The sequence below is a fragment of the Nelumbo lutea genome, chromosome 1, assembly GCF_056320005.1.
Source record: "Nelumbo lutea isolate HS-2025 chromosome 1, American lotus-T2T, whole genome shotgun sequence".
Lineage (NCBI taxonomy): Eukaryota > Viridiplantae > Streptophyta > Magnoliopsida > Proteales > Nelumbonaceae > Nelumbo > Nelumbo lutea.
The window spans coordinates 82,152,323-82,211,692 of record NC_142684.1 but is presented as its reverse complement, the minus strand read 5'-3'; the positions used below and the strand labels follow the sequence as shown (position 1 = coordinate 82,211,692).

General features: G+C 38.3%; 2 protein-coding genes and 1 pseudogene across 5 annotated transcripts; 1 reads left to right on the top strand and 2 right to left on the bottom strand.

The window, feature by feature from the left end:
* Positions 1–5,476: 5,476 nt before the first annotated feature.
* LOC148875718 (uncharacterized) lies at positions 5,477–10,470 on the bottom strand. 2 transcript variants are annotated; one of them, XM_088980339.1, is made up of 6 exons: positions 9,958–10,470; positions 7,545–7,662; positions 6,634–6,977; positions 6,420–6,551; positions 6,212–6,310; positions 5,477–6,110 (listed from the first exon to the last, which is right to left on the bottom strand). In XM_088980339.1, the coding sequence occupies exons 1-6, from the start codon at positions 10,377–10,379 to the stop codon at positions 5,579–5,581; spliced, it is 1,647 nt and encodes a 548-aa protein (XP_088836465.1). In that variant the 5' UTR covers positions 10,380–10,470; the 3' UTR covers positions 5,477–5,578. The 2 variants fall into 2 exon arrangements, with proteins under 2 accessions (XP_088836465.1, XP_088836473.1); XM_088980347.1 differs by having other exon boundaries at positions 6,634–6,960; positions 9,958–10,465.
* A 5,267-nt stretch (positions 10,471–15,737) lies between these two features.
* LOC148875717 (sphingosine kinase 1-like) lies at positions 15,738–26,770 on the bottom strand. Of its 2 annotated transcripts, XM_088965167.1 has the most exons (10): positions 26,302–26,770; positions 25,878–26,000; positions 25,672–25,772; positions 24,942–25,014; positions 22,112–22,198; positions 21,558–21,635; positions 21,139–21,209; positions 20,248–20,535; positions 17,480–17,602; positions 15,738–16,140 (listed from the first exon to the last, which is right to left on the bottom strand). In XM_088965167.1, exons 1-10 carry the CDS (start codon positions 26,624–26,626, stop codon positions 15,946–15,948), a joined length of 1,464 nt encoding a protein of 487 aa, XP_088821293.1. In that variant the 5' UTR covers positions 26,627–26,770; the 3' UTR covers positions 15,738–15,945. The 2 variants fall into 2 exon arrangements, with proteins under 2 accessions (XP_088821293.1, XP_088821294.1); XM_088965168.1 differs by lacking the exon at positions 20,248–20,535.
* Positions 26,771–36,967: 10,197 nt separating this feature from the next.
* LOC148875716 (leucine-rich repeat receptor-like protein kinase PXC1) lies at positions 36,968–40,641 on the top strand (annotated as a pseudogene). Its single transcript, XR_016105287.1, has 3 exons — positions 36,968–37,143; positions 39,102–40,155; positions 40,229–40,641. The product of XR_016105287.1 is annotated as a leucine-rich repeat receptor-like protein kinase PXC1 (transcript).
* The last annotated feature ends 18,729 nt before the right edge of the window (positions 40,642–59,370 follow it).

The following is a 59,370-nucleotide window of genomic DNA, read 5'->3' as shown; positions in this document are numbered from 1 at the left end:
TAAACTGCACATTAGGATTTCGTTATTGCATCTACCAAACACGTTTTTGACAGATTTTGCCTAAATGTTGGGGTTGTTGCATTAGAGTGAAATGCAACAGGCATGGAACATACCCATGCCAAACGCCTTTTAAATTAATAAATACATACCAACTAGTGAAAATTGAGATAAAACACCATGATTATGTATAGAAAAAATTAAGGCCCCACTTTTTCGTAAGCTATTTATCCATGTAAATGTATTTACTTGAGTAAGTGTTTCCCAGGAAAGACTTATCAGAGTAAGTGAATTTATTCATATTCTTTTATTTCCCATGTAAATAAAGCAATGGCCATTTTAGTCATAAAATTTCATTATTTAAATAGATATTTTTGTCTCATTCAAGTGTTAGTGACTTTCCCTCATGTGGGGAAAGTTATTTACCCACCTAGGAGATGGGTATCACGGACCCAGGTAAGTGGTATCTAGGAAAATAAACTTTCATTGGTCCCCACATATATTTGAAAAAAAAAGGGTTTCTTGGTCAATGAAAATCGAAATCCCATTGACCAACTTTCCCCCTCTCAAAATCCTAAAAAAAATGCCCCCCAAGTGGAAAATATTTTTATAAATTGCAAATAACTAATATTGTTTTAAAATAGTTGTTTATAACTCTTTAAAAGTTGAGAAAATAGCCTTAATTAAAACTGTTATTAATCATTAAAGAGCCATCTTTTTTCATTTTTCGCCTTTTTCACTTGGTCCCATAAAAAATTATATAATAAAACTAAATATATATTGTAATTTTATTATATACAAAACTAGTAGGAAAAATAAGACTTTTATTGATTTGGTTCCATCAAAAACTGACTAGGCAGACTTGACTGGCAAATCAAGCTACCTCTTGATTTATATAAGGTAAATTACTTTTAACTCCCATGAGTTTCAGTCAAATGCTAAGAGCTCCCCTCAAGACTTAGTGTATTATTAACTTACGCTTCCTTTAGGCTTTAACCAAAAAACTATAGGATGTATCCGTATAGATAGATTTAAACAGAAATAAGGAATTTGTCAAGATGTCCTTTGTAATAAAATATCAAATTTTCTTGAAAATACATATTTCTTATTCACAAATACTAAATACTGAATACAGTTTTATTATGTAAAAAATTTATTTTATTTTATTTTTTATGAACCTATTTTCAAATTTTCATTTTCACGTTAACATTAATTTTTCAAGGGTATTTTTGTCCATAAAATATAAAAGAAGGTGCCATAAAAGTGTAAAAAATAGACATTTGAAAATTTCAAATGTCATGTAAATACTTTTTATTATTGGGATATAGTCTTCACTTATGTCTTTTTAAGATTCTACTTAAACCAAATTTCCAATTACCATAACATCTATGTTCTTAATGAAAAAGATATGAAATAATTTTGATAAGGATCATATATAAGATAGATGCTAGCCCTACAGGTCTATCTATATATAGTAGGATTATTATAATGAAGCAATTGGGTGGCATGTCTTCATCTAGGTGTTTGATAATTTATCAAGATTAATTATGTTCCATTATCCCCTAATTATGCAAGTATATCCATTTATGCTTCTCTTCTCTTCTCCCCTTAAAACTCCTAAGTGGGTACACATATCAAGGTTGCTTTACTTCAGTGTAAAGGGATGGAAAAAGCAATATTCTATGCCTCCCACCCTTAAAATGAAAAGGGATTAATTAAGGAGTAAAGCTAATTTTGCTTTTAACACTCCACCCCTTCTAGCTACAACACTCAGAAAAAGTAATCCAATCCAGGTTTCCCCTCAAAATGATAATGTGTCAAAAGAGAAATCTATAGCTAGGCCTCTAGCTTCTCTTCATGGATCTACGTCTCTTTCTGCTTAAGGGGAGGAGAGTCGGGCTTGGGCCCCGTTTCCATTGTTTCCATGATTCTACTTTTGTTTGCCTCACCACCTCCAATTTCCCTGTTCCCACAACTTTTTTTTTTTTTCTTTTTTTTTTCCAATAGACAAGGCTAAGCGTTAAGTGTTGGTCAACTCCTTTTACAAAAGTGCCCGTTTGGGAGGGCTTTTACATCACTGCTCTTGGCTTTGGCCTTTGTGAGGGAAGGTCCACCCAAAAAAAAACCAATAAACAACATTTGGTGAAAAACCCAGACAACCCAAACAGACTAATTTCCAGCCACTTGCATGGCTTTTCCTTGACTGCATCGTGGAGACTCTTTAGGTCTGTCCACATCGCTTTTATTTGTTAGACAACATGTACAGCTCCCTCTCCCTCAAAGAAGAAAACAACTTTAATTTGAGGCATAGATTTTGACTAGGAATAAGATTAAAGGAGACACATTATTGAAGAGGAGGGACACATAAGAAATTCTGTGAGGAGATAAACTAGCACCACATTAACCCTGGTTTCAACTACTCCAACAACCTTTTCTGGGTTTCAGATCTAAGGTAGCGATTGATCTATTCTGTTTGGTTCATACAAGAATGTGAGTTGGAATCAATTGAAAAGGAAGGAGGGAATGGCCATTTCCTAAATTGGGGATATGCCATGATATTCTAATTTCGTCCAATCAAACAGTTAGAATCAGATTGGCCCATTTTGATTTGGATTCTATACCCTTATTTCTGTCTGACCAGAGATGATTTTTTATTCTTTGACTGTTTCATTTCTTTGATCATAATTTCTATGGAAAATATCAACAATCCACGTTCTATGCGCCAATGGCCACCTTAAATTTGGCATTAATTCGAAACCGTCACTTACCCGAACAGTACTCTGGGCCAACAAATTCTGACCCTGGGCGTCATTCTCCCTAATTTCTATGCAGGTCCAAATCAGAGTGAGACGATACGTCACTAAAGCGATTAAACAGAAAAAGATTGTAGGGTTGTAGTTAGAAACAAAAGGTGATAGACTTGATAGTCAAGACCACCAAAGCAAAACCAACTTTTTCTTGGGATTTAAGTTAGTAGTAGCAGTTAGAGTACTGGACCAGGGACCACGCTTCCTTTTCATACTGGTTTACGTAGCTCAATCGCAAGCCTCAGGTCAAGTGTGGAACACGGCTGGTTTACTTAAGCCTCTAATTTGTATCTACATGTTTTTCGTTACCTGGAATCTGTCACCAAAAGCAGTGTTGAGTGTTCCTGTAATTTGTCAATTTTCATGTTTGCTGGTCCACATGTTTGCTGTAGACCTTTGATGACTGTTTTGAAACCTATGCCCAATAACTCGGTCAAATTGATTGCGGAACGCTATTTAAAGCCTAAGAATTGCTTGAGAAAAGTTGAAAACTTAGTCAAGAATTTCCATAGCTTCTGAACGAGAAAAATTCTTGGAACATTATTATTACGATACATCTCTCTCTCTCATCTGTATTTCTATTCTAAACTTTGCTTTTACGCCTAAGTAGGAGTGGGGGCATTACTGAAGAAGAAGAATGATCAGGACCCAACACCCCAATGTTTTGTTCAAATTTAGTTGTTAGTTAATTGTCTGAAAGGTTCAGTTTGGAAAGAGTACAAATAAAAATATATATAGTACAATTACATATAAAATAATTCAAATTACAAGGTTTTACACTGTGCATATGTATGTAAAAAAATGTCTAGATAAATATGATTAATCTGTTCTTTTAGTTCAGCCTGTATTAACCAATTGTAACCTCTCCAAAGAGCTGTTTGTTTCCTTTACTGTTTTTCATTTCCTTTTTCAACTTTTTTTGCTTAATTACTTTTGACATATTTTTTCTTATATGTTCTGTCATCATACACTGCTTACAATGGTGCAGCTTAGATATTTAGACTTATAATCAATTGATCCTGGTTGAATTAGGATTTTCACTGAAACACTGGTTCCTCTTGGAAATGAGAAGCTGCTAGCTAACCTGCTATCAAAAACTAAAAAAAAAAAAGAGTAGTAGCTCAAATTAAACAATTCAATGTAGCCTACAGACTTTTTCAAATTTCCTTCTTTTCCTCTTCATTGTTTTATAATTTTAGCTTACTATATCTCCTCAAGAAAAGATGAAGTGACCCTTTGTACAATTGTAGGCCCAGTTGTTACAATTAATAATTTAGAAGAAAATGATCAGCCCAACTTGCCATCTGGGTTCCGCGAAAAGGACAATAGACCCCCCCCCCTCTCTTACGTTTTACCCAAAAGAAGCCACAAGCAACGACAATGAAAACCATGTCTTTTAATGAACGCTCAACCTCAACGTGCATGAACTGAAAAAAAAAAAAAAAAAAAAACACTCAACATGCATAAACCCCTGATCAGAACATTGAAACACACATTAGGCTCCAATGGGAAAACGATACATCAACGGATCAACCTCCAAAAAGTAGAACTACAACAAACAGGGAAGTGAAATTGAAGCAACAGAGAAGAAACAACGCACATCAAGATTGCTAAGCCCTTCAAGTTCTCCATTCCAAAGTTATCATACTTGACTGCTTCAATGTGGCCAAATGGGATTTTGAATAATGTATTACCATTAACAGTTGTAACTGGTATATGTTTTTCTTCATGAAGCTTCATTTCCTTAAGCTTCCAGCTTCTAATAATGGAAGTACTGGACTTGTAGAAGCTTGTCCATTTTAGAAATGAGAAGCCTATATTCCTGTTAGCACAAGTTTCTACAAGTGTTCATTCCATCTAGGGGTGTTCACAGTTCGATTGGGCCTATTTCTCAAACTGAACGAATACCACTGATTTTTGGAAAACTGTGAACCAAAACCAAATCGAAGCCAATCGGTTAACCAATTGATTGATTCAGTTTTCGGCCAGTTTGATTTATCGGTTGTTTTATAGATTATACTGGTTAACTAAAACCAAATCGGTACCTTCAGTTTTTCAAAAATACAGAACCAACCGTTTTGGTTCAATTCGGTTTTTTTGATGTTTCAGTTTTTTATGCTCACCCCTAATTCCGTCCATCTCTTCATTAACTTGAAGTCTTGAACAATCTCGTAAATCATAACCCAACACACTCAAATTAAACAAATAGACAAAGCAGAAAATGACTTCAAAATAAATAAATAAACGACGACAGTAATGGATTGATAGAAAACACCTTAACAGGTTTACATGGTTGTTATGCTAAATTATATAAAGCTCGAGTATCCAGAAACCAGTTTCATGGAGGAAATCGTCACATTAATTATGATATCTCCAGACTCCAATGGGCGTAAACGCACATTTTAACTTCTCGTCGCTTTCTTACATTCATCAAATGTTTCAATTTTTTCCTGCATAAACTTTGAAGAATATATTCTTCAATGCAGTTCTCTTATTTTTGTCGGTTGATTGGCCATGCAATAGGTGAACAAATCAAAAGAGCTCTATTAGTATTCCTTTGTCTTCTAGATTTCCTATTCTAACACCAAGTGAATAATCATTCATTATGCTTTGTTGCTGAAGCCTTTTCACTTCCTAGAACTTGCATCAGAAATGTCGACAAATAAAGAATATGAAGAATATCAAATTTCAGTATTTATAATAGCAATAAATTTCAATATCAATTAGGCTATTGAATTTGGTATAGAAACAGAAAAGGGGCAGACATTTTTTCTTCAATCATTACATGCCTCCGTTTCACTTATATATTTCCCTGTTCTAGTCTCCTTCCCATATCCAAACCACCCAGCCATCTCCTCATCATCAGTGGCTTCTAGCAAACCTGGTCTTTTTCTGAAGCTGAGTGAATTAAAATCATCAGCTGTTTCCTTCTCCCTTGGAGAACTTGCATGTCTCTTTGACATCTCAACTTTCCATCTTTCCCTCTCTAATGGACTTTGAGATACAGCACTCTTACCCCCTACAATAGGAAAATCTTCAAACTTCTGGAAATTCTTCCATGGGCTAAATTCAGCATCACCTCGATGGCCATCTTCACTGTCCCTACAATTTTGTCTCTCTCGTCTACTAGAAGGCTGACTATCGGTTACATCATCATTTGTTACAAACTTTATTCCATGACGTTGATGAAAGCCTCCACCTTCACGCTGAATCTGAACTAAAGTACCTGGGTAACTTGATGCTTTGGGCCGTTGCCAGTCACATTTCAAGCATCTCATGTTTCTCTTGAAATTTAAGTAACTACATCTGTACAATAATGTTTAAGGTCAAGGTAATATACACTCAAATAAAAAAAAAGGGGAACCAATTTTAGAGAGATTGAAAGTTGCAAGTAGAAGAGAACTCACGACTCGCATTCCCACTCCCCTGGATTGAGTTGGCGCTTTGGAGGTTTCTCTTTACATTGCAAACATCTTATATTCTTGGCAAAATTTAAGAAATTACATCTGTAAAATTTTAAATTAGGTAATGTGAAAGATACGCAAGCAACATAGAGGGGAAGAATGATTACCAAACACACACACACACAGAGTGGAGGAATCTGAAAACTCTTACTTGTCACATAACCAGTCTCCTTTTTTCATTGGAAGGTGGTCCTGATCCTCCCCAAGTTTCATGAGTCTTTCTCGGAATATCCCATCGCAGCACAAGCACTTTATGTTTCTTGCAAAATTTATGAAATTGCATCTAAAACAGGTAGAGGAAATATCAAATTGAATTATATACTAACCGTGAAGTCTAAAACAGCATATGAACACTAGGGACGTACTTTGGGCAAACCCAGTCACCTTGCTTCATTGGAACACTAATTTGGTTTTGTTGTTGCTGGCCTGACTGCTCAGACAGAGGTGAAATCCTTTTCGAAGTTGTGGCTTTAAGAGTAAAAGAATCAATTTCTTTGGTGCTAAACTCTACCATTTCATTCAAAAGCCTCCTAACAGATTCCTTAACTCTCTTATCTAAGCATGACTTGTTCTCCACTGAGCCAACAATGGGATCAAGGCCATAGACTAATAAGATGCGCATGATGTCAACTGTGCGTCCACCTTCATCCTCACGAGCCTTCACATAGGCCCTCTCACAGTTTCCCCTCAAACTGCAGGAACTGCAAACCTATTAAGATAGTTGATTACATTAGGTTTGACATGCCATTATTATCTTTAACCTATTAAGCAGGGATGCAACATAAGCCAGGTTGCCAACCTGAGTCCAATTCATAGGAACCTCAACCCTAACCAATCCCGCCAGAATACTAACCTAAGGTAGTCAAGTCAAAATCAAACCATATCGAACTGGTTTGTTTTCAGGTCAAATGAAGTTGAGCACCATGCAAGAGTGTAACAAAATGTTAATTTAAAAGAGGCTTGAGACATTTGAATCCACAATTTTTTTTTCTTTTGAAAATTAAAACAAACTTTCTTGGCTTTTTCACAAAGAAATAAAATATTCAGGCCCAGAACCTCAAGATTAACCCCACTTTAATTGGGATGGAACTTTCCAACCTCATATTCACTCAAGGTATGGAGAAACTAGCCTTGTGTTAGATCAGTTAGGTTCAGGTTGAGCCTGACCCAAGTTGCACCCAACTATGCAATTTTATGAGTAGAAAGACATTGCATCACTTTCAAAGTACTGACAATGAAGAGAAGAGATATTTAAGAATCCTAAGCCAGCATATACATTTCCTTCGTTGATGCCCACATGTGCCCTTAGTCGCTTTCCAGAGTTAACAACTTTTCTGTCTATGCTTGGGCAACCAGATCCCACAATCATCTGAATGTCTTTCCGAGAGAAATATCTATCAGGAAAAGCATTTGTTGGACAATAAGTACTAATAACTTTCACAGATTTAGATTGTAGTGCAAGTATCTTATTAGTTGAATGTGTGCAAAATCAGCATTGTGCTTTATGGGTGTGTTAAATACTTAGGCTTAGTTTGGAAGGAGTACAAATGCAAATATGTAGAGTGCAAAATCTTATATTTTGTATGTATTTGCACTGTACATATTTGCATTTGTACTATTTCCAAACTAAGCCTTAAGATATTTATCACCTAAAACCAAAGAATAGAAATATAAATGTCTTTATACTATTGAAAATAAAAAGTCTAATACAAAAGAAAAGAAAACGAATAAAATATTAAAATGGTCAGCTTTGAGGGAAAAAGAGAAGGGGGAAAGGTTATGTTTCCTAAATGTCTTAATTTGACCGTTTAGCTTGTATTTTGTATCTTGATCCCAAGCCTTTTGCAGGAGGAAGAATGATGAGTCAGTTAGGCAGCAGGAAGATAACTTTTTCCAAGTATTACATGAATCCTAATTGCATATAACAGGATCCATGTAGCAATCCTAAAGTATGGATAAGGCTTAGTTGATAATGATGATGATCCTCTCTCTTCCCAGTTCCCAGAGAGAAAGAAAGAGAAAAGAGGTTATCCTTTTTTTTTTTGTTTTTTTATTGGCAACTGTTCGGTTTACTAGTTTGTGTAAAAATGTACAAAGAATAATGTGCCTAAAATCCTGCTGAGATTAGGCCAAAACTTGCTGCACCTATAATTCCACTCATTTACATTTATTTCACCCCACTCGCTGGGTTAATAAACCACAATAGAATTGATTTGTATTCACTCATTGCCTGGACAAAGCATCTGCCATGCTGTTTTCCAATCTTTCAGTCCATGTGAATGAAGTTCTTGGCTCCCAGCTGGGTTTATCACTTCTCTGTACTGCCATGTACCTGGTTTTAGTTATCTTTTCTTTTCATTCTATCTTTACCACTTCTGAACTGGCTTTTCTGCTCCAAATTTCAGAAATTGATGATTTCCTTGAAAAAAAATCCCCTTTTCACCTCCATTACACTTTTTTCCTGGACGAATTGTGTTCATTCTCTACTTTTGCTCCTCTTGACCAAAAACATGGTCTCATCATTTCCCTCCTGAATCATTTCTTTTAGATACTAATAAATCTTAAAAGATCTTAAGAACTCATTCCAATGCCTAGTCGTCAAGGTGTCTAGGAGATTTAGGCAACAATGGGGTACCTAGTAGCCCAGGCAATAAAAATTTTACAAAATAAAAAACTAAATTTTAGTTAATTCCCTTGTTTTGTATACCATTCCGTTGCATATTAATTGGAAAAATAGAAATTCTCTTTACTAACAACATTAAATTTACTCTCAAAACAATATATTTTAGAAAACATTGAAACTAACATCTCTAAAATAATATTGTCTTGCATATGATGATTTTCCATGTTTTGAGAGTTTTTTTTTTTCAAAAAAAAAATTTTAACATTTTCAGAAATAATACTAATATAATAAGTATTTAATAGAATAGTTTCATATTAAATTAGCAACTGAAGAAGGCTAGAGTTTTATGTGATAAATTAAGAAAGATTTAAGTATAAAAGAAAAAGGACAGGGGTTTAGCCACTGTTTTATTTGATAAATCATGTTAACAAAGAACTATTCTCTCATAAGGTTTCGGTCAAATATCTCAGCTGTTGAGGTTCCCAATATGCTATAACCTAAATAGTGTCCACTTTTTCTTAAGATTCTGAAAGTTTCTTTTCATTTCACTGCAATTGCCATCATTCAACCTAAATAAACAAACGAGTAGAAAGATCCAAACTGCCTTCACTCCTTTTGAAACCAAATGGAGGATACAGGGCATTGCTTTTGCATCGCATCCAACCAAACCTTGACTCAACATCCTTAAAAGGAAAATGGTTGTTTAAAGAAAATAATAAATTGCACCTAGAAAAGTCATTCAACAGTGAACAGCGTACAAATCGGGGGATTTGCTTTTTATTCTTGAGTAATCCTATTATATAAAGTTGACAAAGTTAGAGCAAATTTCACAAGAAAACAATCAAGGTATGCCTCACACTCAGTTCTAATAAAAAATTTACTGAACTGAACTGAACTGAACCCAACTTTGGGAATTGGGATCATGAACCTGCCGAGTTCGGTAAACAAAACTTCCAACTAAAATCAAGCTTAAACTCATAAATTTAAATTCAATTAAATAAACACGGGTGGAATGAATTCAATCGCCAAATAATGTAGTGTATATGAAGGGCTTATTGGTACTTACCTTAGGAGGTCGAACCGATCACGGGCAAAATTGAGGCACGCAGTTCGGATTTGGTTCGTATCCTTGGTGCTCATTTGTTCATGATTAAAAGGATATCCGCTTCCTTCGAAGTAACCTTTATTGAAGAGGCGTTCCATTAGTTCTACCCATTCCGGCCACGGGTGTGAAATTTGAACCTTCGACACGACGGAAGACATCGTTGGGCTAGTGTTTCGACTACTAGAGATTTTTTCATTGTCTTTTTTATCTTCTTCTCCTATTCTATATGGTTTTAGAGATTGGAGCTCTTCGACCTCTTGCAAAATGAAATCAAGCTTTGAATCAGGGGCTAGGGTTTTATTGGAAGAGTGGAAACATGAAATGGGGAAGAGAGTTGTCGAGATTCTGAATCGATATCTGAGGTTTCGAAGAAGAGATATCATGAATAACGGGGAAAGATCTCACAGAGTCGCAGTAAACAAAAATTTCGGGCGCCAAGCTCACCAGCTTGTCGAACTGCCGTTATTATGGACCGACTGTAACGTCCTATTCGGGTCTTATAGATAGGTTTAGGAGGAGCATGCTTTTGTAGACGGGTCTTCCCGTCTACGATCTCCAATAGGTCCTAGTTCAACAATCAGCATTGATATGCCAAATGCAAAACTTTATTTTCCACCATTTAATTGGATTCACAAAATCAGATCATGGGTAATGCTTCAAATTTTCAAAGAAAACCAATAATAAAACAAAACTAAAGAAAAATCAAAACCCTAATTTCATATAAATGTAAAATTTAAATAAATAGGAAAAATTCTCGATTAGTACCCTATACTTTGGGTCTAGTGTCAGCGTGTCATTTTGGTCCTCGAACTTTAAAATGCGATAATTCAGTATCCAAAATTTTAAAATATGTCAATCCAGCATTTGTTGTAAACCAGTTGTTAAGTGGTATGCAAAAAGACACAAAATACCCTTCATATGTCATCTAATTTTCTTTATCAACCATCCAAATGTCTAAATCTAGTGATGGACGATGATCTTCTCTTGAACATCGAACATCATTTTACCAACTTCAAGAGAAAGTTGGGAAGAGTTATGTTATTACACTGGACAAGCACAAATCTATATAACCAATTAACCATAACGAAATCGTGATATTTATAGTCCACGTGAAGATTATCAAGGGGAGAGAAGAAAAGTAGTCAAGAAGAAATCAAGAACTTGATTTTGCACCTCACCTAATCTCTCATTTTGTTTTCTATCAAAGCAAATCCAAAAGTCTCAAACCGCCTCAGCTTTAATTGAAGATGGAGCTATATGACATTTCTAATTAAATGGTGTCCATCTAAGTTCAATTAAAGTATTATTTTTTGGGGTTATGTCTAGTTTATTTGATCACAATCTAAGTTATGCTTTAATATAATTTCATATTCTCTAGATAAATTTGTATTATTTTTTTTTTGTATCTTGATGCTGATTTTTATTAATTTTTGGAAAAAAAAATATTTTTTATTAAATTTTATTGGCTTGTTATTATTTTTGTAATATTTTTAGGTAACATTATAAAAAATCCTCTTATAACAATTCCATAAACCACTTTTGTGTTTTGACCCTAACAAAGGCCTCCCCTATAATTTTGAGAAAAAAATGCAACTACCTCCTTTCCCTTGACTCTTTAGTAACAAAGATATTAAAGTTACCAAAATACCCTTATCATTGTTAATGCATTATCATACATAATTAAGGTTTCAACTTTCAACTTTACCCTCAACTAATCTATTTTTCTAGACCACTTTCAAAAATAGTTATCCTTACTCTCCTTGGACAAATGTAAAAAGGCTAAAGTGAAGTAAAATTAATGCACTACATGAACATTTTTATTTGGAATGTTGACTAAAGGCATTTGCACCTTTTTTTTTTTCAAAATAATAGGGGAGTTTCATAGGATTGTTAAAAAACCCAAGGAGGTTTTTATAATTTTCCTTATTTTTAAATGAAATTTAAATTGATTTTAAAATAATTAAACTATTTCTAAAACTAATTTTTATTAATTTTTGAAATTAGTAAAAATTGAATTTATTTAAGTATATTAAGTTTTAATTTAATTTAAATTCCTTATGAAATTTAATTAACGTCATAAATTTTTATTTTTTAGTGGAGCTTAAGTTGATTTTAAATTAATAAATTTTAATTATAAAACTAATAATTGTTAGATAACTTTGTATTAGTTTTATATTTATTTCAAATTGATGTTTGTTTTTAATTTCTCTTATTCCTTTTATTAATTAAATTATTTTATTATATTAATAAAAATATTTTTATCAATAACAATAATTAATAATTATTTTATTTTATTTAATTAACTTACTAAGTTATTTTTGTTATGGACAATTCGTTTTTATTATTTTCAAATGGAATATAAATGGATTATAATTTTAAACGGATGTAGATTATTTAGTGCAATAATATATCCTTGAATATCTCAATTTCAATATAATTAATCTTTATTGATAATTACAAGTTAATGCAAATATACATAATTAATGAGGAGAGAATATTAAAAAAGTTAATGAGAGAGAGAGAGAGAGAGAAAGTTAATGGTGTTTTAATGAGGAGTGTTAAAAGTCTTAAAGGTTATTGGTCACTTGAGTTATTTTGTTAAATTTTAAAATTAGAAAAAAAAAAAACAGAAGAAAGATAGGTGCCTTTGAGAAGAAAGTAGAAAAGAGAAGATAAATGACTTTCAGAATAAACCATATAGCAGGAAAGTACAAGCTTGGCACATTGCATTCATTACATAAATATAGATGGGCTTTCGTTTTTGGATCTGAATCCGGAGTTTTCAAGGTCCTTTTAAGTTTTAATTTGCTTAAAAGATCTATCTCTGTCTTGCCTCTCTGTTGTGTTGACTTTGGAACAGTAAATTTCAACTAGCCACCTTCCAAGTTTTGTTTTGGTTTTCTGTGTATTATTATGTCTCTATATTATTCTAAGGATTTAAAGGGCGGATTCTAAACCATTAACTCTAGATATATTGGTTATATAGACCAATATCATCCCGATGCCTTTAGTCTTCTCCTCTCTCTTGGTTGATTCCTTTGTTGTTTCAGCAATGGCAGCATCTCTCCATTTCACGAGCAGCTTGGGTTTTCCTTGTTCCTTCAGTTTCACGGGCAGAATGGTTAATGGTCAGTACTCTTTGCCGTTCATGCTCAAAAGGCTCTAATGCTCACAAGCATATTAGCATCCCTGCCTTGGTGTTTTCCACCTCTATTTCATCTTCTTGAGGAATAAGATGATGAACAATGTTTTATTTTCAAGGTTAATTTTGACATTTTTAAAAGTCATAAGTCACACATGATGTCATGTGATACATATAACTGACAGTCCATTAACGACAAGTAGTAGATGGATTAGCACGTTTTGAAAGTTCGAGTGTTGAATTGTCACGTTTTAAAGTTTGGGGACCAAAGTGGCACTAGGAGTACTAATCATGAATTTTCCCAAATAAATAATTAAACATTGAACCACAAAAGATAGCTTAGAATGCAAGGTAATGAAATCCAGATGTAGTCAAAACCATGGTTTTAGAAAACAACCCAGAAACGGAACCATTCTGGCCACCGGTTTCCAGGTTGACAATTCGACCATCCGGTTTGAATGGACGGGTCGTTCTGACAAAAAAAATATAAAAAATATAAAAAATAATTAAAAATAAAAAATATCCAAAACCCATTGAACAAGTTGATGATTTGACCACCTGAGTCAATAGGTCGTTGACTGATTCAACGATTTTTGGCTAAGGACTGAGTTTGGGGTAAAATGGAACCAATTGCTTGGACGGTTCCCAGGCTAAACTGTCTGACCATCTGGGTTAACAACAATTTAAAAACCATGGTCAAAACCTGAAACATAGAAAAGAGCTCAAAAACAAATTGTTCTCCCCTTCCTCAATGCTACTTAACCACTTCCGTGTACATTGCCTATCCAACATCGCCTGACGAAACGTGAAATTGAACATTTTTTAGCTTCAAGTGGGAATTCACATTCTACCCACACAAATTCACTACTCCCCATGACAAGAAAATAACCAAATACTCCAGACACAACAGGGTACACACAAAGGCATGTTCCCCTCTAAAAGTATTGTATTATAAGAAGGTTTTTAAAACCGAACTGGATAACGAATCGGTCAAGGGTCCAGTTCTTGGGTCAAGCAGTCTGATCGTTTGAATCGAATGGAGCCCGTTTTGACAAAAAAATAAAAAAAAATAAAATGGTCAAGTTCGAACAGTTTGACTGCCCAGATCAATGGTTTACTGACCATTTGCCATTTTGAAACCATGCATTATAACCAGATTTTCGATTTTGAAGGAAATGTAAAATTGCACATTTGCCATTAGTATTGAAGCCCTGCTATCATCATGGAGAAGCTAAAGGCTATCTCATAATCCTCGTAGATAACTATTTGTAAGTCCCACTCTAAGGTTTGTTCATCCAGAATGATGCCTTCATTGTTTAAAGTTCCCTTTGAATCCTCACCTAACTTTGGGACAACCTCCATGAGTGTGAGTGAGTTAGCCATGAAGTATTACTTCGGCTCCAACATTTGATCAAATACTAGGAAGATGATGACCCAACTGCACTAGAACACTCCTAGCACAATTATGGATTTTGTGCATTGATCCAGCCTCCATGGTATGTAGGACTCTCATTTTCCCTTTTGCACAATTTTCTTGAGGAAGTACAGAATTACAGATTGAAGAAGCATTTTAAAGGTCAAAACAGGGTTTTTAAAATTTAGATGGATTATGTGACATTGATGTTAAACGGTTCTAAACGTTTCACAATGGGAGGGTTTCGACCAAAAAAATGGGAGGGTACATTTAAGTCACGTGGGGCCACCAATAAGATAAATCCATTTCAAAGCCTCAAGGGATGTTTAAGTCAATTTAAGAAAATTTAAGATATACTTAAGTCTTTTACTTACATAATTTGTGTTGTACACATCAGAGATCTACACTTTACAATACATTTTACACGTGTCCATGTTAAGGATATTTATGTCTTTGACCATTGTGTCCACATGTCAAAGTAGTGGTGAGGGTCTACCTCTAAAACTCCATCCGTCGTTGACACCTCCTTTCTACCAAAATTGAGGGTCGATTGGGATGAATAACTAATTGACATCTTTTTCACGAGAATTACAACGATGCATAGGGCAGTCAATGGGCAGCAGTCAATGGACCAGTGGACCTAAACCAATTGGGCCAGTTATTAAAGGGAAAAAAGTCAAATTGGAAATAGATCAGCTGCAATTATTTTGATTGTCAATTCAACATTAGTGAAGAAAAATCAATGTTAGTTCCAGTATTTTTCTTAAATTATCATTATTATATTATACCATATTATAATGATGAATATGTATGTAGGTTTTATTTATATCTGCAACCCAATTATAATTAAATTTGCAACATAAATGTGTTAGTAATTTCTTAGAAAGGTATCAATTTTATATATTGCAAATTATTTTTATTGTTGTTATTATTTTAATTACCTGGATATTCTTATAGTATTGGATTAATTCATTGACAGCAATTGAAGAAATGGCAATACTTGAGAATTATTCTTTACCATTGAAAATGAGAATTTTAAAAAACAAGAGAACAATTTCTCAAATAATAATAGCTTTATTTTATTTTATATTGTAAGACAATTTATCCCTTTTCTTAACTACTTTGGTGTTCTCATTGTTCAAACAACCTTTAATAAAATAACACAAGTTTGAACCAAATAAAACATTTAGAATCAAGTGATATTTTGTAACATTTCCTTAAAGTAGCTTGACAGCAACTAAAACATCCATGTATATATATCTACTCTTTTGAATTAAAGCATTTCTTCTTCTTTCTTGAATGTATCTATACAAGGGAAATAAAAAGAAAACCACAAAGTATATATCTAAGAAGAATGGAAAAAACAATACATGTTGAAACGCAAGGACCAATATCATCTAGGAGAAAATAGAGTAGCTAGACCCTGATCCACGGTCATTTGGATACGATCATAGGCCATCAAGTCCTTCTTTTGTTCGCAGTTGTATGTCCCCTCTCCTCTGGCCAGGACTTCCCCATCTGAATCTATGATACCTCCTTTGGTTGGACATTTAAAACGCTGACCTGGCTCCAGAATAAATGCCTTCACCTGCAGTTGTTGCAAGAAATAAGAAAACGCTAATAACTTCAAATTCTAAAAGACTGATAATTAAATAAAACTGTGCTTATTATTAGTACTAATAAATGTGCTTAGCAGCAGCAGCAGTAGTGGTAGTAGTGGTAATAGTAGTAAACTTCTGGAAAATATAGAAGGGAAAATTACTTCAACCCCCTCTATGTTTTCTGACAGATACTTAAACCTCTATTGTACTTTGACCCCTGCAAAAACCTCCCCTCATGTTTCAAGCAAATATGCAAATGCACCCCACCCTTTCTGTTAACTACCCTATAATTGAGGCATTTAAAATTATAACTATGATCTTGTTACGAATGTATATAGTGAACACTGTTTTACACTCTTTAGATTGTCAAGTATGGTGTTTCTGCTAACAGGGGAGGTTTAAGTTCAACTGCGACATGCCTTTGTTGTTCACTTGATGGAGCAAATAATGAAAGCAACTTAGATAAAGTCAATCACCTTTTTGGGAGTAATTCGGTAAATCTTCATTACAATAAAGTTTATCTTGAGCAAAAACGAGATTTTAAAAACTTTAAAGCATTTTGTGTCAGGATAATTAATGGAAGGGGTGTTCTTGCATATTTGTTTGAAACATGAAGGGAGGTTTTGCAGAGGTCGAAGTACAGGGGTGGTTCAAGTATTTGCCAGAAAACAAAGAAGAGGTTTAAGTATTTTTCCCAATATAAAAATATAAAGACAGTCAAAATCCTTGGAAGAGGTTTTTTTTTCCCTGAGGTAAGGAATAGTATCTGCAAATATATAAGGACATCTGATCACTTGGTAGAATTTTGTTTCAAATGGAGATCCAAGGTAACAGATATCAGGAATTACAAAAAAAAAAAAAACACTATGTTGAGATGGGTGACTAGAAGAGCTGAGTAATCACTGCTTCAGGAATTTGGTAAATTAATTTTGACAGTACTATTCAGAACAGGGACCCAAACTGAAGTAATTCTAACTAAATCACTTTTTGCTAAATAGAAGACATGAAGGAAAAATTATAATTAATAAATGATGAGGTCTCCCTTTGGCAGACCTATTTGACTAAGTAGCTGAATCAATGTAAGTGGATATTTAAAGGATGCTGCAGAAATATCATGGAGGTTGCAGCAGCCAACTGAGGAAATTACATCTTTCCACAACATTCTGACAGTGTTCCATCCAAAAGCAGATTCAGAATCAAGTCAAATGATAATGTTGAGGGCACTGTCCCTTTCGAATTTTACTCACATATGCATATAAATACATGTGTGTCTGTCTAAGAATGAAGAGATAACTGGGCCAAGTTATGGTCATTAATTTATCTCACCTTCAAATACAGGACATATGGCGATTTGACATAACTTCCATCACTCAATTTTGACATCAATGCTAATAAGGATGCCCTTGGGCAATTCTTTATAATGATCAAGTCCAAATAACCATCTGAGAACTGCTCAACAAGGAAAAAGAAAATCATCATGAAGGAACATCTGTAACAAGGAAATCAAGATTTAATAACTTCGGATGATTAAAAAATGAACTTCTAAAAATTCCAAAAGCAAGAACCTAATTGTATAGAACATTGTCAAAATCCATAAGATCTATTCCACTTCTTAGAAAATGATAGCCTATTTGGTTGAACACTGATGCATGTTACCCAATGCATTTTCTTTTACTTAATCAGGGGTGGAGCCAGGGGGTGGCGGAGGAGGGGAGCCATGGCCTCCCATATGCCTTGAAAATCCCCACAGCACTCATTTAAATCCAACTTATATTTTGGCCCCCCTCAACAAAAAATCCTAGTTCCACCCGTCCTTAATGCATTTCATGCAAAACATATTAGCAAATTGCCGTTTTTCCATGTGGTTGGAAATAAAGTTTTTCTTTTTTTTTCTTTTTTACACAATGCATCTAAATAAAGTAGCAATCCTTGACCTGATCATCTAACTAGCTCATTTTTCAGGGCAGATTATCAACTTCATAAATAACCAGGCCAAATCCATACATACTCTGGGTTGATGAAATAGTTCCTAAAATATTGCAACTCTTGGCATAAAAGGACTCAAACCACAACAAATAAAACAAGAACCAGATATATATTTCATGCCTTACCATCAACAAATTATCCTGTACCCAGGTCACAGTTTTCTAATCTCACTTGAAATCCACCAGAAAATATGTAAATAATGAAAAACAAAACCTTAAGTAACATTCTTGAGCTTAAATACGCAATTCTATTAGGGAGATAATTACAAGAACAAAATATTCAAGAAAAACCCAGAAATGCAATGCCCTACCTTAGCATCAGAAATACAAGTTGAAACAACAAACAAGGCAATAAACTTACTTTCTTCGGATACTTTGAGTCTTCTTTATACATACTAGACAATATCACTGCATCTCAAATGTCTCTGCAACTGAATTGTATCTTAATAACCAGCTTTATTTTTGTCAATACACTAGATTAAATTTTTGAGGTTATGGTCAAACGAGTGGATCAATATTTATGCAACCATAAAGGATCTGGAGGCCAGAATCTCAGAGATGGTACCTAAGGCAGCGGATTTTTAGCCATCTAGTAAGAGAGGCAAGAGCCCTGGATGTCTAGGAAAGGAGCAGAGATGTCATATTGGTGTGCATCCCTTCTGATGGTGCTTTTATTTTGATTCTCTTTGTAATAGTTTTAAGCTGCCTCCTAGTATGAGAGGCTCTGTTTAGTCTTATCCTGCCCATCTTGAGTACAATCATTGTTGCATGGATACCCAACCTTTGGAGAGGACTCACAAGTCAGCTCATGTCTGACTCTCCAAAATACATGTCAGACTCGGCTACAATGCAAATCAAGAGGATTCACCAAAACACTTGCCATGTCAAATCCACAAAATTACAAATCCTCACTTTAAACACCTCAATGTAACAGTCATCCAACCATCTGAACTGCCCAATAGGTGACTCTAGTACTTGAAAATTTCCAATTTACACATAACTTATGACCCATTGTTTGTTGAACATTTTTTAATTATTATTTCATTAAGAAAACAATGAAAAGAAACTATTGTGGACATGTGGAAAATAGGCAAAGGCTGTGAGTATAACTTGTTAATTGTAAATTGTAACTTATCTTTTTTATATGTATATAATTCTATAGTTTTAACTTTTAAGAATAATGATTAAAATTATAATATTATTTATGCAAGATGTTCCGACGAATTCTAGTTTTTTGGGTTGACCAAGTTGGACTCTCCAAACACGTCAGATTCTGATTCCCATATCTGTGTCCACGCAACACTGTGATGCCGGAGCTGAAGAGTCAAAATTGGAATTTTATGAAAATTTGTATTTTTGGACAGTAGGTTTTTTTTTTCATTTCGTAATTTTCTGTGGGGGATCCAATGATAGGTTTAATTTATCTAGTTATAGTTTGTTTATATTTAAAATTTCAGAATCATTGCATAAGTAGGATTAGAGTTATTGAGTCTTCTTTGAATTGAAGTAGGATATGGCAGCTTAGTTTGAGTCCTAATAGGATTATTGAGTTTAACAGTTTGACTCCTAAGACTATTATGAGTCTAACAATTTGACTCCTAGGATTATTATGAGTTTAGAGTCTATAAATATGTTTGGACATTTTACACAAAGGCAATGAAATATATTGAGTTTTCTTCAGCTTATGCTAACTATGGTGAGTGATTCTCATGCCCTAGAGTGATTCTAGGCACCCTGTGAAATTCCAGGCATTTTCTCTCTACTTTGTCTCCCTATTTTCTCTCTTATTCCTTCAAGAAGCAATTACAGCCATCAACAGCCATAAAATTCTGATCAAGAAGACCATTTCTTTAAGGACTAGAACTGAGCTGGTCCTACATCACACTGGGTACAATAGATGTTTGTATTTGCTATTCTTTTGGATTAATGAAGCTTTTGTCATTGATCCCATATATATTGACAACCACTTGGAGAGGGGTTTCACTCTAACTCTAGGAGATCAGTTACAAACAACAACCTTATGTATCAAAGTAATGATAAGAAAAAAGATGAAACAAGAAAGGGTTAAAAAAATCTTGAATTATCCAGGAAAAGGAAAAAGAAATCAACCTTGGCATCAGGTGCAGCCATGGTATCTTCACTGCCCCAAGGCACATTATGAAGCCAAACAGAAACAAATGGTCCATCGATGGTTCTCCACTCCAAACTATCCAATGAAATTTCAGGCCCTTGATAGCCATGTTGTCGACTTTTAACACTATCCTCTTGGCTTTTACTCATTTTTCTAGTGCACCTGTCATTTTGATTGCTTGGCTCACCATAAGTTTCATACCCAGGAGCAGGCACAAAGGAGAGACGCCCATTATATCTACGCTTATGTATTATTCTCACAAGTGCCTAGAAGAACCAGGAATAGTATTACCAGTTAAGTGACCATACAAAAAAAAATTCTAAACACCAACTGAGCCATCTTTCTTGAGTATGAAACCAAATATACAGGTACAAGAATTATCACTACAATTGAGATCTCATGCTAATATCAAAATGCAGCATCACATCAAAGTACATATGCACTGTGCTTCCAATTTCATATGCATGGTCCTAAATAATGATATTGCTTCCATGCATTATTTATTATTCCTGAATAAGTATCATAAATATAATCGGTACTTGATATGTACTTCCAACACTTATACAGATCAAGCAACAAAGTTTCACAAGAAATTTAATTAGAAAGAAATGGACAAAATCAAAGAAGAACACTTAACAATAAAACAATTTTGTGCTCAATTAACATAATATAATATGTAGAATTGATAGGCTGGTGATGCTGACTATTATTATCATATTCTTGAGAAAAGATATGACAAATATATGGAGGGACCATTCCAATTTGTAGGGAAAACCTACATATCATACATAAAATGAAAGGCAACTAGATCAAACCAACTGAAATCCAACAAGAAAAAAGAATTAAAGGAAAAAAAATTACTCTCATACATAGAAGTCCAATCGAGCACTTCCCATCCATCTGTATTTCTCAGACTCTATATCAATATCTGCAATCAGGCCTGCAATTACCCAAAAAAAACGTAGGATTTCATAATACTATCCAGCTGATGCTCAGATCTAAAAGTAAGAACATCCAAAAAAAGCAAGGAATTTTATCATAGTCCTAAAAAAGGCAGCCCTCCCACCAATGTGGGATCTGGGGAGGGACAGATGCATGCAGCCTTACCCCTGCACATACAGAGAGGCTGTTTCCAAGATTTGAACCCTATTCACCCAGGTCACAATGGAGCAACCCAACCACTGTGCCAAGGCCCACCCCTAAAAGACAAACCCCTAAAACAGCATACTGAATGGAAGAAAAATAAAAGTTAACTGGTTAATCGATATGATAGTATTTTCAAGCTTACCCCATGCAAGCATCAAAACGCTAAAAAACTTGGTCTCCCCTTGCAAAATAGTAATAACATCCAGTGAACACTTATGGCCTGTACATGATAATTGCAAAAATGAGCAAACAGAAATTAATGCTCAGAAAATCTGGTTCTTTTTGAGAAGTATTGTATTGACAAATCAGGATCCATGATCAAGAGAGTTTGGCAACAGTTTTAATGTTGGCAGCCAACTTGGCGCAACCCTCCTCGTTTACCCAGGCTGATGTAAGACAAGCTTAAACTGACAGGATTGGGATAAGGCTTGGATGATGATGATTAAAGTATTGTATTCATATAAAAAATTCATAAGCCATGAAGTAGTAAGATGTAATTCATTCTTGCATATAAAACATGGAAATGCCAATACCTATAAAAAATACAGGCTTTACAAAAAAATAAAATGAAGTAACATCAATATACCAAAATGAACTATTCAATACTTTCTTTCTTGTGCTCAAATTATTTATTAAATATACCAAAATGAAATGGAAAACACTAATAAAAGTGAGGTATAAATAGAAGATGATAACCTCGAATTACTGAGAGAGTAGCATTAGATACTGAACAAGGATCATCAACAAAGTCCAGAAGAGATTTTATCATTCCATTTCCGGTACCTGCATCCAGAAATGTTGTTTTAATATTCCCCAGAGTAGAAAGCCATATAAGTACAAAGAAAATGATATAAACAAGTGAAACAGCATATGAGTAACAAACCTTTCAATATTAAGAATTCTTAGAAAAAAAAAGACAAACAGAAATTTCATTGTAAAACAATGAAATAATAAAATGAGAAGAATAAGAAATTTTAAATTCAAGGGAAACTTTGGGTTGAAGAGAATAGATGTCCCGGTTCTCTTCCCTTCTAGCATAATTACTAATAGTTCTTTACTAATAAGAGTATGTCCCAATTGAAGTAAACCAACATAAACTAAAGTTTGGCTTTTGTTTTACTTTTCTTTTGGATTCACATCAGCACATATATAGTCTCTTGTTTCTTATCTTTCCATCTTCTCCTTTGCTTTAAATCACTTTGAACAATAGGATTTTTCTTCACATGGTGCACAAGATATTTTATAACTCATTCTTTTCTTTTTTATTTGGCTCACCTTTTAATTGTTGTTTAAGATTAGTTACTCTTTTTTGAAGGGAAAAAGAATATGGTTACACCCTCAGTTGGTTTATACACATAATTTCTTAACCTTCGTCTTCGAGAGGTTCTTTATTTAAGTTCTAGAGAAATATAAATCAAATTCAAGAACAGAGAGGTTTTAGATGTTGAACCTGTACTTGAACACAAATAAACATCACACTATATTGAAAAAGTGATATGAGGACCCAGTACCAAGCCACCCTAAACCACCATTCTAGGGCATCACATTAAAACAACAGAGTACGAAAGCTAATGGCAATGAATAACAAGTAATAAGAAGCTGGATGGTAATCACACAACCCAAGATTACCATCTAGGAATTACATCAAAGCACTAAAGCACAAAGCATATATTAAACGTTGGCATAAAATTAAATGTTGCCCTGTTTCCTGGACTTACCATATTCATCATAGTAATTTGTGTGATTATGTTTCACCACAATTTTGCTCATATTTACAGGTAAGTAGGGGTGTCAATTCGACTGGATTTGGTCCAATCAAATCCAGTCCAATGTGAGTCCATTACAATTGGACCATGTCCAATCCAATCCAATGATATTTTGGACCATTTTGGACTGCTCCAATTTAATATCCGGACTGTCCAATCTGTTCAAAGTTATTTTAATTTAGATTGGTTCTAACCCAAACCTGGTCCACTGACACCTATAATCAAATCCAGTCCAATGTGAGTCCATTACAATTGGACCATGTCCAATCCAATCCAATGATATTTTGGACCATTTTGGACTGCTCCAATTTAATATCCGGACTGTCCAATCTGTTCAAAGTTATTTTAATTTAGATTGGTTCTAACCCAAACCTGGTCCACTGACACCTATATTCTTATCTTATATGAATGGACCAGATATTGGCTCAATCCAACCCAATCCAATATAAATACATTATGGATGCACCAAGTCCAATCCAATCCAATAAACACTTCGGATCATTAAGTCTAGATTGGTCCAATTTAATATGCCTTGTTGGCCCGTCCAATCCATCCAAATTGATTTTGGTTTGGACGGAGTCCAATCCAAAACCGGTCCATTGACACCCTTACAGGTAAGCAAACAAACCAGAAGAGGCTCCACGACTGGAACTTCCTTGATAAAGATCAAGTACTTGAGAAACTGAACTTTCATATGAGTAAACCTAAATGAAATTTTCTAAAAGTTTACATACCTTAATTTGTACTCCAATTAGGATTAAATTGCAATGAAACCAAAATAAAAAAGTGATTGAAACAACTCTAAGACATTAAGAACAAAATTAGAACCATAAATTCCTACTTGGTTTAAGAGAAGGACAATATAGAACCCAATTACATCCTGTCACATAAGAAACTATAAAAGAGTTAATAGACACATAAACAAAATTCAAACTATCATGTCAAGAAATACAATAATTAATCTAACAAACTTACTGCCCAATACTAAACTCAAAACTCCAAAATCAGTAATTAATTCCAAATTGTATTACCACAACTTGTTAGATAAATAACTGACCCTTCTGGTGATAAGAAGACTAAGGTTTCTGAAGACTACTTGGTACAATAAACTGATAAAGAATGAATAAAAGCAGAATGATAGATGAAGCAAATCTACTTGAACAATTCTGATCATTCATTCAATATGGTATAATTTAGACTCTAGATACCTTAACCAAAACTTAGAAAAATAAGAGAGTTAATGGGAATTGGATGGAAAAATCAACCGATGAGAATACACTGGTATTTCAAATAAACTACAGTAAACGGGAGAGCAGAAATTTTCCTATTACCCTAATGTACCTAAAATTCATTCAAAATAAAATGGAAGTAGACGATGTCTATAAAATATTAAATGGTTACAAAATGGGAAAAAATATGGATGATCCATGGATTGGGCTAAAAGCACATAGTTTGTTGACAATACTTAACATGGGCTACAGTTGCCCACATCCTACTAAATGGAAAACTGGAACTCTAAAACCAACAGGAAAATTGTTCCCTAAGTAACCTATGAAGGTATTAGAACCAAGCTTAGTGCATACCAAATATTTTATTTATTAACTGTAAATAGTTACCATGTTCAATTCATTTCCACAACACAATAAAGATATAGTATAGAAGCAGTTTTATATGACAATTAGAGGTTATTGAACAAAGTATTGAAAGAAGAATCAACTACTGAACTTGAATGTTTTCAATCTAATAACAAAATAACAAACCTGCTGGTATTATCCCAATAGGCATTTTTATTGCAGCATCCCAATCATCTCTTTGGAGGAGCCCATTTACAACCTACTAATCAATGCACATATTGTCAGAAAAAGGGAATGAATAACCAACTATCTGAACAATTAAAAAGGGAGAGGAACCATGTGTACTAAATAAACACTTAAGGATTAGTTCGTAATCATTATGTTTTAGATATTGTATGCCAAGATACCTTTTGGACCAACTTGAGAGGAAGATTTGAAATTAATATGTTTGACTGGTAGGTGGCACCTGTCAAGGGACTAGTCCTACCAGTCATGGGACTAAATCTAGGATACCTTATTCTAAAAGCCATCAGATAGACTAGCTGCTCCATCATAGTACCTTCATAGTCAGGGTAAACTATGGTGACCAGTCCATGAAAGAAGCCTTTTTGTTTCATGAAAGAATTATCGTAATGCATGGAAAACATCATCTATCTTGAACAATTTCTGTGATTAAATAACTCCAAATTGAGCCTACGATTAGTTGAGGTAATTGCAAAATGAGCATTTTGCAGATTCCACTGGTAGAATGTCCATATGGTCTATATTGCATCTCATATCTGTTAGTATAGCAAAATGAAGGACGTATTTTCATTTTATCAGTAGCATGCCACATGCCTAAATCGTTTTTTCATTTTTCATGCAACATGGAAGAAAGAAGAAATCACAGGTGCATCAACAAGCATAACCAACTAACCTCAACTAAGACACCATCTCCACTGATGCATACAATTCCATCATATTTTGAGATATCCAATGTTTGAGCAATTTCTTTTGCATGCAATTGATATTTGGTCTCTGAGAGATAAAAAACAAACATCAGTAAGAAACCAGCATCCGTCGGAAGGGAGAAAGGCCAATGTGCAAAACAGAGGATGGTGGTTTTTTCAAGGAATACCCTACCTTGTACTGTATATTGGACATTGGCAGCTTCTAATAGTGGTTTAACCTCATACTGGAAAATCCAAGAGGCAAACTTCTTTCCCCCAAAAGGATTCACGATAATGAAGAGCCTTTTTGGTCGGTCTGTTATGAAGACAAAGATGATGACACTGATGTTAACTAGACCAACAATTCTTGCAAGGTTCCAGAAACTAGTATTTCATTCCAAAAATTCCAAGAAATTTTAGAAGTATGAGTCACTGAGGTACTGAATACAAATTGATATCAGAAAATTGGGTTGAACAATACCAGTTTCAAATGAAAAAAAAAAAACCAAAGATTTAAAACAGAACTAAGTTATAACAATCTAACCGGAAAAAAAAAAAAGAATCTTGAAATGGAGAAGAAAAAACATTAATTAAAAAATCATCTACAAAGCTTGTACCAAGAGAATCAATGCATTCTTGAAGCTTCCGGCACCAAAGCTGGTGCGACTCCTGTGATAAAGGCTCGATCACGAAATCCTTCCTCACTCGGTTCCCACGGTTTCCAACACAAGAAATCCCGTTGTCCTTCTCCACCATAGCCTTAATTGTAAACGTAGAACCCTCCGCAACAAATCCCAGAACGTCCTTCTCCACCGTTAAGCACCGCTGGCGCTTATCCGCCCACCGGATTCTTCCGTGAACGGAGAACGTAATCGGCGTTAGGGTCCCGTTGACCTTGACACGCTCAAAAATGGTAAGAGTCTCTCCCTCATGCTCATCCATTCTCTGTCGCAGAGAGGTCTTGCACACTGTGCATATGGTGATCACAACGCTGCACGCTTCAGTTAAAAGCTGGAACCTGGAAGGAGAGAAAGAATGTGAAAGGAGTTTTTGCTTGCTTGACGCCACATGCTCATCGTTAGGTAGCATTTCTCTTTTAGTTTTTTGACTTTTGTTTTTATATCTAAAGAAGTTGATAAACACGTGGCAAACGATGTGAATCGGTGCATACTATTTTATATACCTTTCTTCGTGGGGGCCACTCATGCCGTTGACGAGGATTGAACCTTTGCGCTACGTCAGTTTGGCACAAGGTCGTGGATATCATCATTAATCATGGGCTCACGGTGTAAGAGCCCAACTCAAACTCGATAACTGGACTTATTTATAGTGATGAGGATGGGCTATAATGAACCAAACTTTAAAAGCTTAGCCCAATCAAATTTGTCTCAGGCCTCATTTAAGTGCCCGTTTGCAAGGGCTTCCACGCAGCGGCTTCTGGCTTTGCAAGATGGGCCCTCACACGGAAAGCATATAAGTTATATGTTTGATGAAAACCCAATAGGCCCATTTACACTATCATTCCGTCAAAAAATCCACTTTCCGGTAAAACTGGTTTTAGTAGCTTCACAGTAAAAACAGCTCAATCAAAGTTGAGTTCTTCCACAAGAATAAAAGAACTAAGAATGCTTTAAATTAATACGCAACTTGTTAAAAAAAAGGTTCTAAAAATTTAGTCGTTTTCAACAAAAATGATGCAACCAGTGGAGATATATTAAGTAAGGTGAGACAACTTCAAAACCTAAGTCAATTAAGATTTTACTCTCGCCATGAGGACAGATTAGCAAATAGGTGTAGCCAATCACAAAAGGTCAAAAATAACCAAAAACATAAACTAAATTTAGAGTCCATTTGGTTCGTAGTCAGAATCGGAATTGGAATCAGAATGGTACATTCCTATAACATAGTCTGTTTGGTTAAGATAGGAATGGGAATGGAAATTAAAATCAACAAGAATACGATTTCATTCCTAAGGAAGGGGCAGGGAATGGCCATTCCCTCAAATGGGGGAATGCCATGTCATCAAGAATGGGAATGGGATTCTGATTCCGCCCAACCAAATAGTTGGAATCGGAATAGCCCACTCTGGTTCTGATTCCAGACCCCTATTCCTGTGAACCAAATGGGGCCTTATTACATATTTTGCACAATTTACCCTCACAATAAAGAAAAAATCTATAACACAAAAAAGATATGGTATGAAAAGAGTTTTGACCAATCAAAATCCATCCATCAATTTTGATAAATAACACTATGTTCCCTATTACATTTATTACTCTGATTTATTAGTAAATTGTTTTTTTTTTGGATATTATATCTTTTTTCATATCATAATCGAACCCCACAATAAAACAGGGGCAAATTAACAAATAGGGATATTTTAATCACAAAATTCAAAGAATATTTAAAGGCACATTAAAGGAAATAGATAAATACTGACTCAAGAGGAAGGGGTTAAATCCTTGATGCAATGAGGAAGGACACCATCACAACTCACAACTCAAAATTATTTGTTCAGTTGAACATTTTGTAAATCTGGCCACTAGTGAGTAAGAGAAGGTTACATTATTGATAATGATAGGGAGTGCAACTTGGGCGGGGCTCGGATTGGGCTTTTGTCAAAATTTGGATGACCCTGATCCAAAGACTTAAAGCCCAAAGCAGTGTGAAGTTTTAAATCAGGCCAACCCGAGTTGCACCCTTTTGTTCTCTCTTTTGGATTGCTCTTAAAAAGTGGTTAGCTGGGCCATGTGGTTTGTGGCTAGACCGCTTGATCGAAGGCTTGGATTACGCGGCTTTTATAATGGAGGGCACCACGTGTGGACTACGCATATTGGGCCAGAAGCCCATAACCCAAAGGATCCGTAGTCGGGGTCTGGAGCCCTTAACTTGCCTTATATTGGACTTCAAAAGATCAAGGCCGAGCATTCAAATAATCAAAACCCAAGCCTAACGGGATAACTTTGACCCGTCCATTGGGGGCCACCAGCATAGTCTGTTGAAAGTAATGTTTAAAAAAAGGACAAATTTATTAAATTATTTTTATAGTTTAACTAATTGATTAATTTTACCTTTATTGTTTATATATTGTATTAATGTATTCTTATTCTTTTTTATAATTGACATCTTTAAAAAATACTAAGGCCATGTTTGTTTGGGTGGAAAATCGAATGGGTAAACTTTACACTTTGGTTCGATTTTCTTTAATTCATTCTTTGGATTTTGTATTGAAGAAAAAGCTACCCATTGAATACCGATAACCGATACAAATAGACTGGGCCTGAATAATTTCAAAGTTTGAGACGGCAGTTGCAGTTTTGCTTTTGCAGAGCTTCACCTTTCGGCGGTGGTTGTGCTTCTACCAAAGAACGTCAGCCTAAAGAGGGGAAATGGATTTGGTGGAACGCGGCACGGCGTGGGGGAAGATCAATATGGCTCCTTCAATGGGTGTTTAACGCGGCATAGTTTTCCGATTGAAGAAATCACGCAAAATCTGTCTAATCTTTCAAAGCAGCATAATTGTCCGACGAACACGGAGCGGAGTTGTGGCGGTGGAAGTGGAACCATGGTCGACCACAGTTTTAATTCGCAGCCTTCTTTTGGGTACAAGTTTAACCACTGCCTACAAAACGGTAAAATTGGATTTGAAAAAGTTTTTATACGTCACGTGACGTAACATGAGCATAATTGTGACAGAATAATAATGGATGCCAACATTAGGGGGAGTAGAACTATTAAATTGTCTTAAAATTTAAGAGTACTTTGTCAATATATAAACAAAATAATAAGGGCAGAGCTAATTAATTTCTTAAATTATAGGGATATTTTAAGAAATTTGTCGATCCGAAACCGTTTTGGCCACGGGTTCTAAAGGATGGCATGTTTTTGATAAGAAAAATTTAAAAATAAAAAATATTAATTAAAAAAAAGATAAATTAGAAAGACCTCTTGTAATATAGGGTTTGTGACAAAGACTCTCATACTTTGTTTTGCGACAAAGACGCTTCTATACTATACTATAACCGTGAGACAAAGACTCCCTTGTGCTAGCATTCGTTGAAATTCACTGTTATAATATTTTTTAATCCCAATACTATCATACAATACACGAGGAGCAGTGGCAGTAGCTATTGTAGCGAATGTGGACTTCCGAAATCCTCTCTCTCTCTCTCTCTCCCCCGAGCTCCTGGCTCTCATATGTTGTAGAGCTTGATCTCCTCCCACCCTTCTCCGACGAGGTATCTTCACCTCTCCTTTTGACCAGTCACAGTACTGGCAACATTCCTTATGCTCTTGAACCAGTTTCCTTCCTTCTTTGACTTTGATCCACTACCAACATTACTAATCCCATTCACGTCCAGGTTATCATTCCCAGCACTCAATTCCTCTACATTCTACCTTCGCATCAATTCCTTAACAATAGGAGAATGCCCAACATACATATCAAATTCCTCCCAAGTTAGTTGTCTGCCAGTCCCGACTTTCCTAAGCTTGTTCCACATGCCATCCTCACTGAATTCATTCACTATAATTTCCTTTCCGTTGTCTAGATTCTTAATTATACAGAGCTGGTCAGTGGCCCTGACGATGCCGTTTGTTGGGGAAGATGGGGCCACTGTAACTTTGGAGGAGAAGCTCTGAGGCGCGTTTGAAGATATTGTCTTTACAATGTTATTTGCCCCCACTCAGTTTTACGGAGTTTGCTGTTGGGTTACAAGAAAATTCGTTCTCAGGATACAATAGAGCCTTGGGCGAGAATCTGCGACCAACAAAGTTGAAGAGTCTCCAAAGAAACCTTCTGTGAGACTGTAGTAGACCGGACTAAGAGAGAGAGAGAGAGAGAGAGAGAGAGAGATAGTGAATTTCGAAATTGTGTGTTTTGGAGTCTGATTCATGCTCCTTAAATAATTTGTGAAGAGGTATGAGGAAAAGGTAGATGCTGATTTAGAAAAAGGCACCTTGAACAGTCACAATTTCAACCATTGTGATTGTTTAAAAAGTTGTTAACAGTTGGTGACTGTTAACTTTGAATTGTGCCTCTTGATCACACCTGATCTAATCGTGACCGTTGATCTCATCAACGGTGATCAACGGTCATCAATGCACCAAAACAAGAGCCTCCCATTGCGAGCCACGCGGGTGGGCACGAGCAAAGTGTGCCTTTAAAGTGCCTCATTGCGCCACACACACACGCGTACACGCGTGCGCGCGTGTTGCGCAGTATCGAATCCCCATACTCTCCTCTACTAATTCTAAGGAATGTAAATCAGCTCCTATTGAAATACTGAAAACAAGCCTTGTAAATATCCAATGTGGTACAAATTCAATACTGGGTTTTTTTTTTTTTTTTTGTAAGAGAAAAACTGATTTTTCAACCAAGTGTGCAAGTGCAATTTCTCATGTAATTGACCAATCAAACCCATTGGATTTAATCTTTTATGAGATTAAAATCCAACAATCCCCCACATTGATTAATCAATTACATAGTTCTCTCTCAATCCAAACTACTATGACACAGTTATGCATACAAAATGTGTTTATCAACTTAAACCTCTTGTTAATATAGTTATCTCAGAGCCTTGTCAAAGTTATTGGTGGTAAGACCTTAAACCAACTACTCTCAAGACAGACCAGAGACATCTATACACATAAAAATGTTCAGTCTCTACAAGAGTTTCAAATTTTGCTCAGCATTGTTATGGCCATGTGCTTATTTTCTGGTTTCATGAACAATCCCGAGAGCAAACACAAACCCTCATGAGAAGCGACACCACTTCTATGTTCACATAGGTGAAGTTCCACTATATGCTCCGTTATTTGACACATTTCAGAACTTCATTAAGAGTTTATCTCAACCTCTCATCATAATGGACAACACTGTTTATGTTGTGATGGGAAATTTCTCAATGTCAGTGCTAACAGTCACATTGCTGTAACTTGTTGTTACCCATTAAACCCAATACTGATGGTTTTTCAGTTCAGGTTGGGTTACCATTACAGGTGACTAAGTAAATGGTTTTAATCACATCTCTTTGGTTGTCATTCTTACCAATTCTCTGGCTAAACCCTTGGTAAAAGGATCGGTCAAGTTTTTACTTGACCTCACATAGGTTATAGTGATGAATCCATCTTGAATCAGATGCCTAACAAATTCATGTCTCAGACTTATATGTATGGACTTACCATTGTAGGTACCACTGTAGGCTATTGACAGAGTTGCCTCACTATCACAGTAAATGGAAATTGGATGCATAGGACTAGGCCAAAGTTTTATATCCAATAATAAATTCCTAATCCATTTCAGCCTCTTTTCCAACATCCGCTAAGGCTATGAATTCAGATTCCATGGTTGAGTGAGATATACAAGTTTGTCTCTTGGATGCCCAAGAGATCGCACCCCCACCAAGGACAAAAATCCATCCAGATGTGAACTTGTTATCTTCATTACCGGTAATCCAATTTGCATCAGTGTACCCATCTAGTACAGCTGGATAATCACAATGAAACAAGCCAAGTTCCAAGGTTCTCTTGAGATACCCAAGAACTCTCCCAACTGCCTTCGAGTGCTCTACACCGGGATTACTTGTAAGCCGACTGAGTTTACTTACTACAAATGCAATATCATGTCTGGTACAAAGCATAGCATACATCAAGCTTCCTATTGCACTAGCATACTCAAGTTGTGCAATTGCCCTACCAGTATTTTCTACTAGTTTTATACTAGAATCATATGGCATGTTATATTCTTTAAACCCTAAATGCTTAAATTTCTCAAAACTTTCCCAATATAATGTGATTGACTTAATGCATAGCCCCTACTATGCTTTTTAACTTTTATTCCCAATATAGTATCTACTTTTCCTAAATCTTTCATCTTGAAAACAAAGAATAAGTAGTTTTTAGTTTCATTTATGCCAACCATATTTGTACCCACAATAAGCATATCATCCACATAAAGACACAATTACTCCATAATTTTCAGTGAATTTTGAGTAGATGCATCTATCAGCACTATTATGTTTAAAACCAAAAGCTAGAATGCAAGAATCAAATTTCTCATGCAACTGTTTAGGGTTTGTTTTAATCCATATAGTGATTTAACCAGTTTACAGACTTTTTCGCGTTTCCAGGAAGAACAAATCCTTCTGGTTGTTCCATGTAAACATCTTCATCTAAATCACCAATTAAGAAAGCAGTTTTAACATCTATTTGGTGAACAGATGAGTGATAAATGGATATTAATGCTATAAGTGTTCTTATAGAAGTTGTTCTAGCCACTGGTGCATAGGTGTCAAAGTAATCAATCCCTTCCTTTTGACTAAATCCTTTGGCTACCAATCTAGTCTTAAAAATTTGCACATTTCATCAGTGTTGTATTTTCTTCTAAACACCCATTTATATTTTATTGGTTTTGATCATGAAGGCAGATCTACTAGTACCCATGTGTTATTTGACATTATTGAATCTATTTCATCATTTATAGCTTCCTTCCAAAAGGCAGCATCTCTAGAGGTCATGGCCTCACTATAGGTTTTTAGATCATTTTCAATGTTTAGGACAATGGGTATTTTATTTAAAAACTTCTCTCTATTAGCCTCAACCAAAAATACAATTGACTAAGTAGAGATAAAATCTAAACCTAAGTGTTTCTCTGTTCTTTGTCTTTGACTTCTTCTAAGTCCTATTTTAGGTGTTATAGTTGTGTCATTTCTTCTTTCAGTCTCATTATTATCAACAGGTATTGAGATATGAGTTTCTCTGTCATTTTCTATGGATTCATTTTCTGCAGGTTCAGAACATAGTTTATTTTCAAAGAATTCAACATCTCTAGTTTCAATTATTATGTTGGACTCTAAGCCTAGAAGCTTATAGGCCTTACTATGTTCTGCATATCCAACAAGCATACTTTTCTTAGCTTTGAGTCATAATTTGGTTCTTTTAGGATCTGGAACTCTATAATATGTTAAGCACCCCCACACTTTTAGATATGCTAAATTATGTTTTCTTCCTATCCATAATTCATATGAGCATTTGTTATTAACTCTATAAACAATTCTATTATGTAAATGGCAGACTGTTAGGAGTGCTTCCCTCCACAGGTTTAAGGGTGCATTAACTTTTAACAACATGCAGTTTATCATTTTTATAAGTGTTATATTTTTCCTTTCAGTCAGACCATTCTGCTGAGGGGTATAGGGAGCAGAACACTGATGTATTATTCCAAATTCTTCACAGAAAGAATTAAACTCATTTTTAAAGTATTCAGCACCCATATCACTTCTAAGGATTTTAATTTTCTTTTTTAGTTGATTTTCAACTTCAATCTTATATAGTTTAAACATGTCAAAGGCTTCATCCTTAGTTCTCATAAGGTATATATAGATGTACCTAGAAAAGTCATCTATAAATGTTATGAAGTATCTCTTGACTCCTCTAGTTAATACACCATTGAATTCATAGATGTCAGAATGGATTAGTTCTAGAAGTTGAGAATTTCTCTCAACACTAGGGAAAGGTTTCTTAGCCATTTTAGATTTTACACATATTTCACATTTTTCAGTTGATTCATTACTGTAAGCAATTATACCTAGTTTGCTCATGTTCTTTATGAATTTAAAATTCAAGTGTGCTAATCTATCATGCCATAAAGAGAAAGAATCAACAATATAAGTAGAAATTTTTTCTTCATTAATATTTAATTTGAACATATCATTACAACCATATTCCTTTCCAACAAACATCCCATTCTTGGATATGATTAGTTTATCGGATTCAAAGACAACTTTGAATCCCCTCTTACAAACAAGATTTACTGAGACCAAGTTCTTTCTAATGTCAGGAACATGGAAAACATTCAGGAGAGTCAGTATCTTTCTGGAGGTGAAGTTCAACTCTACGCTACCTCTTTCAGCAACTTTGGCAGATGTTTGGTTTTCCATCTGTACCTCCTGGCCATCAGTCACTTCTTCATATGTCTTGAATAAGGAATTATCCTTACAAACATGGACTATGGCACTTGAATCAAACCACCATCCAGAAGAATATTCTGCCATGTTAACTTCAGTAATCATGGCCACGAGATTGTCTTCTACCATGTTTACAGACTTGGTTCCGCCTTTCCGATGTTGGCAGACTTGGGCATAATGCCCATTCTTTCCACAAATATAGCAGGATCCTTTCTTATTGTTGCTCTTTTTGAAGTTCACATCCTTCTTCTTTACTTGTAATGCAGGGTTAGTCTTCTTCGATCCGTTTTTCACAAAATTTACCTTAGAGTTCAGCATACCGGTCAGGGTCTTATCCCTACTGTCTCTATTTCGAGACTCTTCTTCAATACGAAGGTGTTGCTGAATTTGCTCCAAGGTAAGTTCTTCAGCCTTGTGCAGAAGTTTCTTCCTGTAATCCTTCAAAGATGGTGGAAATTTGGCAATGATTGCTCCATTTGGAAAGATTCAGGAATGATGATGTTAAGGGATCAAATTTTATTGACTATCACCTATAGTTCATGAACTTGCTCCAGTATAGGTTTATGGTCGTTCATGGTGAAAAAGTATTATGCAATAAGATACTTATTCGTACTTGCTTCTTGCAACTTGTATTTGAATTCCAGGGCCTTCCAGATTTCTTTTGGAGATGTAAGTTCCTTGTAGAAGTTGTAGAGCCGGTTTGATAAGACATTCAGTATGTGTCCTTTGCACAGAAATGAGTCCTCTTCCCATTTTGCTCTTTCCTTCTTTAGTTTCTCTGAGTCTTTGTCAGTGAGTTCAGGAAGTGATTACAGATTCGGGTCCAACAGATAGTATAGTTTCAGTGTGGTCAGAAAGAAGATAATCTTGTCTTTCCATTGGCTGAAATTTGCTCCATCGAACAGGTCTAGTCGAACAAGATCTTGGTTCATCATCTTGATCGAAGTCATGCTTGCTTCTGCCTCCATTGCAGATTAATGTTCTAAAATTGTTGGGGAAGATGGGGTCATTGTAACTTTGGAGGAGAAGCTCTGAGATGCGTCTGAAGACACTGTCTTTAGAACGTTATTTGCCCCCACTCAATTTTACTGAGTTTGTTGTTGGGTTACAGGCAAATTCGTTCCCAGGATACAGCAGAGCCTTGGGCGAGAATCTGCAACCAGCAAAATTGAAGAGTCTCCAGAGAAACCTTCTGTGAGACTGTAGCAGACTGGACTGAGAGAGAGAGATAGTGAATTTCGAAATTGTGTTTTGGAGTCTGATTCATGCTCCTTAAATAATTTGTGAAGAGGTATGAGGAAAAAGTAGGTGCTGGTTTAGAGAAGGCACCTTGAACAGTTACAATTTCAACAATTGTGACTGTTTAAAAAGTTGTTAAGAGTTGGAGACTGTTAACTTTGAATTTGCTTCTTGATCACACCCGATCAACGATCATCAACGCACCAAAATTAGAGTCGCCCATCACAAGCCACGCGGGTGCGAGAAAAGTGCGGGTCATTGCACCACACACATGTGCGCACGTTGCATGATATTGAATCCACATACTCTCTTCTACTAATTCTAAAGAGTATAAATCAACTTCTATTGAAATACTGAAAACAAACCTTGTAATTATCCAATGTGAGACAAGTTCAAAACTGTGGTTTTTTTTTGTAAGAGAAAAACTGATTTTTCAACCAAATGTACATGTGCAATTTCTCATGTAATTGACCAATCAAACCTATTAGATTTAATCTCTTATGAGATTAAAATCCAACACCTTTACGATCCCAATCATCGTCAAATTCTCCACCACCGTTGCTGGCATTCACCAGCACAGGGTTCGAGGGATAGGAGTTAGGTCTAGGGTTGACATTCGTTGGACATTTCTATTATCTTCCACCCTCCGAGTCGGTTTCCCAGTGGGAGGCTTATTGAGAGGGGCAACATTGGCAATCGGGGTTCCATTACCTTCGTTGCTCCGGGATTTAGAAAGAAGGTGATTATGTACAAGCGAAGCAGAGTCCCCGACCCACTGAATCGAATGAATTGAATGAATTGTAGTAGAATAAGAAGTGGAGGAGTTACGGTGATCGTCAGGCGAACGGCAAGAGGAGGTGCAATCGACGGCACCGTCAGACTTGGATCGAACAGTGCTCGAATTGGAATTGTTGAGAGAGGAGGAGCTTGGCTGATGTTGAGTTCATAAAGGATCGGCGGAGTCGGATCTCCCGAACAACTCCAGTTCCCTGGTACGGCCGCTGGAATCATTGGACTCGTTAGAGGATTTTAAGCGGAAGATCGACCGGTCGCCGCTAAGGCCCATCTCACGGAGGAGATGCTTGCAGCGTTCTTCAATGGAGGAAGGTTCGGCAATCCAAACGTTGTACTTAGTGCGGGCCATGGGGAATTTGAGAACAGGGGGATGGTTGAAGGCATAATTGGGGGAATTGGAAGGGTCGTTGTCGTCGGAGACAGCGGTGGAAGACGAAGAGGAAGAGTGGGAGGAAGAGAGTATCCGATCAAGCGACTCGTAGAAGCCTCCTCTTCTTCCTCGTCTCCAGCGTAGCTCATCGTTCGGGCATTAATGCTCTCCCCACAATAGTTCAAGTTCTTGAAGTTGGTAGTTTGAGGTCTATGACCTCGCACCCGCTCACTCTGGAAGACAGCGCCACTACGCACAGTGCTTGCCTTTCTCCGCTTTTTTTTTCCTCGTTCTCGAGAGAGAGAAGACAAAAGAGAAATGGAAATCTAATCGAAATTCGGAGAGATCCGACAAGCTGAACCAGAAAAAAGTTTCGAGCCCAATGATCTCTCAGATCTGATGATGTTAGGTTTCGGAAGAGAGATCAAGCGGGGGGGGGGGAGATAAAGAGAAAGAAAAAGAGAGTCGTCTCCACTCTCCACAGTCCAGAGAGAGGGAAGGAGGGAGAGAGCTCACAGGAGAGAGTCGTCTCTCCCTCCATCTTCAAGGAACGGAAAACAGAGGAAAACGAAGAAAGGGGGAGGAGAGAAAGGGGAAAGGGAAGAAGAGAGATCGGAGAAGATGAACAGTGTTTTTTTCCAAAGGTAGTATCGGGTTAAAAAAATGTTATAACGGTGGATTTCAACGGAAGACTAAGGAAGGGGTCTTTTGTCTCACGGTCATAGTAAGGGGGTCTTTGTCACAGACCCCATTGTTAATTTATCAAAAAAAAATGACCAAAAGCCATTGAATTAGTCAACGGTTCGACTACTAGGTCAATGGGTTGTTCATCAATTCAATGATTTTTGGTCGAGGACCAAATTTGGGATAAACGGAATTGGTTGCCTAGACAGTTTCTAGGTCGAACGGCCACAACGTCTAAGTCAACAATAAAAAATAATGATTGAGAGTGTTTTTGGACTGAACAAGTTCACCGATTCACACCCATGTCTATGCTTTTGGTCGAAAGGAAATAAGGGCAATTATTATATATTATAACCCACTCTTATGATAAAGCGGAATTCTCAAGAACGTTTTCAACAGCCTATGTTGTTGGCCCCCAACAACGAAAGTTTTTCTGACCCTAAAACTCAGAGTTGAGTTGGGTGGGATAGGGTGAGGTTCAACCAGCCCAAAGCTATAATCTAGTATAAGTGTGCAGTTGTTTTAACTGAGCATAAAAACCACCAACAAAGAGAACACTCCAATCTACTGACTTACCTATTGGTGGATGCATTGCTGGATTTCTAATAGGAATGCACCTTCCAACATGTATGTACAAACTATGTAACTTGTACTTACATGCTAGAAGGTGAATTTCCTATTGAGTGATCCTACAAAGGATCCTGTAAATAGATAACCGTTAGGGCCTTTAAGCTTCATTAGTAAGTGTGTACGTGACAATTCTAGATGATAATAACGATATGAATAATGTATCCAAAATTTTCTATAAAATTCATGTATTTTTTATTTTTCACTATTAATAGGTGGATTCGAGTCGAGCCAATATAATAAAAAATATTGATTATATATTTATATACTTGTATGTCTGTATGTATGTAATAAAAAATATTTATTTATTATACTAGGCTTACAATCCTCACAAGTTGAGCTTTAATGGGCTCAAGCTCAACTCGATTAATAAATTAGCCTATATATCAAGATCAAAATCATATCAAAGCTTGGTTTAAAACGAGTTGAGCCAAGCTCAAATAGATTATGAGAAGCTCAGCTCGTGGCCTCCCCTAATTATTAATTAGATGAAGACTACAGAATCTAGATCTAATTATGTAGGTACCTCACATTGTGCTACAAAATTTTAGGTATAATTGGCAGGCCTACTATTTCATGCCTTTGGACTTGAAGGGATTTTCTCTTCGAGTCCATTAAAATTTTTACACGTCAGTTTGTTCTCATTTGCCCATCACCTGCAATCGATTGAAACTTTATGATCGTTAACAGTATTTTTAAATAAAAAATTAATTTTATAATTTTTTTTTGTAAACAGAACCGATAGCTCCGTGGCAAGTGGATCAATTCTCCCCCTCACCAATTGCTCCAATCTCAGGCTCCTCTACTTCGCCGGAAACGACTTCTCCGGCGATGTCCCAGCCGATATTGGCTCCCTCAAGTGTCTCCTCCGGCTAGACCTTTCCGACTACAATCTCCAGGGTCCCATCCCCAGGCAGATCCTCAACTTAACTCGTCTCCTCACGATTGGTATGCAGAATAATGTGCTTGCTGGCAGCTTCCAGATCTCTCCGCAGTGCTGCCGGAGCTCAGAGAGCTAAACTTAACTAACAACGAGTTCTACGGGAGGGTGCCATTCGGTCTGCTGAAGAAATTCGGATCGCGAAGCATCACAAGAAATAAAGGGCTGTGCGAGCCGAGCCCGTTACCGGTTTGTTCGTTCCTGGATACCCCTCCGGCAGTTGCGTCAGCGCAGACCGTAGTGTCGTCGAACCCAAGCTCATTGCCTACTAGTACTGTTGCAGGTCCGGCAGGGAAGGAAGAGGAGTCCTGGAAGGGACTTAGTATCGGTTCCACCGTCGCCATTGTGGTTGCGAATTCTGTGGTGGTTTTACTACTGTGGAGGAAATTCAGGAGACCATGGTTCTAGCTCCGGTTCAAAAGGCAGGAGAAGAAGCAGCGGTAATTCAGGTGACAACAAGATGTAGTTAAATAATGTGCGTGGTCGTGGAGGAGGAGACAGCGATAGTACCACCGCGACAAACTGGAGCAAGCTTGTGTTCTTCGATAGGAGGAAGCAATTTGAGCTGGAGGACCTACTCCGGGCATCGGCGGAGATGCTGGGAAAAGGAAGTTTAGGAACAGTCTACAAGGCTGTGCTGGAAGATGGGTGCACGGCTGCGATGAAGATGCTTAAGGACGCCAACCCATGTGCGAGGAAGGAATTCGAACAGTCTATGGATTTGATTAGGAAGCTCAGACATCCTAACCTGGTTCATCTCAGAGCTTATTACTAATTTACTACGCCAAGGAAGAGAAGCTCCTCATCTACAATTACCTCTCCAATGGAAGCTAGCATTCTCTTCTCCATGGTAATTTCTCACTGTTACCGTTTTTATTCAATAAAGCTGAGCATGGATTAACTTTGGGGTTGATTTGAATCAGAGAATCGAGGACCAGGGAGGATACCTGTTGGACTGGACGACGAGGATTAGCTTGGTGTTAGGAGCTACTCGTGGCCTTGCTCGGATTCAAGAGGAGTACAGTAGGTCGAAGATACCGCACGGGAATGTGAAGTCATCGAATGGGTTGAAGATACCATTGAGCCGGTTGCCATGGAGCTATCGGTTCTGTTTACAAAAATTTAATAAAATTAGTTTTTTATTTAAAGATATTGTTATCGGTAATAAAGTTTGAGTCGGTTACAAGTGATGGGCAGATGAAAGCAGATTGACGTCTCAAAATTTTATTGGATTCGAAAAGGAAACGCCTGGCACTGATCGACACTGTATCCGACTCTAATGTTTTTATACTTTTTTTATTTATTTATGAAAAAAATGTAAGATTTAAAGAGAGGGGAAGTGAAGGATGTGAAAATTGTAATTCAAACTATATTTTATCCTCACAATTAAATAGGGATTAAATTCAAAAAATGGGTATTTTAGTCAAAAGAAAATTCTACAATTTTCTTCATATTTTTAATAGTAGTGTAAATAATGATTTATAAATATGTTTAATTTTTTTCTATATTTTTTTTATTTCCATGTGTGTAAAAATAATACTGTTATTTACACTTATTTTTTGTTTAATATGTAAATATATGATATTATATATGTGCGCAAATGTTTTTTTATAAAAATTCTGTATTTTTTACTTTTGTTTATTTTTTATATTTTACTAAATTTTATTATTTAATTATGACATTCAAGGTTGACATATTTGACTCAAAAGTTGAACTATTGATCTCTACCAAATTGGAAAATCATTTCATTTTTTTGTTAGTTTTAGATTATGTATTATTTCATTTTTCATCATTAATAAAAATAATTCTTGTTTATTATGCTTGTTTTTTTAATTTGATTAATAAAGAATATCATAAATGTGTGTATTTTTTCTATATTTTTGTAATTTCTATATTTGTTTCTGTTTAAAATTTTTAATATCTAACTATGACTTCATGGGTTGGCCAATTTGATTTGGATAGTTGAATTGCTTAGTCATCACTTGGATAAAGAATGATTTTGTTTTTGAGTAAGTTTTAAAATATATGGGTTTATATTCTTAGAAGTATTGGGCATAGATCTAAATAATAGCATTTATTAGTGAAAATTAAACTTAAATATGGGATTTAATAAGAGAGAATAGGAGTTAATAACTTAAATACAAGAGTTAATGAGAGGGGATTAAATGAGGTGAAAAGCATTAATTGAAATTACATTTTCAACCTTCATAATTGGAGATTGACAAAATAACAAATGTGGGCATTTTATTCAAGAAAAGTTCCACACCATCATTGGTATTTTTTATAAGAGTATAGATTAATATCTCTCAATAATATATAGAGAGAGATATTATTGAATTTTATGTCTGGATGGATGTCACTTATCCAAGTTGAGGGACCCTTGGAAAATGAACACCTATAAGTTGGTCAGCTGACTGATTTACCAACTCCACCCCTCGGCCCTAAATATCAGAAAATTAAATGAGGCCTAAGAAGAAAAACAACACAAGTTGGGTAAATAATATCTGATTATTTCTTGTGGATAAAATAGAAATTTGACAAATTTAACATGCTAGGTTTCTAGTGAGTCTGGATTTGCTCCTCACACCATGATCTCCACTACTTGCAAATTATTATTCACAAGCGATGTTCCCAATACATTATGGGATGTGGTTGTGATTAGGGGTATCAATTGGACTGGATTTGGTCTAATCCGATCCAATCTAATGAGAATCCATTACAAATGGACCTGGTCCAATCCAATCCAATGAATATTTTGGACCAGTCCAGTTCAATGTCTAGATTGTCCAATTTATTCAAATTCCTATTAATTTGAATTGGTTCCAACTCAAACCTGGTCCATTAACAACTATATATGTTCTTATCTTCTATCAACGGACCAGATATTGGCTCAATCCAATATAATTCATTATGGACAAACCAGGTCCAATCCAATAAGTCATATTGGTCTGTCCAAATTCAATATGTCTTATTGGTTTGTCCAATCTATCCAAATTGATTTTGATTTGGATGGAGCCCTAACCAAAACCGGTCCATTGAAACCCCTAGCTATGAGGTTTGTGTGAGGAGTTCTCTATTACGAGTAGATCCCAATTCATTTCTAGTTATCCAAAAGTGTATAATAAAAAAAAGGGAAAAGTACGGACAAACCCAATTCATAATTCTGAATTCCAGCCTAGCCATAGTAGAATCTAGAAACATGTATAACTCCACTTTTTGAAAAGTTAGGACAAATTCCTACACCACGTAAGAATTATTGTCTTGACTGATGTGGTGGTAAACCAACATTGCTTCAATGTCAGTCTCCCATTTTCCTTTGAAAAGACAAACTAAAATGCCCATATTACAAAACATAACTCATTCGAAAAAGAATTTGAAGAAAATGCAATATCATCTTGGTAAATGTTTACTAGGTTGACACATATAGTCCATATATGCCAAATGGCCACTAAGAATTTTGAATTCTTCAAAATAAAACTTTTCAAAACCCCATTTCCCCTTTAAAAGACAAAGACTAAAATTCCCTTGTTACAAAACATGACTCATTCGAATCTCTCTCTCACCCTCTCTCTCTCTCTCTCTCTTGTTTCTCAACATGAGCTCTTAAACTATCTCAAACTAGGGAGTGCAACTTGGTAAGGCCTAATTCAAAATTCTAGGCATGGGTTGGGAAGATCAAGCTTGACCTTAGGTTCCAGGCATGTCAATGATAGCCAAAAACCCAAGCCCCAATTGACATCCGATCCAATTATCTTGGATTCAGATGGTGTATATATGTAATCGGATCAGATTCAAATGTTACAATCTATATCCGATTAATAATTAGATCGGATTTGAATTTGACCCCATCCAATCTGATTATAATATAATTGATGTAGCACGATTTGGGCACTCATAGCTGGTTGCTGACAGGCTCATAGCTGGCAACGAATGGCACCTAAGAAGGAACTGGGAGGGAGTCAATGACTACATTGTGGCTGGGCGGAAGAGCCGAAGGGCAATCTGCCACGAGGAGGTCTCCAGATGGGGGGAGATGGATCCCAAGGTGCTCGCCACTTTTGCCGCCTCCCACTGTATGGTGGTAAGTAGTCTTTTTTTTTTCTTCTTCTTTTGTTGTTCTCTGACCTTAGTCCCTTGTTGACAGGTGAACACCGCTATCCACGCCATGGCCCTCCAAACCAACATCCGCTCCGGCAATGCTCGCAATCAGAGGGCCATCATCGAGAAGCTTCAAGGCGAGCTCCTTCACATTCGCAAGGGGAGCGAGGCCCAGGAGCTTTTCGTTTGTGACTAGGAGGTGCAGATCGCCAGGCTTTCTGAGGAGAGTGCACGCTACAGGGAGAAGTCATCGAGAGTGGCAGCGGAGAGGGAGCTCATTTGCCAATAGGTTTGGGACTTGGAGTCTACACTTCTGTACTGAACTCGAAACTTCGACACCATGGTGGAGGCCAAGCGGGAGAAGGCAGTCTGACACTTCAAGGACTCCCAGGAGTATCACGACCCCTAAGTGGAGTATGGCTCAATCTCATACCGCTCCGGATTCAAGCTCTGTCACTGGTTGGTCCGAAAGAAGTTCTCTGGGTTCAACCTTGATGGCATCACCATGAAAGGCCTGGCCCCCGAGACGGTGGACCAGGCGGAGGAGGAACAGCTTGACTCCCTGGAGGACGAGGACGAGGTGGAGGAGGTGGACCCCTAAGGCTGGCGGCTCTGTTTTTCTGCTCTTCTAACTGATCACTGGTGGTTCCCGGGTGCCAATACCTAGTCTTCAAAGATCTTTTTGGGCGGTTGTGCTCTTTTTTATCCCTTGTTGAACTTTCTCGAGCTGTTTAGCTCAGATTATTTTGTTTTTGGAATGACAATGAAATTTGTCTTTTTCTTCTTAGTATGGTGTGCTCTTTTATTTTTGCCAAGGCGATCTCATCACTCAAGCTATTAGAGTTGAATACCCGAAGTAGGATTTTTCGGTAATCGTCATCCCCGGCTATCCCTTAGCGTTTAAGGCATGTCTATGGTATAGTGCAAAGTGATTACAATGTATGCTCGAGCCATATGTTTATAGGTTGTTCCTTGCTTGGTCCAACCGATGTACTGAGACGAGCTATGCTTCATAGGGTTTAGACCTGAGCTGCTTACGCCTCTGATACTTCGTACTTTGCCATCACCACTGAAGTAGCTAAGTCTTTCTTGATGCCGAGGTCTTAGTTAGCTCGATGTTTTTGCCCTTAGGCTAAGGGGGTGACTCATAGTCTGCCCTTAGAGTTTGCCCATGCCATGGAAGCGACTAGGTTTCATTGCGTCGATGTCGTGTTAGCTTGACATTTTGGCCCTTAGGCTCTAAGAGTGACGCATGGTCTACTCAGTAGTTCGCCCATGTCATAGAGGCGACTGGGTTTTATTGCGTCGATGACATGTTAGCTCGACATGGTCTACTCAATAGTTACAGGTAATACTGCCTTAAGTTGACATTATTCCATGCCTGAGGTACTTGTTTCCCTTCAAAGGTTTCAAGCTCGTATGTTCCTTCCCCGAGCACCCATTTCACTCGGTAGGGTCCTTCCCAATTTGGTCCGAGCTTGCCAACGCCAGGCTCAGGTACCATAACTTTATGAAGGACCAGGTTGCCGACACAGAGGTTCTGCTTCTTGACCCTGGTGTTATAGTACTGAGCTACTCTTTGCTGGTAAGTTGCGGTCCTGATATATGTGAGGTCCCTTACTTCGTCGAGTAGGTCGAGGTTGGTGCATAGCTCGTCTTCGTTTGTCTCGTCGTCATATGCTTCTAGTCGTAGCGAGGGAACCTCGATCTCAACTGAGATGGCTGCCTCAATGTCGTAGGTGAGGTTGAAGGGAGTTTCTCCTATGGCGGTCTTCTCGGTGGTTCGGTAGGCCCACAGAACACGGGTAGCTCGTCTTCCCATAGTCCTTTAGCTCGGTCTAATTGTGCCTTTAGTCCGCAAAGGATAGCTCTGTTCGTAACCTCTACATGACCATTTGCTTGAGGGTGTGCAAACGAAGTGAAGTTCTGTCGGATCCCCATGTCTTGGCACCAGTTCTGGAATTTGATGTCCTCGAATTGCTTACCATTATCAAAAATCAATACCCGAGGTAACCCGAAGCGGCACACTATGTTCTTCCAAAAGAAGTTCTGGACGTTTCAGGCTGTGATCGTTACAAGAGGTTCGGCTTCTACCCACTTGGTGAAATAATCCACTACTACCACTATAAACTTCCTCTGGCTTGTTGCTAGTGGGAATGGTCCAAGTATATCGATGCCCCATTGCGCGAAAGGCCACGGGCTGGTGAGATAATTGAGATCGGCAATGGGCTGATGGTGGATATTGGCATGCTTCTGGCACTTGTCACACTTTCTGACGAGCTCAATAGCGTCTGCTTTCATTGTCAGCCAGTAGTATCCCTATCGTAGCGCTTTTTGGGCGAGGGCCCTACACCCTAAGTGTCTACCGCAGAGGCCCTCATGAGTGTCGCGGAGTACGAGCTCGGCCTCAGAAGGTCGCAAGCAATGCAAGTAGGATTTCTGATACAATCGTTGACGTATTTGGCCGCCTAACGCTCTACCCTTCTGGCAGCATTGGGATCTGCAGGGAGGGTCTCGTGTAGCAGGAAGCTGGCAAGCGGGTCAGTCCAGCTCGGCTCTACTTGGACGACAAGAGCAACCTCCTCTCCCCCCCCCCTGAGAATGCTAGGTCGAGGCAGGTTCTCAATGTACACAGTTCTCATGGTGTTATCACTGGTGCTGGCTAACTGGGATAGGGCATCAGCCTCAGCATTCTCCGACCTCGGGACTTGCTTGATGACTGGAAGTTGAGCATAGCCTCTCTTACTTTGGCTAAGTAGGCAATCATAGTTAGTTCGTGAGCTTCATATTCACCTGTAACTTGCTTGACCACGAGCTGGGAGTCGCTGCAGATGATAACGTGGTTGGCTTTCATTTCTTTGGCTAGGGCTAGCCCGGCTATCAACGCCCCGTGCTCCGCCTCATTATTGGATGTCGTGAACTCGAAGCATAGTGCGTACTCCAGTTTTGTGCCACTTGGGTCGTGTAGAACTATTTCAGCTCCGCTGCCCTACTGGTTCGAGGAGCCATCTACGTGAAGGATCCAGGGCTCCTCATCCCAGTTCACACTTGGCCTAACTAGGAGAGATGTCGCACTGGCTGCTACTTCACGATGCTTGGACTCAACCAGCCTGGGAGCTCAGGGCTCGCCCGAACTGGGGGCCTCGTGCTTAATTGGGCTGGGGACTTCGAAGCTGAAAGTGCACTCCGTGATGAAGTCTGCTAAGGCTTGGGCCTTGATAGCAGTTCGTGGCTTGTATTGGAGGTCATACTCGCTGAGCTCAATGGCACACTTCGACAGTCGACCAGAGACCTCGGGCTTAAGTAAGACTTGCCTCAAAGGTTTGTTAGTGAGGACGATAACAGTATGAGCTTGAAAGTACGGACGGAGCTTCCGGGCTGCAATAACCAGTGCATACGCCAGTTTTTCTATCTCTGGATATCTTGTCTCTGCTCCCCACAACACTTTACTAACATAGTAGATAGGTCGTTGGACCCGATCTACTTCTTTTATTAGTACCGAGCTGACCACTTTGTTACTTGTCAAGAGGTACATGTCTAAAACATCGCCCTCTTCGGGCCGGGTTAAGACTAGTATGCTAGCGAGGTACCTTTCTCGTCAAACGCGAGCTGACAATCTTGGGTCCATTCAAACCTTTTGCTTTTAATTGCTTTAAAGAAAGGTAGGCAACAATCTCTGACTTGGACATAAAGCGGCTCAGAGCGGCTATTCAGCCATTCAACCTCTGAACCTCCTTCATTTTTTGGGGTGGTCTCATATCTAAGATGACCTTCATTTTGTCCGGGTTGGCTTCAATGCCGCACCGGTTTACGATGTATCTCAGGAATTTACCCGAGCTGACACCAAAGACACACTTATTCAGGTTTAGCTTCATATTGAATCTACGCAGGATTTCAAAAACTAAATTTAAGTCTTGTATTAAATCACATGAGAACTGGGTTTTGATGATCAATGTCGTCTACATAACATTCTACTTTTTGGCCAATCAATGGTTCAAACAGTTTGCTTACAAGTCTTTGAAAGGTCACCCTGGCATTTTTTAGCCCAAAGGGCATGACCTTGTAGCAGTATAGGCCAAGCTCGGTTATGAAGGCAGTCTTTTCTTCATTTATCGGTTCCATCCTGATCTGGTTGTAGCCCGAATAGGCATCTAGAAAACTCAGCAACTCGTGCCCTGAGGTCACGTCCACCAGATGGTCAATTCTGGGGAGTGGGAAGCAGTCCTTTGGGCAAACTCGGTTCAGGTCGGTGTAGTTGACGCACATGCGCCATTTACCGTTAGCCTTTTTTACCAGAACGAGGTTGGCCACCCAGCTCGGGTAGTGGACTTCCCTGATAAAATCGGCTGCATGGAGCTTACCGACCTCATCGTCGACTGCCCTCCATCGCTCTGGGGCTTGGCTGCATTTCTTCTGTCTAATAGGCATAACTACATGATCATTATTAAGTTTATGAGTTATGATGCTAGGGTCTATGCCGGGCATTTCTGCCGCAGACCATGCAAAAACATCTAAATTTTCAGTAAAAAGCGTACCAGTTTAGATCGTAGGGACTCCTCAATGGAAGCACCGATCAGGAGAGTTTGGGTTGCGTCCTCCACCGATGCTGGAATGGAGACGGTATCCTTTGTGGGTGCAGCTCGCTCCTCGCTCTGCTCCGTTGGTCGCTCCAGCTCGAGGTCATCGGCTGCTTGGCTTTCCCTTTAAGGGCGACGACGTAGCATTTGCGAGACTCAAACTAGTCACCTCGCGCTATCCCGATTTCGAAGTTCGTAAGGAACTTCATGGCCAAATAGTAGGTAGACACCACAGCCCGTAAGGCATGGGTAATCAGCCGACCTACTATGGTGTTATACGGGGAGGGGGTTGCGACCACTAAGAAATCATTGTTGAGCCTCACTATGCTAGGCCAAGTGCCGACCTCCACAGGTATTATAATCCTTCCCAAGGGCGTGGCTTCCTCTCCGTTGAAGCCTATCAGGGGAGTGTTCACGGGCTTTAGGTTGCTCTCCTGGAGTTGCAGTTGGTCGAAGGCTACTTTGAAGAGGATGTCCGTCGAGTTGCCTGAGTCAACGAGGATGCGCCTGACTTCATAGTCATTGATCTTCACCTTTATGATGAGCGCGTCATCTTCTGTGAAGAAGATGGGGTCTTCCAACCTTGGCCGCTTTGGGGGGTTCTGATCTTCCTTGGCGGCTTCGCGAGCTGATGCGCGAGTTGCAGCTGAGGAACAACCCACCACAATCGAGCCTCCAGCTATGACATGGATGGTCCCCCGAACTGGTCTCTCTTCGGGGGGGCTGCTTCTGCGGCTGTTCAGCTTGTCTGCTGGACTCGAGAGCATCCCTACTCTACTCCCCTTGTCGACCTGCTTTATTATTATTATTATTATTATTATTATTATTATTATTATTATTATTATTATTATTATTATTATTATTATTACTTTGTACAAAATTTCATAAATATCCGTGACGGATGAGTTCTTCTATCTCATCACAGAGATTTTTACAACTTTCGGTGCTATGATGGTAATCTTTATGAAAGCTACAGTACAAATTTTTATTTCTAACATTAGGGTCCGCCTTCAATCGAGGTGGCCACTTCACGTATGACGCGTCCTTGATCGCCATGAGGATCTTGGCCCGCTTCACGTTGAGGGGTGTATAGTCCCTTTTTGCTGCTGGAGCTTGGAAAGGTTGACTTGGCTTTGCCCCCCGAGCTTGGTCTTTCTTCTTCTTGTTGTCACTCTGGGCTGGGGGCTCTGGTTCCCTCTTCCTTTTCTCAAGGGTCTGCTCGCCCTTCTACTTTATTTCCTCCTCCGTCCCTATGAACTGATCCGCAAGCTTAAGGAACTCGGTCACGGTCTTGGGTTGATTGACAACTATGTGCCACTTGAACTCTTTGTGAGTGATACCTCACTTGGCTGCGATGAGGCGAACTGCAGGATACAGGTCGGGTATCTGCAAACAAGCATTGTTGAACTACTTGACATAACTTCGAATGGACTCCCCTTCCTTTTGGACTATGCCGAGGAGGCTTTCATGAGTTCTCGGGCACCTTTTGCTGGTGACGAAGTGGGAGGTGAAAACTTGCACGAACTGTGCCCAACTTCTTATCGAATCAGGCGCAAGGTTACGATACCATGTGTGGGCTACCCTTTTAAAGGTGGTGGAAAAGGCCACGCACATGCAGGATCCACTGGCTCTTGCCAGGTGCATCTGGGGCTGGAAGGCGTCCACGTGATCATTTGGATCAAAGGATCCATCATAGTTGTCTAGTGGAGGGAGCTTGAAGTCCCTTGGCATGGGGACAACAAAGAGTTCTAGAGATAATGGGGAGGAAACTGAGAGGAGAGGGGTAGCTTTCACTTCACCTGAGCATACCTCCTATTTTCCTTTGAGCTAGGGAGAGACTTGGGTAGCAGTTCGACGAGCTTGTCGGCGTCTTCGCTGCTACTTTGCTAGCTTGGCATTGGTGTTTGATGCTTGAATGTTGCCGAGTTCGATGGGTCTAGACTGTTGGTGGTGGCTCTGAACCGAAGGGCCCTGCCTAGAGTCTGCGGCTAGGTCCTCGAACGGGTTCTTTGAGAGTGAGAGCTCGAACCACGAAGGCCGGGGCGACACGAGCTTGGTTGGCTGGGAGGCCCCGACTGCTCACAGGCTGTGAGGCGGGGGTGGTTGGCCTCTCCTTTTGGCTATGGGAAGAGGCTTGACTCTTGGCAGGATCTTGGGCCTAGGAGGCCTCTCCCCAACGAGGTTGTTCGCTTCGACGGAAGGGCTTGGTCTGCTTCGTGGTTGGATGTCGAGGGAGAAGCGACGGCTGGGCCTGAGGAAAAGAACGAAACTGCTGTTGATACTGGTACTGGGAAACCTAGTGCATCACTTGTTGTTGATAGAGTTGGAATTGCTGAAATTGTTGCATTTGAGCTTGCATGGATCGCATGCACTGCATTAAGTCCTCCAACTGGTTCAGGTTGGCCGTTGGGGGCACAACCGAGGGTTCAGCAAAGGTTGCACCAACTGTGGAAGGGAGTGGAGTGACCGCGGGTGCCACCGTCAGAGGCACGTTCAAACAGGGAACTCCGTCCATGGAGAGGGGGACGATAAACTGCCCAATGCAGATAGTAGGAAGCTGGGGCTGCTCCCTAGAAGCGTTTTGGCTGGCACCACGTCCGGCGTTGCTGGAGGAAGCCATGAATGCTGAGTTTTCAAAAAAGGAAACTGTAGAAGCTTAGAGGAAGGCTTGTTGAAGCGTTTCCCATAGACAACGCCAAATGATGCAGCACGATCCGAGCACTCCTAGCTAGCAACGGATGGCACTTGAGAAGGAGAAGATGAAGGACTCCCAGGGGATTTGCCCGGCGGGAATACTTCGAAGCTTAAGTTAGAACGCTGGGGGAGAAAGCAAAGTGTGTAAAGAGGCTAAGAGTGTAGGTCGCACTGGATCATTAAGTTCTCACGATTAGCTCAAGAGCAAGTAAGTTTTCAAATAGGATCTCTAATGTTCGAGAGAGAGCTTCCCTTTATCTAGGGAGCTCTTATATAGGCGTTCTTGTCAAATTGGGTGTAACCGCCACTGGACTTCTATCACAGCCGTTACTTGCCAGGGCTGCGCAGGTGACCGCTGCAGGGTACTACCCAATCGGGTGAGCGACACGTCCCGAGAGGATAGGCACGCCACCATCTGTTGAGAGACGTGGGTGCAGTCTGTTGAATTGGTAGGGACTGCGCCGTCGATCAGGAGACGTGGCACCGTTTGACGGGTACGGTCTTGTCAGATAGAAGCTTTCTAAAAGCATCGCGTCGCTTAGCCGCGAGCTACCTTGTAGCGAGCTCCTAGGAGTACTTCGAGGTGACCCTTCTCAAGGTTGTCTTTGGGGCAATTTTCCTGCTTAAGTGTTGGAGCAAGCTGGTTATCCTAGCTTGTGAGTTGGGATAGACTTGTCTTGGAGTATTCCCTTTCAATAGCTCGGGGGACCTCGAGCTCGCATTGTAGTGAGCTCCCCTTACAGCGAGCTATGACGTAGCGAGTTGTCCTATAGGCTCGTTACTTAGTCGCAACCAGGCTGCGGTGCTGAGCTGTTGCTTGTGCTGAGTCAGGTCCACGAGTCACTGTCTCAAGGGATTGGGTCAAATCTTCCTCCATCAATAATGTTTATTAATTTTAATGGTCATTTGGCATATATGGGCTATATGTGCCAACCTGGTAAACATTTACCGAGACAATATTGCATTTTCTTCAAACATTTTCCTCTTTGAATGAGACATGTTTTGTAATATGGGCATTTTAGCATTTTAGTCTGTCTTTTCAAAGGAAAGTGGGAGAATGACAATGAAGCAATGTTGGCCTAACACCAAATCAATCAAGACAATAATTCATACGTGGTGTGGGAATCTGTCCTAACTTTTTAAAAAGTGGAGTTATATGTGTTTCTAGATTCTACTATGGATGGGCTGGAATTCAGAATTTTGAATTGGGCCTATCCGTACTTTTCCCTAAAAAAATCACATAATTTGACCAAGAATGAAAAGAAAAATGACGAAGGTTTTTTAAGCTCTTCTTGCATCAAATTGTTCCAAAACCTTATGAGTTAAAAGAAAGTAAGAACTGTTTGCTCAATTAGTTATTATTGAATAAAAAAAAAAGTGTTTTTGAATAAGTGCTTAAAAACAAGTGCTTATTCAAATAAGCACTTATTTGCATTTGGCACCTAACTTTTTCAAGGGCTTATTTTTAAAAATAAGCACTTATTTCTTATTGGGTGTTTGGTAGTCTTTTTCTCTAATAAGCACTTAAATAAGCATTTATGACTATTTTGTCCTTCATTTTCTTTCAAATTTTATGAAATCACTTTTATAAAACACTTCTATAAAAAGCATTTTTATGAAAAGCACTTTTATGAAAATAACTTTTACAAAATTACTTTTATAAAATTACTTTTATGAAAGCACTTTTATGAAAGTACTTTTATAAAATTCAATTAGGGACAATTTTATAAGTGGTATTTTAAAATTCAACTATGGATAATTTTAAAAGAAAAAATTGAATAAGTGCTTATTGTATAAACACTTAAAGAAATCTAGAAATTTGGGCTTAAAAAATAAGTCCTTATTTTTTAAATAAGAACTTATTTTGGACTTATTTCTCAAACTGGAATAAATATAGTGTAATCCCGACCTAAACAAGCACTGATTTTTAAACACTCCCAAACACATGAAGTTAATCTTTTTATTTCGCCCATAATTACCAAAGCACTCACGTGTTTTAAACTAAAAAAAAAAATACAATCCTTTTTTTTAACAAAGGCTTATGGTTTCATGCATCTTTTGATAAAGACTTAAGCCTAATATACGTTTTGAGGTTTCGGCCTTCGGTCAAAGTCCAAAACACCTCAGCTCCACACCACGTATCATACGCATCCTTCAGCCCCGAGATGAAATCATGAGCGTTTGTCGCCCTCTCTGCTTCCACTATCTCCACTTCGTCCACCTTATCCGATGCACCCGTACGTGATGTTCTCTCTGATCATCCCGCTAGCTGAACAATGTGAATTCCTGTCTTACCAACGCAATGTGCTTCCTTTTAAACACCTCAATTGATATGTCCTGTGTCACGAGACCAACAAGTAGTCAGCCCATAAGTTGCCACGTTTGTATGGTTCATGCAAAGGTAATATTGAAACCTTTTGTTCCAGTTTGAATGTTTGCTAATAAGTTAACGTAGTTATCTTTTGGTAGACGGCAACACAGGGAAGAAGAAGAATTTTTCCCCTTAACGGTGAAAACCGGCTTGCCTTCTATGATGAGTAAACTTGTCACGAGATCACAGACGTTGACTCGTGACAAACTGGTATTAGAGCCAACTATGGAACCCAACTATGAGAGGCGTTTCTCACAAATCGAAGAAAAAGTCGGGTCTTTAGTGGCTAGTCATGAGTAGTTAATAGAAAAGATGAACTAGATAATAGAAAACTTTTCAGCCAAGTTCGATCGTTTGGAAGGGTCAAAAGGGAAGGAAACGGTGGAGGCATCAAGCTCATCCTTGAGGATGGTTGGGGATCGAGCAAGTGGTTCCAGTAGCACACCAAGTTCGATGTCTAAAAGTCTGAAGCTGGAGTTCCCACGCTGTAACAGGACTGAAGATCCTGCAAGGTGGCTTTTTAGAGCTGAGCAGAGATTCGAGTGGCAAGTGGTTCCAGAGGAAGAAAAGGTGCTAATGGCGTCAGTTCATCTTGAGGGAGATGCCAAACTGTGGTTCCAGTTCCCGAAGCAGGATCACAGAGAGCTCTTGTGGGAAGGCTTTAAACGCTAAGTCCATCAACGTTACGGTCTCACGCAGTATCATGATTTTTTCGGAGACCTCACCAAACTCCGCCAAATTGGTACATCACAAGAATACCAAATGCGGGTTGAAAAGTTACTCACACGGGTCAGTCGTCTCACCTCGGCTCACCAAGTCAGGTGCTTCATAAGTGGATTGAAGGAGATCGTGGCTCTCATTGACTCGGGTAGCATACACAATTTTCTTAGTCCCTACCTCTCTGAATGGGTGGGCTTTCCCCTAATGGAAGGAGACAGTTTGAAGTTTCAGTTGCAAATGGATAGAAATTGGTATCCCTTGGGAAGTGTACAAGTGTGACCTTTAGTTTTGCTAGGTGAGCCTCTATTAGTGGATTTTATTTGCTTTAGTTAGATGGGTATGAAGTGGTTTTGGGCACTCAATGGCTAGCCACACTCAACCCTATATGGTGGGATTTTAAAAAGCTACATATGAAGTTTTGTGTTGGTGGAAGAGAAATCACATTACATGGGGTCCAGCCCTTGATTAAGGCCACGAGAATCAAGATGAGGCAGCTATTCGAAGAATGGAGTCACGAATGCTATTACAACTACATTCCTCACCACCCAGCCCACCTAGCTTGAAGTCGGATGTCTCACCATCACTGAAGCAGGTACTACATAAATTCCAACATGTGTTCAATCAGCCTCATGGGCTTTCCTCCTATTCGGGCCCATGATCACAAGATCACTCTTGCACCAAGATCTGGGCTTGTTTGTGTTGTGTTCACCCATACCGATATCCCTGCTGTCAAAAGGCAGAAATTGAGCGTATTATTGCAGAATTATTAGCATCTGGCATGACCCAACCTAGCCGTAGCCCCTACTCTTCACCGATGATTTTGGTCAAGAAGTAAGATGGTACGTGGTGCATGTGTGTGGATTATCGTGCACTCAACCAAAAAGCCTCTGACGTGACCAAGATAGCTTTTAGGATCCACCATGGGCAATATAGGAGACCATTTGGGCTTATAAATACCCCTCAACCTTCCAATCTTTAATGAATGATGTGTTTAAAAATTATTTAAGGAAGTTTGTGCTTGTATTTACACTTGCAACATTTGACCACTGTTCTTAGTACCCTATGGGAGCACCAACTACATGTGAAGGAAGAGAAGTGCCAGTTTGGGCAAACTGAAGTTAAATACTTTGGCCACATCATTAGTCGAAAGGGGGTGGCTGTAGATCCATACAAGGTTGCTACTATGATGGAATGGGCTAGGCCCAACTCCTCACTTAAATCCATGCTTGGGTTTTTTGGGTCTTACTGGTTATTACCAGAAGTTTTATACAGGGGTATGGGAAGATTGCAGCTCCTTTGACATACATGCTTAAGAAGAATGCCTTTACATGGACTTCGGAGTTGGAAGCCGCATTTCAGCAACTCAAGAGTCAAGACTATGATGACTAAAGCCCCAGTCCTAGCACTACCTGATTTTTCTCAAACTTTCATGGTAGAGTGTGATGCTTTAGGAAGCAGTGTCGGTGCTGTATTAATGCAAAGTCAGCGTCCCATTGCCTTCATCAGTCAAGCGTTACAAGGGAAGAACCTATTGTTGTCTACCTACAAAAAGGAAGTCCTTGCATTGGTGTTAGCAATACAAAAGTGGCAACACTACTTGTTGGGTCACAAGTTTATTGTACGGTTTGACCAGCAAAGTGTTAAATATTTATGGGAGCAGAAAATCACCACATTAGCTCAATAGAGGTAGTTGTACAAATTAATAGGGTTTGATTTCACAATAGAGTATAAGAAGGGTGCTGAAAATCGGGTAGTTGATGCACTATCAAGAAGGTTTGAAAGCTGATCTTGGGAATGGAGTTCAAGTGGGCCATCAAAAGAACATCAAAAGAGCCCGCAAATACAACGTCTCATCCAACTTAAGGAGGTAGGTGAAGCTGTAGGCCCTTGGAGCTGCAAAGAAGGGGTGCTTTTCTTTATGGGACGCATCTACCTAGAAGAGAACTCCCCCTAATAGCAGATATCTTAGCTCAATTTCATAACTCTACACATGAAGGGTATATGAAAACCATCCAAAGGTTGTGCGGTCCACATTCTATTAGAAGGGAATGATGCACCAAGCCAAGGCTTTGATACATAGTTGTGACACGCGTCAGAGAGTCAAGGAGCAACAAACTAAACCTGTTGGGCTTCTACAGCCGTTACCAATTCCAAGAGAAATTTGGGCTGATATCTCTATGAACTTCACAGTGGGTTTACCCAATTGCCATGGGAAGACAATGATTTATGTAGTAGTGGATTGACTTACAAAGTATGCACAGTTCATAGTGGTAGCCCATCCGTATACAGCCCAAGGTATCGCCCAAATTTTCTTTCATAATATCTTTAAATTGTATGGCATGCCTACTTCTATTACTTGTGATCGAGATGTTGCATGTACTAGCTTATTTTGGCGATAACTGTTTTAGCTTCAAGGAACCAACATCAACTTCAGCTCTACCCGTCACCCTCAGACAGATGGGCAAACTAAAGCCACTTTGTTATAATACAAGTTGGCATTCTTCTATCAAGCGAACCCCATACGAGGTCGTTTATGGAAGGGCACCCCCTACTCTTATTTCCTACATACCAGGAACGGCTTAAGAGTGAAGCGGTGCAAAGGGCCTTGGTTGACAAAGACATGGTAGTGAAGGATTTTCTATTGCAACTACAAGAAGCCCAACAAAGAATGCAACAGGTTTATGATAAAAGCCACATGGAATTACAATTCCAGCAAGGAGAGTTGGTTTACCTCAAATTGCAGCCTTATCGTCAATTATTAGTGGCACTTAGGAGAAATATGAAGCTGGCGCCCAAGTATTATGGCCCATTCATGATCCTACAGTGAATTGGGCCTGTAGCTTATAAATTGGACTTGCCTCATGGATCCAAAATCCATCCAGTTTTTCATGTGTCACTTCTCAAGCCACAAGTAGGACCCATTACTCAAATGCACCCTCAGTCACCATATTGGATGACTCAAAGCCTAGGGCTGCAAGTCGTGCCAGGTTAGGTCGGATTGAGGCCAATCCTAGTCCAACCCTAAGTTTTAAACCCCCAACGGCCCAACCCTAACTAAATTCCTTCAACCCTAACATAACCCAACCCAACCTTCTTCCCATCCCTTAAAATCTTGTAGAACTTTTTAATCTTACATCTTAACTCAACTTTTATTACATGTATGAATCATATGTTTTATTAGTATTTGTTTGTTGATGCTTTTATTGGTTCTTAAGTACAAAATTCAGAAAAAAAATATATGTTTGAAATAACTATAGTTTATTATGATGACTTATAATAGATCTTTTATGGGAGCAAACTATGGGTGGCAAACAACATAGAGGAGATAAAGAATAAAATATGTTTTCAAGGTTTTACTATTTCCAATTAGGATTAAGTGAAGTGATTATCTTAAATGAAATAAATGATAGTATGTGGTAGTGACTATACAACTATCATGCATCTAAACAAATCAATGTATGATCATATATAATATATATTTATATATAGTATGTACTATAGAGTCGGGTTTAGGTTGGATTGGATTGCCCAACGGGTCAATCCTAACTTAACCCGAAGTAAAGTCAGACTCACAATTTCAACCTAACCCTAACCCGAGCATCAATTCAATCCAACTTTTATGGATTGGGTTTGGGCTAACCCGGCCCAAGTTGCAGCCTTACTCAGAGGAACCTCTACTCCAACCACAGTCTATACTAGACACTCGTATGAGAATTGGTCAACATGAGTTGCTTATTCATTGGAAGATCAAATCCCCTACTGAAGCTACTTGGGGAGATGAATCTGTCATACGTTATCAGTTTCCAAATTTTGGCCAAGTGGACTTGGGCCTTGCAAAGGAAGGGGGAGCTGTCACGAGCCCAATAGGGTAGTCAGCCCATAAGTTGCCACGTTTGCATGGTGTGTGCAAACGTAGTATTGAAATTTAGAGGACCTTTTGTTTCAGTTTGATTATTTGTTAGAAAGTTAATGTAATCTATTTTAGTTGCTAAGAATAAGGAGAGGACTCTCCAATAGTTAATTTCTTTTTTTTTTATATTTCTCCATGTTATTCGTACCTTACTTGTAAACTCTATATATTCTTCCGGCATCGGTGATGACATGTTCGGTACTAACAAGGATCATGAAAGCCTGGAAGAGAGCCTTGGCTGTGATGTAGCCCTGGGAAATGAGCTTGCCACTGTACCAGAAGTTGAGGGCCAAGTGCATAACATGAGACCAGAGGTGTAAATCGGGCCGGGGCGGCCCGGCACAGCATGGCACGAAAGCCCACGGGCCGTGCCAGGCCTAGCATGGAGGTCCGTGCCATGCTTGGCTGGGGTTCGAGGCCCACGGTCCGATATGGCACGTTGTCGTGTCGCCCACAGCCCGCGTGCTAGCATGGCCCAGCCCGTGACACGGCCCATATATATATATTATAGTTATATAATATTTATATAAATTATAATATATAATAATATATTAATAAAATAAATATTTTTTTTAATTTTATTATACTAATTTATTTAATTATTGCATATATAAGCACTTTTATACACAAAATTCATATAAAATTAAAATTTTAAGTTTTTTGTGAATTTTTTTTAAATAAATAGCTTTGGCCTGATGCATGGCCCAACCTGGCCCAAGGCTCGGCCCGCGGCATGGCACAGGCCCGGGCTGACCCCCAAATTTTTTACTGAGGAGGGTGGCACAGCTTGCGGGCTAGAACAACACAGCCCGCACCCACTTTACACCTCTACATGAGACTCTGGGAAGTGTCGAGTCTGATGCTGACAAACCATGACTGGCATATGCTCTCTCTTTGGGGTTCTTGTTGGGCTCGGCTATGCAAATTCTTAGATACATTCAAATGAGCAGTGTTATTTGAAGGAAGGAGATGATGAACAATGGCATTGAAGGTTTAAGAAAGGACAATTGGGTCTAAAAAGATTAACTTTTTTGCACTTTTTTGAAAACATATATGATTTTGCCAATTCATCAAACTTTATTATATATATATATATATATATATATTGTAAAAAACCCTTTAGGAAACTCTCATTTTATTGATGATTTAGTATGTGTTTGGTCCCAAGGGCGGAGCCAGGACATTTTTATAAGGGAGGCCAAAACCTAAATGAAGTATGGATGGACCCATAAGGGGGGCAACCAGTGAGGTAGAGAGTGGGGGGAGGGGAAATTTACATAGGAAGTGGAGATTTTCTGAACCATAGGGGGGGAGGGGCATGGGGGCTGGCTCTGCCCCTATTTGGTTCCGTTTACGTTTTTTCATTTAACGATGTTTGTACTTTATTTACTTGTAAAATCGAGAAAAGTAATAATTATAACCGTTTATGACAATTAGGTGCCATTAGGCTCTACATCAGTGTAATGGTGAGAAAACGCTTAAAAAATAGCTTTTCTAAACAGTAAACATGCACAAAAACCGATGTTTACCTTTGCCATTTCGATGCATATGGAAGAGCAAAAAAAGTGAACTACTTAAATAACGCCTATGTAGTAGCGTTTATTGAATAAATGCCAACGTAACAAAACACCCTGTTAATTTAACGGCTAAAACATGTGATTGTAAGATTACTAAATTCAAGGGTGTGTTAGGAAG

Bases quoted from the DNA above. Each gene is read 5' to 3' on its own strand.
- LOC148875718 (XM_088980339.1), bottom strand. From the start codon at position 10,379: ATGATATCTCTTCTTCGAAACCTCAGATATCGATTCAGAATCTCGACA. The intron at 6,978-7,544 runs GTATATGCTGGC...CTATCTTAATAG, and splicing joins TGGGCATCAACGAAGGAAAT to GTTTGCAGTTCCTGCAGTTT. The intron at 6,311-6,419 runs GTAAGAGTTTTC...AAAATTTTACAG, and splicing joins GGAGACTGGTTATGTGACAA to ATGTAATTTCTTAAATTTTG.
- LOC148875717 (XM_088965167.1), bottom strand. From the start codon at position 26,626: ATGGATGAGCATGAGGGAGAGACTCTTACCATTTTTGAGCGTGTCAAG. The intron at 26,001-26,301 runs GTACAAGCTTTG...TCTTCATAACAG, and splicing joins AGAATGCATTGATTCTCTTG to ACCGACCAAAAAGGCTCTTC. The intron at 22,199-24,941 runs GTTTGTTATTTT...TTCTGGATGCAG, and splicing joins TATTGGGATAATACCAGCAG to GTACCGGAAATGGAATGATA.